The sequence below is a fragment of the Vicia villosa genome, linkage group LG4 (genome assembly GCF_029867415.1).
Source record: "Vicia villosa cultivar HV-30 ecotype Madison, WI linkage group LG4, Vvil1.0, whole genome shotgun sequence".
NCBI lineage: Eukaryota > Viridiplantae > Streptophyta > Magnoliopsida > Fabales > Fabaceae > Vicia > Vicia villosa.
Window position 1 is genome coordinate 176,949,386 of NC_081183.1, and position 72,089 is coordinate 177,021,474.

General features: G+C 32.2%; 3 protein-coding genes, 1 long non-coding RNA gene and 1 other non-coding gene across 5 annotated transcripts in view; 2 read left to right on the forward strand and 3 right to left on the reverse strand.

Moving 5' to 3' along the window:
- Positions 1–4,905: 4,905 nt before the first annotated feature.
- Positions 4,906–5,402, reverse strand: LOC131600400 (uncharacterized). The gene is made up of 2 exons (XR_009283131.1): positions 5,297–5,402; positions 4,906–5,196 (listed from the first exon to the last, which is right to left on the reverse strand). It is a non-coding gene; the product is annotated as an uncharacterized LOC131600400 (long non-coding RNA).
- A 19,441-nt stretch (positions 5,403–24,843) lies between these two features.
- Positions 24,844–24,916, forward strand: TRNAK-UUU (transfer RNA lysine (anticodon UUU)). The gene has a single exon. It is a non-coding gene; the product is annotated as a tRNA-Lys (tRNA).
- Positions 24,917–25,963: 1,047 nt separating this feature from the next.
- On the reverse strand, positions 25,964–29,522 carry LOC131596094 (la protein 1). Its single transcript, XM_058868653.1, has 10 exons — positions 29,365–29,522; positions 29,200–29,278; positions 28,900–29,049; positions 28,552–28,694; positions 27,930–28,078; positions 27,625–27,723; positions 27,096–27,543; positions 26,640–26,787; positions 26,391–26,487; positions 25,964–26,259 (listed from the first exon to the last, which is right to left on the reverse strand). Exons 1-10 carry the CDS (start codon positions 29,413–29,415, stop codon positions 26,160–26,162), a joined length of 1,464 nt encoding a protein of 487 aa, XP_058724636.1. The 5' UTR covers positions 29,416–29,522; the 3' UTR covers positions 25,964–26,159.
- Positions 29,523–46,196: 16,674 nt separating this feature from the next.
- On the reverse strand, positions 46,197–48,983 carry LOC131600401 (sulfite exporter TauE/SafE family protein 3-like). The gene is made up of 11 exons (XM_058872566.1): positions 48,654–48,983; positions 48,414–48,573; positions 48,147–48,347; positions 47,964–48,028; positions 47,705–47,732; positions 47,507–47,583; positions 47,335–47,421; positions 47,209–47,259; positions 46,889–47,110; positions 46,711–46,804; positions 46,197–46,612 (listed from the first exon to the last, which is right to left on the reverse strand). Exons 1-11 carry the CDS (start codon positions 48,807–48,809, stop codon positions 46,395–46,397), a joined length of 1,359 nt encoding a protein of 452 aa, XP_058728549.1. The 5' UTR covers positions 48,810–48,983; the 3' UTR covers positions 46,197–46,394.
- Positions 48,984–71,938: 22,955 nt separating this feature from the next.
- LOC131596095 (uncharacterized) overlaps positions 71,939–72,089 on the forward strand; it is a 3,778-nt gene continuing 3,627 nt past the window's right edge. The window contains exon 1 of the mRNA XM_058868654.1: positions 71,939–72,089. This exon is cut by the window's right edge and continues 43 nt beyond it. The gene's annotated coding sequence lies outside the window, so the exon portion shown is untranslated.

The window sequence follows — 72,089 nt, forward strand, 5'->3', positions numbered from 1 at the left end:
CCGTGCTTCATAGGTTTGATGTGATTCCTCCTTGTATTGCTACTTTGTTGATTAATGATATGAGTTGATTTTTATTGTGTCAAAAAAAGTATAGAATTAATTTATTTATTAAATCTTGCAATGAACTACAAATAAATAATGAATAGACTCCGTAATTAATTACACCTATTTAAATAAATTAAGAAATTTAATATTTTGTATTATTTTGATGCTTTTATTATAATTATACGATAAACGTCTAAGAAATATGATATAGTGCATTAATTACACCTATTTAAATAAATTAAGAAATATGATATATTTTATTTTGTATTATTTTGATGCATTTTATTTTGTATTGGAAGGTGATATAGTGCACGCCTAATTATTACTACCTATTTAGCAGTTGGAATTGTCATTTATGATGGTTAAAGATATTATTAAAATATTTAAAGAATTCAAATCAATTTGAATTAAGAAAAATAATGCTGCAAATTAATTATGATAAATTGTGATATGTTTTCAAATCCGGCCTACAAAGAGTGATTCTTATATTGACATCTTCTCATTTACTATATTACAAATATTATGTAAAAATAAATTGAAGATATTTTTCATTCAATGTTTGTTTCAAGTTTTACTAAATTATACCAAAGAACTATTTATTTTCAGGAATTTATTTTCCACATAATTTTGTCACTTTTATTCTCATGTAATATGGTGGGAATAGGGTGGGAAATTCTCAAGAATAATATTGCCAGAAATAGCATTCTCATAATTATATTTTTAATCTATGAAACACACCCTATATTATTTGAATTTTACACTATATATCATATTTATAAGTTATATTATTTGAATTTTACACTATATATATACTTACAAAGTAAATTACGTTGCTTCTCAACATATTGGAATATAACATATCAAATAAAATTATAAATAAGAAAATACAAAAAAAAAATAATAATAATAATACAACTGATAAAATAATTAGAAAATAGAAAAGAAAATTAAAAAACTGAAATATGATAATTTATTTAAATACACTATATATAATATTGTTATAAATAAAATGTATATACCATACTTACAAAGTAAATTACTTTGCATCTCAACATATTGGAATATAAAGTATCAAATAAAGTTATAAGTACCAAACAACATCAGTGACATTATCTCCAACTTTAACATAATTTAAGTCCAAATTCAAGCATATATGAAAGAGACTTTCAATAATATATGAAAGGAAGTGTCAATAACTCAATAGATATTGAGACATTTCTATGAAAATTCATTGAAAAAACCTGCCAATAATACTCAATTTCAAAAACATTTCCATGAGAATCCATTGAAAAAACCTGCAAATAATACTCAATTTCATAAACAACGACCATAAAAAAACAATACATATTTGGCTAACAAAAGCTTATATTGTAATATGATTTTTAAATTTATAAAATACACTATAAAAATATGAGAACAAAATAGTATAATATTGTACCGCTGAATCCAATAGAATCCAATAGAAGCATATCAAGATCCTCAATTTCCTACAATACTCTAGACATCTATAATTCAAACTAAAAGATATCATGATTCTTTTCAATCGCAATCAAAGTTTTGACCCATTTTTACTGAAATACAAAACAGAAACAGTAAACACCATATTGAATCAAATAATATTAGAGATATTTTAAACATAATAAATATTACACACAGTAAACACCATGTTGTATCTTAGATTACCAAATTGCAAGACTCTGTACCTTTAATTCTGAAGAAATGAAATGGAATAGGAACAAATTTATATATAAATATACATGAGATGAAAGAGATTTTGGATAAGATTTCAATAAATTGAGCCACCATGAGTAGTTTCCAAGTGCTGCATAGGTAAACATGAAAAGCATATAAAAGTAGAAAAAATGAAATTGAAAAAATTGAATTGGAAATTGAAATGACGTTGATGTTTCGTTTTATGCAAGAACCATAAATATTTGGCAAGCATTTAAGAATTTACATGGTAAAAATGGTAAGATAATGATTAAAAAAAACTGTCTACCTGCATTGCATTGGTAACAATAAAAAAATCTGAATTTATTTACACTATTAATTAGTCTATATGTCATTAATAATGATTATAATAGTTTTTTTAATTAACTAAATATATTAATAATAGATTTAATAAAATAAATATAATTATAATAAATGAAAGTTTCCTTTTATATCACAAGTAAAAATATAAGAATGCATGAGAGAGTGCCAAGTGGCAAACTTGCCAAATTACTCATGTTGTATTATTCTATTGTATGATAACCACTTTAAACTTACTTTTGAAGCAGTATGTAGTTTTAATAAGTTGCTTTTGATTTTTCAATTCTTTTTTACTTTAATTATTTATTTATATGTTAATATTTTTCTTCTTATCATTGTTGGTCTATTTCTCTTCTTCACGATTTCATCTCATCTTCTTCTATTTTTAAAAGATAAGAAGATGAAGGAGAAAAAAAATTGAATTCGTAAGTGAGTTTACATATATAGAAATTAGTTTTTATTCATTCACTTTATATTTGAATAATTTATTTTGTTATGAAACACAATAAAAACAAAAATCACAACAAAAAAAAAAAATTGTCAATCTTAATAAATTAGTCACAAGTTTACAGTGGCGAATTCAGGAAATATTCGGAATGGAGGCAAGCAAAATAATTTATAATATAATATATAAGAATAAATATATACTTTAATATAATATATAAGATAATATTTATTTTTAAACATGATATATATCTTATATTAAAGTGTATGTTTATTTTTATATATGTAATAAAGGTTATAAGAACAAATTATTAAAATAATTCTATTTGTCGCAAAACATAAACAAACATTTAACAAAAAAAGAAGAATAAGTGTTTTTAAGAAATAGATATATTTGGTCATTTGGTATTCACTTGTTGAATTAGATGTGAGTGAGATGTTGGTCTAAAGTTCAACTTTTAAATTAGTATTTTTTTTTTGTATTTTTTAAAAATATAAGTTGTAAGCAAGTAGATGATATTTATAAATTAAAACTTATATTAAAATAAAAAATATACATATATTTTCAAATTAATAGATATATTTATTTATTATTTATTTTTTAAATAAATCCAAATTAATATCATGAAATTTTTTGAAATATGAAAAATTAAAATTAACTATATACATATAAAACAAATTTTAGATATATTAATAGATAAAATAGACAAATAAACTACATTGTCATTTTTCTTTTAAAACGTGAAATATACAATATGAGTACTTATGTTATAAAAAATAAGTAATAGTAATAGATAAGTTATCTCTTCTAATTATTGAAATTTATATTCTTAAAAGAATTGTTTAAAATAGATAACAATTATTATTATGAGAATGAAATTTATATTCTTAAAATAAGAATTGTTTAAAGTAGATAACAATTATTATTATTATGAGAATGAACAAGATAGAACTTAGTATTAAATATAATGATGTATTATGTATAATCATATAAATAATTTTTCTTTGTGGGCTTGGGATCAAGGTAAAACTTATAATTAAATATAATTATTTATTTAAACAATGTATTATATATAGTTAGTATTTCTTTGTGGGGCTTGAGCCCCCTTAGCTTTCTACATGGATCTGTCCCTGCAAGTTTATAACATATAATTATGAAATAAATATTAAATTAATCACATTACTTTTTTAAAATCTTAATAAATTAATCACAAATATTAACATCCAATTAAAAAATAAATATTTGTCAATCTTAATAAATTAACAAAAAAAAATATGTATATTTTTTACTTGAATAGGTCATAAAAACATAATATTTAATATGAGAACAAAAATGAAAATAAATTAATCATCAAATAGAATAAATTATCATATTAGAGAGAATGAAATCTCTCCTAAATTCTAAGTACTAACAAATAAATAAAATTATTATGTAATTAAAATTTTGCTTTCTCGCACATCTCTTTCAAACAAAATATATATGTTTTTAATCACAAATATTTATCATTGAGTATTAGCTCTTCAAAAACTATAAAAACAATGGTCTCATTTGAAAACTATATCTCAAACATTATATTTTGGATATTAAATTTTAAGTTCTTCTGAAACTATAAATAATTTTATCCAAAATTAAAATATCGTGATTTGCATAATTTTTACTATTATACTTTAATATGAGTCATTTGTGGATGTATGCAAATATGAGTCCTTTGACATGTTCTTTATAATTCTGGATAAAAAAATATATTATTCGTTGTAAATATTTTAAAATACTTAGGTAAACCAAACATGTAAATCAATATACGGTAAATGCTTAGTTCTTCAAGAACTCAACAACAATTTTTTACAATAATTTTTTTTTTTTGAAATTCTTCAAGAACTCAATCAAAATTTTTGTTTTTAGTTAATCGGGAACTTAATCACAAATCATTTATGAAATTCTTCAGAAACTCAATCACAAATCTTTTTATGCAATTCTTCAAGAACTCAATCACAAATTTTTTTATTAGTAAAAATAATAATATTTGTAAATCTTCAATTATTCAAGAGCTATAAAACATATTCATTATTTTTTACCCTCGGTTATTTACAAACTATAAAACAAATTCAAAAAATTTCTATCCTTCATGAAGGATATAAGAAATTCATTATGTTGCTATCCTTTAGGGATATTTTATATGTTTTTCAGGAATTATATAAAAAATTCAATACATTTCAATTTTTTAAGGATGCTTTTTATGTTCTTTAGGAACAATATAATATTTTTCGATCCTGCTTCATATGGGATGCTTTATAAAAGTGAATGAAATATCAAATATTTATCTAACAATTATTGGTTAAAAAGCACTTTTATTGAATAATATTTGAATATATAAAATAATATAATACTTTTAATAAAAATTTATTCATACATAATATGATTGCATCACAATATGTTGTGTAATCTTACAACACTTTTTGAGGAGACACCTCAAAAAAACCATTTGTATTAAAAACAAACTGCATCTTGGGATGCTCCACCAGGAATGTTATTAACAGAAGCTGGTGGAGAATAACACCAACATCTTCCGTTAACACAACATCCTTTTTGACCAGAAGGACATCCAGGTTGACAATCTGCATCATACTTGCAAGGTTTTGCATCAAGTTCTCTTCCTTCTAATTTTATGCACATATCTACATTATATGAGACATAAGATTAATATATTGTAGATAAAAGTAAAAGATTTATATATATAAAAAATACAATTTATTTAATTAGATAATTGATTATCACCTGATGTAAGGATAAAAAATGCCAGGAAAAATATCACTGTGAAAGCAGGAATTCTTGTAGTGGCCATTTTGTATATAGAACACATTGCATTCTATAGATATCTAGTGCTATTTATATATGAATAGGGGGATATTGCACTTTGACTATATTAATTATTTTAAGTTGAAATACTAGATATAAACATAACCTTTAATTTTTATATGACCAAATAATATAGTCTTTTATTTTAGTCAGAAAATAATAATATATTCTATCCATAAGTTTATTTTAAAAATAAATCTGATTTTTTTATAAGTATACTATAATTATAACTTTTAAAATAAATATATCATACAAAAAAATAAAATAAAAAGGAGAACAAGAGATCTCGAAAAATATCTATGCCAAATCAATCAACAAGCACAAGGGTACCAAGCAAATCCCTCAAAAACATAACAAACTAGTAAATTGAGAAAGATAATAACCCACCAACAAACCACCAAAATAGGGAGATTTTGACTCTCTTTGGTAAATACTAGCTAAATTACCCGTGCGAGTTTTATTAAAGTATGTAGTTAAATTTTAAATAATTAATTAGTGGTTGTTTTGATATTTACTTAACAAATAAATAAGTTTTAAAATATTATGATATAATTATATTAAATATTATATTTTTTTAAAGAAATTAAAAATGATTTAAAATGTGAATATATATAAATTTAGAGTGTAAATATGATAAATATTTAGAAAATAATTGACTTTTTTGTCAATTATAAAATATTCAACAAATTTAAATGATATATTAAATTTGGCTATTTTCACAAATAAGAACTTGAAATATTTTTTACTTATTAATATAACTTTTTATATTTTTTTAATTTTTTTTTAAAATAAATAAAAGTGTTACATTATTTATAAGCAGTGATACTCTTATTGATTTAAACTATATAAAATTTACGAACATATACATTTAATATAATTTTGATGTTTGGTGCGTAGTTTAGTGATTTAACTCTATAATTTTAAAAATATTTAGTTTGTATCTTTTTTAAAATCATTAAAAGAGACTTTTTAGCAATTTTTTAAAATAAATAAAAGTTAAAATAATTTTAAGAGGTTTTTAATGATATTCAATAAATTTTAAGAAACATATAATTTTTATTATATATAATTTCTAAAAATAACTAATTTATATTATAATATTTCTCAGTACTCACTTATCAAACAATATATATAATTTTTTAAGTTAATAATAAAGTTATTCCACTATATCTTCATCTATTTTATACTTATAATTTTTTAATATTTATTTCATTGGTTTATATATATATATATATATATATATATATATATATATATATATATATATATATATATATTATTTTTGAGAAATTTAATGATATTTGATGTTATAAAATTTTAATGATATTTGATGTTATAAAATTTAATAATTGTGTAAAAAACACACATTAATAATAATATTAATAAAATATAATAGTAACCGAAAGTTACAAATATTAATATACCATTTAAAAGTCAATAAATTCATTTATAAATTAAATTATAAAACGACATCAATTGGTAAAATATTTGGTTATAGTATAAAAAATAAAATGTTTAAGTTATAACTTATAACATCATCTAAAAGATAAAAATAACAAAATTGAATATGATTTTAAAAAGTGATTTATAGTGATATGAGTAATAGTAACAAAATATTATGATTGTAATATATTACTTTCTTAGTATAAAAAATATATTCATTCGTATTCAAATTTTAAAGATAATTTTTTAATATATGTCTAACTATTTTTAATTTTTATATTAAAGGTTGCATAAATTAAACAATGTTTTAAGATAAATTATATCCATAAAAATAGAAAGGTATTATCTTATGATGTATCATAATAAAGAAACATAGTCTATTTAACTTTTTTTTACATATTCACATATAAAACATTTACGTTCACTGGTAAGAAAGTAATCAGAAGTTTTACAAAATTCATATACACGTATAAAATCAATACTGCAATAACAATTCTATACAAAATAATAACAAAATAATATAGTAGTCAAAATTTCATACTTTTTCTATTCTTTTAATTAATTATAGCAAAGAAAAAGTAAACAGAAATAATATAGTAGTCAAATCTTTTCTTAAATTTTGTTAATGCGAAATTCTATCTTATAATCAAATATTATTCAAATTTAAAACTAAAAATAATAATAAAATAGTAATAGTTCAAATTACATGGAAAATAAGAAAAAAGAACGAAAAATCTTCAAAATAAAATACTTTCTTATTCTTCCTTTAACTATAGCAAGAAGAAATAAACTCCTTTAGTTATATCAAGAAGAAATAAATTCAACTAATAAAATAAAAAAAAAACTTAGAATTAAAATCTTATATGTATTTTTATTAAATGAATAAATATATTAAAGATGTTGAAAATAGAATGATGAAAATAAATATATAAAAAAGATAGTTGTGATCTTTATATTAATATAAATTAAATTTATAATTTAAAAATAATATTTATTTAATTATATATAATATCATTTCTTATATTTAAAATAGTCTCAAATTAAATTTCATATTTTTAAATTTAGTAAGCAAATACAATGGTTAGAGACACACTTACATAAATGTCATTTTTCATGGATTTCTTCGGCACTAAAGATGCAATAAAAACAACGATACGAATCTCCATTATCTTTTCTCCTCAGTTACAAAAGAAAATGAAGAAAGAAAGTGAGAAGACCTTATAAATAAATGTTATATCGATTATGAAATCAATGATTAAAAGATTGTTGCTAGAAAGTGATTACAAATTAAAATCAAAATTTCTATTAAACATAGTAAATATGCACATCAATAATCATGATTGGACGAATATTTCTTAAAAAAATAAAATATGTAGTTTAAAAGAGAAATGGAAAAAAATGAGATTGAAGACAATTCTTTAAAATATTTATAATGAATGTATAGAATTCAAAGAAGGCGTGATTAGAAAGTTTTTTTACACCTATGAAATATGGACACCCCGACTCCGATACCGACAAGACGACACCGATAATAATTTGAAAAAGTAAATAAATTGGGTGTAATCACAAGTGTCGGTGTAAGTGTCCAACACGGACACAAACACACCTTTTTTACAGATGTTGTGGCTACATAGTGTCATACCCCAAAATTTACCCTTAGTGACCTTATTTTAAAATTAATTTATAAGGGATGTATTCAAATTATGGGTGTTATTGGGCTTAACATTTTGATTCATTCTCTTGTAAACCTCAAAAGAAAAATGGAGTATCTATTGAACTAGTGGGCTTAACATTTAAATTAGTAAGTCCATTCTCTAAGATATTCAATTCAAAAGATGGGGGTTTGTTTTTGTAGAAAAATATTTGGACCCAATTAGAGTTAATAAAAAAATAATAATAGAAACCATGACCTTACCTTTTCAAATTAAAACAATCTAATTTCCTAAATCTAATCAATTTGAATATTAAATATTAATTAAAAAATGGTCAAAATTTAGTATAAAGGGGCGCTTATTATCCTTATTTTTAGGCTAGATTTTTTGTTTTATTTTCATAATAATAAGCCAACATAAAAAAAAAAAGAGGTGTAAATAAGGATGACTTTTTCAACTATAAAAGTTACCACTAATATTGTAACATTATATTAATTATTTCTATTATTAAAAAATTACATTAATTATTATTATACTAATTATTATTATTAATTAACCATTGTTAATTATTATTATATTTATTATTATTACATTTAATTGCACTATCATTATATTATATTATTAACCATTTTGTACTACACTTACGGTAAAATCAAATATGCTTTGAATAAATACAATTTTATTTTTATTTTTATCATTTATCAAATAATCATTTTACTATTATTATCCATTAAAATTTATTATTATTTGGTTATTATTATTAAAATTAATAGTTTCATGAGTAGTAAAAATTATTTACTTAATTAATATAACATAGGTTTTATATATATATATATATATATATATATATATATATATATATATATATATATATATATATTTTTTTTTTTATTATTAACATTTAGGAATAATTGACTAAGTCAACTAGCCCTGTTCATCTTCTTCTCCAAACGGCACACCACCTTCATCAACCTCAAACCCTAATCTAACTTCAAACCAATTCTAAGCAAAAATCAGAAAAGGAATTAAACACAATTTTTAATTGAATCAAAAGAAAATATTTTTACAATCAATATTCAATCAATGTCCAAATCAAGTCTTACAAGAACAAATTCGAAATTTTTAAACCATAAATCTCTAAATACAGAAACAATTGAAATCAAAATCGAATCGGATCAACACAGTAATTAATTTCATCAATTTCTGAATCAAAGCTCTTAAAGGATTATTTCCTAATCCAATAATCTAAAAACTCTATAAAACGAAAACCTAAACAACTGAAAAGGGGACCGAAAATCTGACAAAAAATAAATGAAATAGAAAGAGTAGAAGAAGGATCAAATCCTTTGCGATTGATACCGCGAACACGAAATTGAAACTTCAAGCATCCGCCGCCGCTCTCGATTTGGGTTTCATACCTGAAACTCCAAATCGTCCTCGATTCTCATCTTCCTATTGTTACGCCGCCACCTTCGTCTTGCATCCGAAAAGAGAGAAGAAGGGATTAGAGAAGGAACTCACAAGGACCGGAAACGGAGTTGTTCAAAGATTCACGGCATATAAGGTAACCTCCTAAAACTTAGCTTTATGGATGCGTTTTTATGAGGACTGATTATTGATGATGTTCCATTAGGGGTTTCTGGGGGATTTAGGGTTTAAAGGGTTTGAATATGTTTGAAAATCTGGGTTGGGTTGAAGCTTGTTGTTGTGTGTGCGTTGATGGAAAAAAAAACGAGAGAGAGAATGGGAAATAGAAAGAGAAAAGATCGTTAATAAAATGGAAAACAAATAAAACACTCCTCTGCGTTCCTATGTGTGCACTTTGTCTTACTCCCTCAGTCAATATATAATCATAGCCTTCCGTTTTGTATACCTCGATCTAACGCCCTAGGATTAAATCTCGGGAGCTCTTTGATCCAATCAACGCTCTAGATCAATCGTCCCCACCATAATCTCCCTGGTCCAGCCTACACTGGATCCATGGGATGTACACTAATTAGAAATGGGCCTTGACCAATGCTATTCGTACCCCTGTTTTACTATTTATTTACAAAAGTTATGTAATTCGTACCCCCTATGCTTATTGGGTCCAGATTTACATCAGGGCCTGATTCCTTATACAATTTGCACTCTGATTTTTACTATCATAGGATAAAATGCACCCCCTAACTTATTAGGTTCAAATTGACATTTGGACCTAATTATTTTTCTTAACCAAATATTTATTTCAATATTATTATCTCCTCTATTTAATTAATATACTATTTCATTAATATATAATTTTTATTTAATTTTTACAAATTACTAATATCTAATTTATTTACTATGATTCATAGGAGATAATATTTAAAATATATCTATTTTTAACTTAAACTTTCTATTGGAATATATCCTTAATACATATTTTACTAAATTTTAATTCAATTATTATAGATACATCCAATTAAAAATCTCAAAACATCTAAAACTTTTTACTAATACCAAATCAATACTAAGTTCATAAAAAAGGATTGTACAATTGTTTTTTTACTAAACTTCGAACTACGCCCACAATTACCTTATTTTCTAAACCGGACGAAATTCAAAGGAGAATCTGAAAGTAATTATACAATCCTATAAAAAACACAAACCGAACCCGAACTACGAATTCGGACTCTGATTCTCCATAAGGGGATACGTAGGCATTCAATCGAAAATTGAAGCGAGTCCCCTAATAAATAAATAAATCCCGTTCCTTTTATAAATATGAAAATAATGCTTTCGAAACCTTAGAAAAAACCTAGATCTAGAGGGGGTCCCCTTGAGTACAAGGGAAATAAAGGGTGCCTAACACCTTCCCTTTATTTAATTAACTCATGAACTTAGAATCTCTGAAAATATAGGGTTATCCATTTAATTCCCTTCCCTTAAGATAAAAATAATGGTGGCGACTCGAAAAATTTTAAGACGGTTGCTACAGCTGGCGACTCTGCTGGGGAGCTCCTTAAAATAGAGTATTCCCTACCTTTAGGTCTAGGTTTTCTGTTGGGGGTTTTTTATTTTTGAGTTTATTTTCATATCGTGTTTTATTTATTGTATTATTTTATTTGTTATTATGTTATTTATTTGTTTTTCATATATATATTTTGTTGGTGGGATCATATTTCAAATAAAGTGAGAAACATTAAGAGAAGGATTGTCAATTGGCCAAAGGGGTTTAACATCCCTACGAGTCTTTGCGACAACTTCGCCTAGAGTCGGTCAAATTCCGAGAAATGTCTCAAGAGGGCTCGCCTCTCTTGGAGTCAGGACTTTGGATTTGACCAATGACTCTTTGTACCAAAAATAAAACATCATGGTGAGACCTTGCATGACCTATGAGATAAGTCTCGGTCTACAAAAAGGCTCCGCCTAAGGGAGGCCCCTGTGCCTTTTCCCTTTAGCGTTATCCATGATACCCTTAGTAAAAGCCACCCTGAGTGGGGAGGGTAGAATATCCTTAGAACGAACTTATGAACCTACCTATTAAGGATACCATTATCACCATCTCACCCCCAAGTTACATGCATGCATGTAAATTTTAAAATATTCATTTTTTTTATGTCTTATTCACAGGAGTTCTTCGAAAAAAATATTAAAAAAAAAAAAAACTAGTACGGGGTATTACTACCCTAGCCTCCTTAGGGTAGTCACTACCATAAACTCGTATGGGGTGTCCTCGTTTTATCTCAAGAGTGGTATACGGTATTCTCTAACCTATCCTTTTTAGGGTATTCACCTTAAACCCATTTAAGGTGTTTGCATTTCAATATATTACAAAAAAAAACTCGTATAGGGTATTACTATCCTAGCCTATATATGCTTTAGTTTGTCTGCCTCTCCTTAGCCTACAAGGATTCCATTAGGTCAAATGACATGACTAAAACCCATTTAAGCTTCCTTTGTCAATCATAGACCCCTAAACCCCCACATGAGATTGCATTGCATCCATGACGTGACTTTGCATTTCCATTTACATATATACATTTGCATACGCATTTTCATCTCTGCTCTTATCCAATTACCATTTAGCTAGCAGGCTTCCCGATACACACAAGAGAACTTGGAGCATGTCTCAAGAAACTATGGAAGAACTCAAGAAAGATCAAAAACTATTAAGGGAGGAGGTCAACCAGTTACAGACTCAAATGAATTTGGTCATACAAATACTGTTGGAAAGGGAAGGTAACCCTTCATTATGTCAGCCACATGCCCGTCCAACTTCTCAAACATCACAACCATGGGTGATCCCCCCACTTCAACAACAACATCAACAGCATCGACAACCCTACCAACAGAATAGGGGTATTCATCATAAGGAAGAACCAAAGCCACCCCCGAGAAGGTTTGATCTGCTTCCTATGCCTCACAATGAACTACTTCAACAACTGCTCAAGGCTTCATTGGTCGAGTTAAAGAAACTTGATCCTCCTACTGGGGCAATCCCACCAAAATATAATGCAAATGCAAGGTGCGAATATCATGCCAATTCTCCAGGGCACACTTTGGAGAAATGTTGGGCCTTCAGACACAAAGTCCAAGATTTGATCGATAACAAGCAGTTGACTTTTGAAGAAGGAATACCCTTTGTGAATGGTTACCCCTTACTTTGACAAGTGCAAAAATATCATCAACATCTCTTAGAATTCAAGGAAGCTCGTCCTTAAGATCATTAGGCTTTGCTATTTTCCATTTGAAATTTCGTTATTGCTAAGTTTTGTTTGTTTCTTAAAGTTGTACTCTTTGATTAATAGTTTTAATAATATGAGCATGCATGTTTTTGAAGCCAATTCATTCGTATTCACTCTTTCTAAAAAAAATGGAACAAAAAAAAAAGGTCAATCCATTTGATCCTTTTTCTATTTCTCACATTTAACAAACTTCGAGGGAGAATGATGTAATTAAAATTAATCTAATTTTGCTAATGTATGCTTTCAATGTAAAACTGAGCTGATGATGTAAGGCATTGTTTTAAATCCTAAACAGTGGAGAAATAAGGAAGTTAATCTGTAGTCAACCCCCCTCGAGCCAGAAGTTGGAGTTTTCTTCTATATACTAAAAAACCTTAATTTTAACCAGGGGCAGGGTAGATTTCAATTAATTCAATGGTGCATTCTGTACTCAGAAGAATTAGTCAATCTAAGCAAAAGTTCGGGCTAATCTTTTTCCTCGCAATCATCAAAGATTGAGGAAACAATGAAGATAAAGCTTGCAACATCTCCTTCCTCAATATATCATTCAAGACCAATGAAGAACTAAAGATGAATCTTACGACAATCAACATGGCAGTCACAAATGTTCAAAGATAAAAAAAAAAAGCTCAAAAATAAAATAAAAATCCCGCTAAGTCAAGTAAAAATCAAAAGAAACTTGACTTAGGCAAAAGTTATGGCATCCCAATGGACCGCAAATTTAAAAGAATTGGTCCATGCAAAAAAATAAGGGATTAAAAGGAAAATTTTGGAAAATAATCTTGTGACTGCCACCTCAAAAATAATCAAAAGCTTCTTATCAACGCTTGGATCTTATCAATGCTCTTCATTGGCGCTTGAATATTTATCAATGCTTATTACCATCACTATGACTACGAAAAATTCTCTTGCAAACTGAATGCATTCATTGGATTAAGCGAATTTTAGGATTGGAGAACATCAAGGAGAATGGGGTGGGTTTATATAAAATTTGAGCCTTATATCTTTGTTTCTTAAACCACAAACCATGGCAACGTTACAACCTTCGAAAGCCCTAATTGAAGCAAGGTTAAACTATGAAAGCATACTCAGAAAAATTTATGTTAAACTGACTCCTATGTTTGTTAAAATTATTGCTTACCATCTCTAAATCATCCATTCCTTCTCCATAAAAACTTCAATTTCAAAAAACTTGCATGTGCGTCACAAAGAATTACTTTTCAAAATGTACAATTTTATCTACGAATCGAAACTTAGCATCAAGGAGATTTCAAAATTGGTTTAATCAAAATAAATTCATTTCAGGAAGCTACTGACTAGGGGAAAAACATCTAAGAGGAGCCCTATAATCAGGGGCAAATCCTAATGATCATAGGGGTACATCACAGGAAGATCATATTGACTAGGGGCATTCATTCTAAGATTCGATCAACTTGAGTCACATTTCAAAGCACCAGACAATCAGGGACATACATTTCCAAGATCCTAATGATCAGTGGCAAACTTTCAAAGATCAAATATGGGGCATATCGTACCAAGTTCATCTTACGGCATGTAGGATCCAAATTCCCTTCAAGCAATTACAGATTACAACTTTTCCAAGATTTGGACACTTAGCGAAAGTTATATCAAATCATATCACCACACGGTGAAGTCTAAGAACATCCCTTCAGAGTTTGAAATTGGGGCATGATTTTTTTTAAACTCAAACCATGGGGCAATATATATCAAGTTTGTGGGGAGGTTCAAGTTCTTTCTAAGGGTCCTCCAGATCCTAGAGATATTGGGGCATACTTTTCAAAATTCAAGTCTTGGAGAAATCTATATCAAGTTTGCAATGATGTCCAAGTTCTTTCTAAGGGAACTTCCTCCAAATCCTAGAAATTAGGGGCATACCTTTCAAAAATCTGAATATGGGGGTAGACCGCTACGAGGCTCGTTCGAAAAAGTTAATTCAAAACAGTTCATTATGGGGCAGGACATTCCAAGAGTCCACAATCAAAGGCATAATGTCTCGAAGTGCAAAATAGTGAGGTCATTCATATTACAATCAAACTACTCTCGGGATTGTATTAAGAAAATGTCTACAAATCAACATATCGGGGTAATACATTTCACAAAGGGGCAAGCTCTCTGCGTACTTTCACATTTCCCTTGGATCCTTCTCCTACGCCAACAATTTACGAGTTCAAAAACAAGTGTCGGGAAGCCATACTAGCATAAACAACTTGCTTTTAATAAGCAGCCTTGGTGCATAAGTAACTCATCTCAATCATAATCATCCACAAACTTATTGGACAATCAAGTCATTTCATTGTCATGAATCATGCATAGCATTCATCTCATCTCTATAAGCATAAAACGTTTTTTGCAAAGCCTAAATTTACTTGGCAGTTATAAAACAAAACTCTTTTACAAAAAATCAAGTTTGCTTATCACCCGGTAACCTGACTGATGACAGTAACCTTACTGTTTGTTTATTTCCAATCGCCTGATTGATGATTTCCAGTAACCTTGCCGATATCAATAAACACAAAAAAACTGATGATTATAAAATCATCGAAATCAGAAATACACAAACATTGGTGCAAACATTGGGTGAGAAAATTTAGTGCTTGGGGAAAAAAAAAACATTGGTGCAAACATTTGGTGAGAAAATTTGGTGCTTGGGGCAAAAAAATTGGTGAGAACAATTTGGGGAACATTTGGTGCAAACTCTTGGTGAGAACATTTTATGGAATATTTGGTGCAAACTGTTAGTGAGAACAATTTGGGGAACATTTGGTGCAAACATTTGGTGAGAACGTTTACCAGTTAGCATAGGCATGATTATCCACAGTCATTTTACTATCTAATTGTGGTTAAACGCAAGTACTTGGTGAGAACAATTTGGGGAACATTTGGTGCAAATTCTTGGTGAGAACAATCTGGGGAACATTTGGTGCAAACATTTGGTGAGAACGTTTACCAGTTAGCATAGGCATGATTATCCACAGTCATTTTACTATCTAATTGTGGTTAAACGCAAGTACTTGGTGAGAACAATTTGGGGAACATTTGGTGCAAATTCTTGGTGAGAACAATCTGGGGAACATTTGGTGCAAACATTTTGTGTGAATCATTTGGGGAACATTTGGTACAAACATGTGATGTGAACAACTTGGGGAACATTTGGTGCAAACATTTTGGTGAGAACGTTTACCAGTTAGCATAGGTATGATTATCTACAATCATTATACTGTCTAATCTTGGTTAAACACAAACTTTATCTATCCTCTAGGTCGTGATAGATAAAGAATAGATTGGCGACTACTTGCTCTCTAGGGTACGGCAAGTCAATTCTCCATCTTCCCGCAAATATATTTGGGTCAAAACCTAAAATAGAGTTGAAACCCGTTATTTCTTATTCTCTAGGTTGTGATAAGATATAAAGGAGTTCAAGATAGTTCGCTGAGCAGCAGTGGGTTATCTGATCTATGTTACTTATCCTCTAGGTTGTGGTAAATGCATAGTGACTACGATATAGTTCGTTGTGTCAGTCCATAAACGACGACGAACTATCCAAACTTGTCTTATTCGTTCTCTAGGTTGTAACGAATACGCAAAATACAATACATTTTTTCTATTTTTAGCCCCAAAGGCTTTTGCAGATTATCTTTTCTGAACTAGCGTAACCTATTCTCTAGGTTGCGATAAGAACGCGAAATTTACAATTACTGTACTCAGGCATTGGTGAATTTTCCAAGTTATCCTTGCTTATTACTTTCTAACTTCTGGTTAAATTTTGGGGTATTCCGGTATTTAATAAATCTTCGATCCGAACGCGCGAGAACTTCGTATTCTCGCGCCCTTCGATCGAATAATATTAAATAGGGGCAGCTGTCATACCCCAAAATTTACCCTTAGTGACCTTATTTTAAAATTAATTTATAAGGGATGTATTCAAATTATGGGTGTTATTGGGCTTAACATTTTGATTCATTCTCTTGTAAACCTCAAAAGAAAAATGGAGTATCTATTGAACTAGTGGGCTTAACATTTAAATTAGTAAGTCCATTCTCTAAGATATTCAATTCAAAAGATGGGGGTTTGTTTTTGTAGAAAAATATTTGGACCCAATTAGAGTTAATAAAAAAATAATAATAGAAACCATGACCTTACCTTTTCAAATTAAAACAATCTAATTTCCTAAATCTAATCAATTTGAATATTAAATATTAATTAAAAAATGGTCAAAATTTAGTATAAAGGGGCGCTTATTATCCTTATTTTTAGGCTAGATTTTTTGTTTTATTTTCATAATAATAAGCCAACATAAAAAAAAAAAGAGGTGTAAATAAGGATGACTTTTTCAACTATAAAAGTTACCACTAATATTGTAACATTATATTAATTATTTCTATTATTAAAAAATTACATTAATTATTATTATACTAATTATTATTATTAATTAACCATTGTTAATTATTATTATATTTATTATTATTACATTTAATTGCACTATCATTATATTATATTATTAACCATTTTGTACTACACTTACGGTAAAATCAAATATGCTTTGAATAAATACAATTTTATTTTTATTTTTATCATTTATCAAATAATCATTTTACTATTATTATCCATTAAAATTTATTATTATTTGGTTATTATTATTAAAATTAATAGTTTCATGAGTAGTAAAAATTATTTACTTAATTAATATAACATAGGTTTTATATATATATATATATATATATATATATATATATATATATATATATATATATATATATATATATTTTTTTTTTTATTATTAACATTTAGGAATAATTGACTAAGTCAACTAGCCCTGTTCATCTTCTTCTCCAAACGGCACACCACCTTCATCAACCTCAAACCCTAATCTAACTTCAAACCAATTCTAAGCAAAAATCAGAAAAGGAATTAAACACAATTTTTAATTGAATCAAAAGAAAATATTTTTACAATCAATATTCAATCAATGTCCAAATCAAGTCTTACAAGAACAAATTCGAAATTTTTAAACCATAAATCTCTAAATACAGAAACAATTGAAATCAAAATCGAATCGGATCAACACAGTAATTAATTTCATCAATTTCTGAATCAAAGCTCTTAAAGGATTATTTCCTAATCCAATAATCTAAAAACTCTATAAAACGAAAACCTAAACAACTGAAAAGGGGACCGAAAATCTGACAAAAAATAAATGAAATAGAAAGAGTAGAAGAAGGATCAAATCCTTTGCGATTGATACCGCGAACACGAAATTGAAACTTCAAGCATCCGCCGCCGCTCTCGATTTGGGTTTCATACCTGAAACTCCAAATCGTCCTCGATTCTCATCTTCCTATTGTTACGCCGCCACCTTCGTCTTGCATCCGAAAAGAGAGAAGAAGGGATTAGAGAAGGAACTCACAAGGACCGGAAACGGAGTTGTTCAAAGATTCACGGCATATAAGGTAACCTCCTAAAACTTAGCTTTATGGATGCGTTTTTATGAGGACTGATTATTGATGATGTTCCATTAGGGGTTTCTGGGGGATTTAGGGTTTAAAGGGTTTGAATATGTTTGAAAATCTGGGTTGGGTTGAAGCTTGTTGTTGTGTGTGCGTTGATGGAAAAAAAAACGAGAGAGAGAATGGGAAATAGAAAGAGAAAAGATCGTTAATAAAATGGAAAACAAATAAAACACTCCTCTGCGTTCCTATGTGTGCACTTTGTCTTACTCCCTCAGTCAATATATAATCATAGCCTTCCGTTTTGTATACCTCGATCTAACGCCCTAGGATTAAATCTCGGGAGCTCTTTGATCCAATCAACGCTCTAGATCAATCGTCCCCACCATAATCTCCCTGGTCCAGCCTACACTGGATCCATGGGATGTACACTAATTAGAAATGGGCCTTGACCAATGCTATTCGTACCCCTGTTTTACTATTTATTTACAAAAGTTATGTAATTCGTACCCCCTATGCTTATTGGGTCCAGATTTACATCAGGGCCTGATTCCTTATACAATTTGCACTCTGATTTTTACTATCATAGGATAAAATGCACCCCCTAACTTATTAGGTTCAAATTGACATTTGGACCTAATTATTTTTCTTAACCAAATATTTATTTCAATATTATTATCTCCTCTATTTAATTAATATACTATTTCATTAATATATAATTTTTATTTAATTTTTACAAATTACTAATATCTAATTTATTTACTATGATTCATAGGAGATAATATTTAAAATATATCTATTTTTAACTTAAACTTTCTATTGGAATATATCCTTAATACATATTTTACTAAATTTTAATTCAATTATTATAGATACATCCAATTAAAAATCTCAAAACATCTAAAACTTTTTACTAATACCAAATCAATACTAAGTTCATAAAAAAGGATTGTACAATTGTTTTTTTACTAAACTTCGAACTACGCCCACAATTACCTTATTTTCTAAACCGGACGAAATTCAAAGGAGAATCTGAAAGTAATTATACAATCCTATAAAAAACACAAACCGAACCCGAACTACGAATTCGGACTCTGATTCTCCATAAGGGGATACGTAGGCATTCAATCGAAAATTGAAGCGAGTCCCCTAATAAATAAATAAATCCCGTTCCTTTTATAAATATGAAAATAATGCTTTCGAAACCTTAGAAAAAACCTAGATCTAGAGGGGGTCCCCTTGAGTACAAGGGAAATAAAGGGTGCCTAACACCTTCCCTTTATTTAATTAACTCATGAACTTAGAATCTCTGAAAATATAGGGTTATCCATTTAATTCCCTTCCCTTAAGATAAAAATAATGGTGGCGACTCGAAAAATTTTAAGACGGTTGCTACACATAGGTCATCATACACAATAAAATAGTACAAAATAAGAGTGTTCAAAACCAAACCGGCCCAATAGAAAACCGCAAAACTGAACCAAACCAAATCGAAACCGTAAAAAACCGCATTTAGTTCGGATGTGTTTGGGTCATTTTTCAACAAACTGCGCGGTTCGATTTGGTTTGCGGTTTGTATTTTACAAACCGAACCAAACCGCATTATGTTACAACCCCCAAACTTCAATTAACTTATATCCAACCCAAATTCAAACCTATTATTCCTTAGCCTTACTATTACGAATGATTTTCTCTTCTTCACACTTAAGATTTCAGTTTAAGTCTTCTCAAATCTTTCCTAGCGGTATTGCACATTCTTCTCATATTCTTTTCCAAATACATATCACATATTCTTTTCAAATCTTTCATCTCTTAAGTTCTTTCTTTTTTATCTTATTATTTTTATTCTATTGTTCTCTCTTCCAATTATGTTTTTAATGTTCCTCTTCTTATCTAATTGCATCTCTTCTACTCTTTCTTTTCTTTTTTTTTTTTCATTTTCTCTAATATTTCATCTCCTCTTTTTTTATATTTCATTTTAATGTTTTTGATATTATTTTATGCTACTATTTTATGTTTTTTATTCCACTTTTATCTAATATTATTTTTGTATATTAAATGAAAAATTGTTATCCAAATATGATGAATTTTGTTGTTATTTAACAAGGCATAAATGACTAAATACAAAGTTATGTTGTCATTAATATGTGTATGTATGACTCAATAGATTTTTGTAAAAAAAAAAATCGAACTAATCCAAACCGCATTGGTTTGGTTTTATTTCTAAAAGTCAGCCGAATCAAACCGAACCGCACACTTTTTCTTCTTACGGTTCAGATGATATTTTACGTCAAAACCGCCCAAACCGCACCGCGAACACCCTTACAAAATATAAATTCAAATAAGTTTTGAACAAAGTCTACTTATATTTTAATTTTTTTTTAAATTGTCAAAACAACATCATTTTGTATGAGAAAAAAACATGCATTTAACCCGCCAGTTTTTCAAAATTGCATGTTCACATATTTTTAACCGTTTTGGCCGGTTTCCACTAGTTCTATAACTTACTCGATCAAGCAATCATATCAGATGATCCCTCCGATTCCCAGTTCAATTGGTTTGACTGGCTAATTCGATTTGGTTTTTAAAACACTGGTTAAACTAACTGATGAATACAAAATAACATGAAAGAACATTCTTAATTGATAAATTGGTGGTCTCATAATCTTATTATATTATATTATTAAATTAATTTTTATTTCATAAAAATAACTAAATACATGTAATTTTTTAATATATATATATATATATATATATATATATATATATATATATATATATGTAAAATTAAAAATTACATCAAAATATATTAAATATTAATAGATATAAATTTTATATTAAAATTTAACGATGTACATGACATAATAGCATAATTTTAATGCAGTTATATTAATCCAAAATAATAAAAACTTGTTTTATATATATATATATATATATATATATATATATATATATATATATATATATATATATATATATATATATATATATATATATATGTGTGTGTGTGTTTTTTTTTTTTTAATGGTTAGAATAAGTGTTTGTTAAAATAATAAAAGTATAAATAAAAGAAAAAGTAATATTTGGTAAGAAAAATTCACTTTAAAAAAATAGTAAAATTCAAATAATATTTAAAATTTTCGGTAGTTTTTCTGACTAATATGTAGCAACTCTTTACAATTTTACCGCATTTTTATAAATTCGGTATGTGTTTTTATCGAATTTTTAATAATATGGTAGTTCATATCAAGAAGGCCTATAAAAATACTAAATGGACTTTCGAATAAATCTGGTATATTTTATAATTTTTTGAATTTTTGAAAAATCCGATTTCATATCTGATATGTAAAAAAATGACGTTAACACTATCGGTTCTTAAAAAAAAAAACAGAATGTTTTGTAGTTATCTTGTATATTTGAAAAAATCAATAAAAAATCATAAATTTTTTTAAAATTCTATGAGTTTATTCCGGATTTTTGACAGTATAAAAGTATGATTTTACACCAGCTTTTTTAAAATATCTGGTATAAAATCTTATATTTTTTGAAAAAGTGATGATTTTATACATGTTCTTTATAAATAGGTGTAAAATTTATGCTTTTACATCTTTTTTTTCAAAAACCCAGTAAAAACTTCTAAAACCCCCAAAAATCTGATAAAAACTAATGAAATTCCTCAAAAATCTGGTAAAATCTAAGAAACATAAAATATATTTTAAATGAAAAAGTTTACAAAGAATATTATGGTAAAAGCACTCTACATAAGGGGTTCCTGATTTAAGTGTGGGGGTGGCAACAAAATCTTCAAAATAGGGGACCAAGTCCAAGCATGCTAGAGCGCAACATTAAGAACCATTAATAGAACAAAACCTCCAAATGAGCTACAAGAACATTATGCCCCAAGAATCCGATCATAAACTCTTAGGCCACTATTTCCTCAAACAAAAAATGTAGTTCTCAAGACAGTCGGAGAAACTACAAGAGTAAGTCGAATATTTCCAACCTGAAAAAGTGTTTGTCTTCCAAAACCTCCACATTTATATATGTCCCTAAAATATAACATCATTCAAGGATTTAATAACAGACCACACTATCGAATGTCAAATCAAAATGATACCTCTCTAAGCCTAAACAAACCCTCCAATGATCAAAATAAAACTCAAGAAATAATGGAAGATCCTGATGAAGTACAAAAGACTACCTAATCCACCTAAAAATCACATACCACAATGATTCCACCACCTCATTGGTAAAAAAACAAATGAAAGATTGACTCTAATTGTGCAGGTAACAACACCAAAACTAGCATTAATAAGGGTATTGTAAGCCGATGCAGCCACATAATCACCAAAATTTCCATGTTACCACCAACATTCTCGTTCATTAGAGGTCGCAAACTAAAGCCCCCTCCTCCCAAAAACAATTTCTCCTAATTTCCTATCATGTTGGTTGGAAGTGAGATATATTCTAGGGAATCTAACTCAAAGTTTCCCCCACTTACAAATCATCCCTAAAAGAGGTGAGAAGGATAATCCTTACCTTCCTCCATAGACTATCCATAAACCAATCAGAGAAAAGCATCGATTTTAAAACCTATAAGAAAGATCCATTTCCATCTGGTAGAAGAGACGTGAAATCTTGAAAACATACCCCCACCCTTCACCCCCTTCGAAGGAAGAAATAACTTGATCCTCACATCAAACAGATAAAATATCATGCAGCAAGCCAAAAGCCTATGAGATCAACCTTCGACTCCATTTTCCTATATGAGCTAAATTAACAAAGTGAAGGTCGTGAACACCTAAACCTCCTCTATACTTAGGTTTACAAACATCGGAAAATTTATTAACCCAAGAAATGTTAGTCTCTCCTTTCACCCCACCCAACGAGAAGTTTCTTACAATCTTGACTATCATCTTCCACACCTTGACAGTTTAAAAAAATACAAGAAAAAAATAAGGGTTGAATTAAGGATTAAACTGATTAAAATGATCTCGCCCTAGGATATGCCTATGACTCCATGAAAACAATAATAAGATTAATTAAGGGATCCCAAGTGGTCTCAAGACGGGGACTAACATCCATAGTAAATTCTTAATATTGTAAAGAAAAGGCTTTCTTGTTTACAATGAAAAAATCACCAGTTAAATCTACAAAAATCAGGTCAACGCTAACCTTAATAAGGCTACTCTTCACAAAATTAACAAAAAACCCATAGGAAAGCTTCAACCCTTAGAGGATAGCTTTAGGAAGGCAGCGGTTTTCAATGGAAGCCTCTGCAAAATTAGAGAGTTATCAGCATATTGAGGATGAGAGATCGCTAAGTTTGAGGATCTCAACCCAATGAGCATTTATACCATAAGTAGAAAGAGGAACGTAACCAAAGGATATAATTTATGCAACCCCCTTTACCTTCACATTTTCACATCCAGAATTGTGAGTATTCATATCTCACTCCTAACTATCTCTAAAAATATTTTATTTACTTTATCTCACTTGAATTTAGTCGTAGCGCTTCGAGAAAGTTCTTTTATTTAGTGAGGCTTGTATTGTAATTTTAAAAAGAGTAGTATTGTAAATTCACCAAAGAGTATTTTCTCTTGGTTTAATATTTTATCCATAATGGATTTTATATTTTGGTTCAAAACTAAACCCGGAAAAAGCTTAGGTTTTGGATTTAGAAACTAAGTCACATTTTCGATTCGTAAGCTCAACCCGATCAAAAGTTTTCATTGGTTCAATTTAGCGCGGATTAAAATCTCAGTGTTTTGAGGTCAACTTGGTCAAAATCCCGGTTCGGTTTGCGAGTTCAACCTAGTTTGAAAGCTCTTCATGAGTTGAGATAAACATGTGTAAAATCTCAGCTTACCTTAAGGACTAACCACTTCAAATTGTTTAGATAAAAGACTAACCACTTCAAATTGTTGTTTAGATAAAAGACTAACCACTTCAATTTGCTTTAGGGGTGGGGAATTTAATATAGTAGCACTAGATTTAATTCACTTAAGAATTTGTTATAATTAAATAGGTTGGTGTAACTAACTTTCATTGTATAAAAGTTCATTGAAGATCAATTATAATTCTATTAAGGAATGAGTAAGAATAGTGAATCTCATTGTGATTCATTTTCCAATACTAAGAATATATGTATTTTGTAATGGGTGATGTTATTTATCACAATAAATAAAAACAAATAAGCCGTCTTAGCTCAGCTGGTAGAGCGCGTGGCTTTTAACCACGTGGTCGTGGGTTCGATTCCCACAGACGGCGACTTAATAACATTAGAAAAAATGTTTTTTATAAAATCTATATAAAATAGAATTAGATGAATTGGACTCCCAAGGTTAAACAAGATCACGACGACTCCCACAGACGGCGACTTAATAACATTAGAAAAAATGTTTTTTATAAAATAGAATTAGATGAATTGGACTCCCAAGGTTAAACAAGATCACGACGACTCCCACAGACGGCGACTTAATAACATTAGAAAAATAAAAAATGTTTTTTATAAAATCTATATAAAATAGAATTAGATGAATTGGACTCCCAAGGTTAAACAAGATCACGACGACTCCCACAGACGGCGACTTAATAACATTAGAAAAAATGTTTTTTATAAAATAGAATTAGATGAATTGGACTCCCAAGGTTAAACAAGATCACGACGACTCCCACAGACGGCGACTTAATAACATTAGAAAAATGACTTAATAACATTAGAAAAAATGTTTTTTATAAAATAGAATTAGATGAATTGGACTCCCAAGGTTAAACAAGATCACGGCGACTTTTTCATTTTGGTGGTGATTTTGTAAGATCCCTCTCCCATAATAATAACATTAGAAAAAATGTTTTTTATAAAATTGGACTCCCAAGGTTAAACAAGATCTCGGGACTCAACAAGGTTAATGCATGCCTCAAAGCTAGAAAAAAAAACTAATAAAGATAGTTAGCATTTCTGAGATGGAAAGCATCTTAATGATATAGCTGAAAAGAAGAGCAGTTAAAAGTTGGAGAATGTAGACTGAGAGGATGTTATCACTCTTTGGGATGATGATGAGTGGCCAGAAAATACACAAAGTTTCAGATAAAAACCAATATACTGTTTTTCCTCTAGTAAAAGATAGTCAGGCGTATATATTGACTTCAACTATACAGATGAACTTTTATCATAGATTCTCTATATGAACTGCTCCATGACCAGTCCTAACAATTATAATGCAACAGAAACAGTATCATTCAAAAACTCTTCCTATGAATTATAAATTGTTTTAAATACTCAAATTAGATCTAAAGTAAATTAAAACACCTTCGTCACTGTTAACTTACTAAGATTAATTCAAAAATACCAAGAGAAAGTACCATATAGTTAATTGTTTTACATGCCAAATTGCAACTTAAAAATAATCTTTTACAACCAACCACAATCTAAAGTAGCCAAGAACAAAATCAGGCAACACCCTTGATGCAGCTACTTAACTGGTGTGGTTGTAAATAACCCTAAATGCAGTTAATACTTTCTAAATTTGTTTTGGCGACCTCCTGCAGAATCATTTTCTCTCTGCCGCAAATATCTCCCTCCTCCTCCTCCTCTACCATGCCTTCCTCCTCTGCAAGGATATTACATAATTAATATATCTAGGTCTGGTTTTGCCGCCCCTCAGTGGCCCCAACAAAATAGAAAAAAAACAGGAACAGAAAAAAGCTTATTCAAGGTAAGGGATTGTTGAGTGCGACTTACCTTCCTCTGTTATTAAAGCCTCCTCGGTTATTAAAGCTTTCTCTGCGCTTATCTTGATTACCACGAAGCAGGCTCCAGTATTCTTTTTCAGCCTCACCTGATTTCACAGCAAACAAGAGATATTTAATGAGATATCAAATTACAATTTCATAGCAAAAAATTGAACAAGGCAATGAGTGAAGGACTGACTCAAACACTGAACACGTAGACATGAAACAAAGCTGTTTGAAAATTAGATGCAAAACTAACCTGTCACTGGATCTAGAATAGCAATAAAATTCTTGACAACTAAGCCCCCCTTATCAGAAAGAACTGCAGCAGCACGTGCTTTCTGAGCAGCTTCAGGTACGTCAAACCGAATGAATCCTGACTCAGCTCCCATTTTGAAATCTATGTACTGAGCATGTAAACATGAATATAAAATTAATATGCATGTCATAAGCAAAACAATTCAGAAAAGCAGTTAAGCAAATTCAGAAAGCTTGATAATTTAGTAACAAATGAGAGTGAGACATAATGGTCTAGTATCTAAACCAACATCAGGGTATTCAAACAAAAGAAGGAAATTAAATCCTTTTAACAGTGCTAACAAGTCCAAATAAAAAACAAAAAGGTATAAGTTATAAACAATAGATGAAGAGTCGTAGAAAAATATCATACAGAAGTAATAAAGTCCCAACAGCTTGAAGAGCAAAACAAATTTACCTTAACATCACCAAACTTCTCAAAGATAACCTTCAAATCCTCACGTAAGACAACATCTGAGTCTTCCTTGAAAGAAGCAGCTGAACGTTTTTCAGTTTCCTGATCCTTTTTTTCACCTTCAGTGGCATTTTTCTTATACAACTCTAACAGGCCTTTTTCTTCAACTTCAGTCTTCTCTTCTTTCACCTCATTGTTTTCTTGTTCCTTTTCTTTACCTTCAGCATCTTTTTCTTCATTCACGCCATTGTTTTCTTTATCATTACTATCATTTTCTGACATCTTTTGATCACTATCCTCAGCAGCAGCAGCAACTTCAGAGGGATTTTGTTCATCTGTCTTGGTGGCACCATTAGTTCCATTGGCTTGTTCATCATTGCTATTCTTTTCTGAAGGAACTTCCTCTGAAATGTTCTTTAGTTTGAAGGCTATAAGTAAGCCTTTAGGATAGCTGTGAAAATATAAATGAATTCAATCAGTTTGCCTTTATTTTATGGTTGGGGTAGGAATTAAAAGAGTTTCAGAATTTTACTTCGTTTCTGGTTCTTCCTCCTCGTGGTTTGAATCCACAGATTTACGACATTTTTCATGCTTTTCTAGCTCTATTTCTCTTTCAGCATCAAAGTCTTTCCTGCATTTCATTTTTAATAAATATATACAAAGCTATTAAAAAACCATGCATATATATTGTGGACAGTCCTACACCCACAATAGTAAAAAACCATTTTCACAAGCTAAATGCAGAAACTAAAGTTTCTCATACAGAATAAAAACTTCACTTCATTAAAATTCATCAATAGTCTGTGACGCGGTATAAAAATCTATAAGCATGCTTACTTTGGCTTAAGTTCTAGCTCAGCTCCCGCATACACCAACTTTAGCTTCAAAACATTTTGCAATTCTTCATCTGATGAAAACTCAACAAGAGCAGTACCACAGAAGAATCTTTTGTCTCCAACATGACGGGGCAGCCTAACACTGTTGACCTGAAATTAAAAACAAAAAAATTCATTATTGGTTATATAAAATAAATCAAATTATAAGTACTTTTCTATTTCCAGTACTATATTCCAAAATATTTTTTGTTAAATGAATTATAATTCAAAGCATTCAATTAATGACTACAACAACAACATCAACCCAGCCTTATCCCACTAAGTAGGGTCGGCTACACTGATCAACTTCCGCCATAATGTTCTATCAAGGACCATGTTTTTATCTAAATTGTTAAGCTCGATATCTTTCTTAATAACTTTTCTTAATAGTTTTCCTAGGTCTTCCTCTATCTCTAACTATTTGACCCCTCTCCATTTGATCAACACTCTTTACCACAGAATCTAAAGGTCTTATCTCTACATGTCCAAACCACCGAAGTCTATTCCCCAACATTTTTCCCACTATAGGTGCTACCCCAACACTCTCTAATGACAAGTGGAATCAAACTCTAAGTTAATATTACCTTGGCATATTGACCAAAGAATGACTCCACTTCTTCAAGCTTCACATTATATTCAAATGGTGATGCGGAAATTGTTCTTATCTCAACCTGCTCAACTACCTCTTCTGGCTTGGAAAGCTCAGCAATCCTGCCAACTTTGCTTCCTGAAATGCACAAATAGAATGAAAGTAATAAGTTATGTGTTTCAACTTTCAACACAAAACAAGCAGAGACAATTCAAAACTAAATATGACACGTGTAGTTCAATATGTGATATTTTCAATCATAGTCTCGCTCTCACTTAAAGAAACAACTATTTATCAATGCGAAATACAACTATTTAACACAAAAAAGGAACACGACACTGACCATCTTCTGAGAGCTTGAGTGAAGCAGCATTTTTCAAAACCTCAGCAACAGCTTTGACAGTCTCATCCTTTACTTCATTGGGCTTAACATCACCCAAATTAAGATGCTTTCGCATCCGATTGAACGAACAAATCAAAGCCAAACTAACCACTGTTAGTTACAATTTCAGTTAAGACAACAACAATGAAATCAAAAACTTGTAGATCATAAAATTAGTGCAAAACCCTAAAAAAAAAAATTTAAAAATTGATGAAACAACAAAAAGTGAAAACGGTGAAGGGTAAAATGGGAAAAGGATACTTCCATCTTCACTTTCAGTAACAGTTTTTCTGAGAAAATCATCCCTGGGAAGGTTGCTATCGCTGAAGTAAAACTCAACCTGGTTTGAACAAAATTAGGGTGAATGAAAACGACGTGAGAGTTGAATGATTGGGTAAAGGAGATAGAAAAACGGCGGTTACTGACCTGTCGTATAACCTTCTTGGTTGTTTCTTCGTCGAGGGAAGGGATTGCCATTGATTGATTGATGAAACTGAAATTAGAGTGGCGGTATGGGAGAGAGAGTAGGGTTTATGAGAGAGTTATTAGGTCTTTTGGGTTTGTTTGGTTTGATTTATATATGTTTATGGTTTAAATTTTATATGAAAAATGTAACCGCATCACACTTTTACTGCTCCAAATCGTGGTTGGATTTTCTGTCCCAAAAAATAATCACATTTTTAGATGCTAGTACGTGAAAAAAAAAAAAGTTACGTTTGAGCTTATATATCCTCAAAATGTGGTTTTTTTTCTTTCAAATAATCATATTTTTCAAGAAAATTTCTCAAATAATTATGTTTTTCTATTAATTTACAATTAATTTTTATCGTGTTTAGCTGATAAAAATAGATATTAACTGATAATTTAGCTGATAGCTGATAACTTATGATTGATGGTTTATGACTGATAGTTTATAATTTATAACGGAAGATTGATGATTTATAGCGGATAAGATAATTGAAGTGTTTGGTAAAATTAACGATTCAACTAGCTGATAAATTAAAATGACGTAAGAGACATTTAATACATATTTGTTTTACTTTAAATAAAAATAAATTATAATGGGTAAAAGTGGATTTTAGTTAAAATAATAGAGATAAAAATGAAAGAAAAAAAATGATAAGCTATAAGCTATAAGTTAAAACGCTATTTGAAATAACGTTCGTAAAATAAGCTATAAACTCGTGATGAAAAAACTATTACCAAACAGGGCTTTTATTGTCTTATGAGCTTATAAGTTATAAGCTCAAAAAATGTCATGTCAAACAAAGCCTAAACAAATTCAATTGATGTCTATGTATCAGCAATAAGAGGAAGAGCCAATTCATTTGACTTCAATGTGTTGTATTTTTTTTATAAAATATTATATTTTAATATATATCTTTTAGTATAAATAAAGGTTTCTTCTACCATTTTTTCACATATCTTCTCATTTTTTTCTTAATCTTTTCTTCACTTGTTATAACATAAGTAATAAAGGCATGTGCATGTTTAATTTTTTAGAACCGAGCCTCCAATGAAGATGCGTTTTTGGAACATTCAGAGTTTCGAGCAACTTGAAAGGAACTTGAAGCTTTGGTTAGATGGAGATGTTAATTCTCTGAATTGTGTAATTGACATTTATGTTTGGCTAAATTATAGTAGCAACAATATGTATCATAGGATGTAAAACTTGCTGATAGAACACTGGTACAAAACACAGCAGGTACAACAAGAAGATGTCCTATGGAATGTTGGAACATGTTCTAGTAACATGTTCTATGGAATAGCTTTCAACACCGTGCCTGCTGAGCTGGATTAATGAGATTCAGTTCCAATTTAACAGATGCAGAATATTCTTTGAATATTATGCAATCATATAGGGCGTTATATGTTTAAAAGGTCAGAAGAATCAATCAGAATATTTGATGAATATACAAATTTACGTAGTTTCTAAAAATGGAGATATATTTGGAAACTAGGGATTGAAGATCTTGTTTGTAGCAGAAGCTACTGCTAAGTTGTAACAGCAAATTAGCTGTGATTAGAAGCCCAAATTCAGTTGGGTATAGATCATGGTTTGGATATAAATATAAGGGTCTGTGATCTAGTTTTAAAAAAAATCAATACGTAGAATTCTAGGGTTTGTTAAGGGTGAATCTCTCGGGCTGTGGGAAGACCACCATGTGATTTCGAAGCTGTGAAGCAAGAGAAGTAGTGTCCACCTTGAAGCATGTAGGTAAGAGGTGTATTGTTCTTGGAGGAAGCTTTGAAGTAACTATAATTTATTGCTCTTAATCAAGAGTCTTGGCAAGGTATTGTCACGGAAGGGTGTCTTTCAAACTCGTGTGTTTGTGTGATCAGAATGTTGGTGATTAGGTCGTTGATACAGCTTTTAGGACTAGAAAACTGTACAACATCACTACGGTGATTGGAAGTGGGATGGATATATTCCATATCTAGAGAGGGTGTAGGTAGAAATTTCATTGGTTAGGGATTAAGTGAATAGTTGTAAACGGGGTAATTTAGCTCTGAATTAATAATGTTAATAGTGGACTTCCTTCCTGGCTTGGTAGCCCCTAGAGTAGGTGTGTTTGTCACCGAACTAGGTCAACAATTGATTGTGTTCTTTACTTTTCAGTATTACGTGAAATCGTTTATATCTTGTCTGCATATTTTATGATAGATCGGATGTCTCGACATCCAATAGGACATTTGGGTCTATTGCACCAGAATTTCAATTGGTATCAGAGCAGGCATCCTGTTATGTTTCTGGGTGAGATCTTAGGAGGATACTTTCTGGTTTGGCAAGAAAGACTTGTATTGAAAAGATTGTTTGAACTTAGTAAGTTCACATTATAGTTGAATGGTCCCTAGAAGTGGAGAGTGAATTGTTCTTGAAAGGTGTGATTTGCTCTGTCTGTGTTGCTCAGGCGTGTGGCTTTGGAGATAGGGTGCCAATGGTTTAATTTAGTTTCATACCTCTACAAATGCTTGAGGATTGTCAAGGAGGTTTCTGGTTTTATTCCGTTGCATATCTGATGAAAAACTCTTGACGACTGTGTGTTGAGGTTACAACTTATTTTCTCTTCTGAAGGTGTATCTCAGGGTGTAGTGGTGGTGATACTTGAAGAGTTGTTCAACTAACTTGTCAGAGATGCCAACGATACTCGAAGGTGATCTCAAGTCCACTTAAAAAAGAGCTCATTAATAAGGTGGTTGAAAAGAGATCTAAAAGGTTAGGAGCAATTTATTTTTGCTTTCAACTCTGAAAAGGCCAATCTCCGGGCTTTGACAGTGGATCTCTTGCTGCGTTCCTTGAAAAAGGAACTAATGACCTATCAGATGTCGGAACATCTGACCAGCAAGATGTGCAGAATTCTGTTGGGTGAGAATAGGGCATATAAGATGCATTGGGTACTAAACAAATACGCTTTGTGCATATAGGTTTGGAACCTTCTCGTGATCTGGAAGAGAAGCCATTTATGTCGTGTCTAAGGAATTGATATCTTAGACATGCATGTTGACCAGGACATGATCAACATACTAGACACTCATTAGGTCAATTTATTTCTAATCTAAGTGAGTTAAAGTACTGTGGCTTTGATTTGAATATCCTGTGAAGGCTTGGTAAGACTCTATTTGGAAGAGAATATCTTGTGCATACATAACATAGGATGTGAAACTGTTGTACTATTCTCAAGTATTTCTTAGCAATTTATAAGGGAGAGTCCTCAATCTGAAGCTAGAAGAACTTGAAAGAAGTGTCAGACATAATGTCTTGACATCTTTATACAGAGAATTTATTTTTCTCAATATGTCTGGTAGTGCTTTTCAAGAATATAGTGGATATCGTTTACTCTAACTTGGTACAATTATCAAGTCTATAAGAGCATGGTACTCTTGTTCTCTTGGAAAAGTTTTCCAAAGGAAGCATTGGAGACACATTAATCGATACTATGTGGTTGATGTTTGGATGAACTTCGGAATGTCATCCAAATCACCTAGGATGGACATTTCAAATGAAATAATGAGGAGATACTATTATGGAATCAAAGAATTAAGGTTCCCTGGTATTTACGTGAAGTTTCTTTTTTTGCTTGGACTCATTTATATGGTGTATTCACATTATGAATCAGTGGTAGTGCAAGGATTGAAGTGGATCTTTGTGCTTTGAAGAAGCAGACTTAGTCTGAACAGTCTGCTCGTGACGTGTAAAGACTAGTTAATGCCATGATTCATTGAAATCTGCTTCAGATACCTCTTAGAGGGAATATCTTCTATAAGTGCAGAAAATGGAATTCAAGCATCTCATAGTTAGACAAGAGGTTTGTACTGTGTGCATATGAGATATGGTCTTTGAAGTGTTGATCAACTACTGATTGTTGATCCTCTTACATCTCTTACAAGAGTGATAGGTTGTTATGGAAGTCATCTGCAGAACCATAACAAGATCCTGAGAAGTGTTATGAATGTTGGAACTGATGGTTGAACATCACTTATGTTCTCTGCTTCCATAGCTAAGGAAGTTCATTTAACTCGGGATGGGATTAAGGGTCAAGCCACTGACCAGACAAGGAATGATTAACATGAATATGTGTCTTATTGAAGAAACCACTTACTTTATGAGGTGTATAATAATGTCTGTGCTATCTCTTGTATATTAGAGATAGTCATATCAGCTGATTGTACCTCTAAGGGAAGAGTATAGAGAAAAACATCATCTGCTACTTGTGGAAGATGAGCACGAAATTGATGAACAACCTTGACAGGATCAGGGTACCAATCTGAGGTGTGTGCAAGTCTGCTTTTCTGACCTCTTGATATTAGGAAATGATCGAGAGTTTATTTCTCTCGCAAGCTGCGGTGGTGATATGTCTTTGTGAGTTTCCTGAAGGACTTCTATGCACAATAAGTCCTTTGGATAATTGATTCAAGAACCAGAGTTGGGTTCTGAAGCTGGTGATTCAAATAATGTCTTAACATCATGTGTGTTGATGACTATATTTGGGTGATGCTTGAGATTGGGCAGGTGGAGTTGGATGCTCAAGCATTATGGTCATAAGCGATTTTTCTGACTACGAGGATTAGAATGTGGAGACTATAATCCTGTCAACAGTAGTATGTGTAGTGAATGCATAACTATTTTGTTGAAGATTCCACTAGTATCAGCTACTAATAGTGTATGTAAGGACATAAGAAGGGTGTCAGATACTGAGGTTTGATCAGGTGGTTTTCTTCTGTTGCAAGTCACTCTAGATAAGTGTTAAATCCGAATCTCATTAAAGCTTCTAAGAAAATTGAGAATCTCTTTTGGAGTTGGTGAGTGACTTCACACCGTGTACTCATGACAACCTGCCTATACAATAAGTCATAATACAGAGGGTGGATTTGCAAGGATACGGATCAGATGTGTCCTTGTTAGTGACTCTACCGAGGAAGTAAGTACATAAGGTATGAGTAAAGATGATCTCTCACTGTGAAGGAATGAAGACTTTCATATGCCTTCTAGTAATACTCAAGCTCTCATCTTCAACTGGAGCATTAGCTACACAAGACAAAAGGAGTCATATGGATATCTGTAAATTGGTGTTGCAATGATACAAATAGTGTCAAGCCAGAGTACTATGCAATCCTATGAAGTTTCTATGAGAAAATGATGTCATTCAATGTGTTGTGACATTATGAAGTTATGGTAATCTTAACGAGACATGGTTGAATCTAATCATGAGAAGTTGGATGAAAAATCAGAAGTTTACATATCTCTTGGAAGCTAAATGGATGAGTCTGAGAGAATTTATTTTTCTCCACATAATTCTGAAAGGACTCTTTAAGGCGTGACAATGTGACATCCTGAAATCTTAGTGTGTGTCACTAAGTCTAAGTGAAAGGAGAACACTTAGAACTCAGTATGAACAAGTGTATAATCTGGTGAAGCATCCCTGATTGGTGGGAGAAGATGTGTTGGTCATAGTTTGTAACAAGAAGACAATGTCTGACTGAATGTCTTGACATGATTTAGGACATGTTTCTCTTAAAACCAGCAAGGAAATGTCGTGAAAGATAAGATAATGCACAATCAGAAGATGTGTATGCGACAGTGCATGGGCTATTATTGGAAATTAAGTTTCTTCAAAAGAATTAGTCCTCAGCCATAAAAGGTAATCAATGGCAGTCTTGGAAATGATTGTTTGTGTTCGGGGATTTTCCTAAAATACCGAATTGTGTTGACTATGACCAAGACCATCGTTATTTTCTATGTCTCCAGGTGGATATATATGCTATTTCATCTCCTTCTGCATATGCTTAGTACCTAACCAACCAATGTGTCGTCTGTTCGGGTCTGGGTGAAGTACCTCTTGGGTCTAGTTTTGAGGGGGCTTGCAGTATCAGTCCTTATTAACATTGGGAGAAGAAATTTTTTATCAGCACTGAAGTCTGAAGTTAGGGATGTATCGGGATCACAAGATAATATAAAAGGTTGTCCTATTCTGATGATTTCGTTTCACCTTGTGACCTGTGATCTGAGTTATAAACACAGTTATGACCTGTGTTCTGAGTTATCTGAAGTTACAGGCTGCTCCCTTGTGCCTAAAATAGGATAACTCTAGTTGATTGGAGTCTGCTGCTAAAAGGTTCATGTATGTCTCTGAAAATCAAATTCGGGCCTTAGCAGTCAGTAGAGGATGCTGGATTAAGGGGGATTATCTACCAGCCTTCTTTTCATGTACTCCAAAGGTAATCCTCATGAGGTTATTGCTATAAAGAGTGTACACCATAATGTCTTCAAGTTTTTCTATTATCCTGAAGTTAAGTTTCTGTGGTTATTAAGTCTGATGTGGCAAAATGGTAATGTGTTGAAAATGTCGAATAAGATGTTACGACATGTAAATCAGACCTGACTGATCCTCCTGATGTTGCCTTTGCCATATTATGGCTAAAAAGGGGGAGAGAACTTGTATGAAGACAGTGAAGATTAAAGAAGAATCATCTATCAAAGATGTGAAGACTGTCGAAGATGAAGACTAACAACTACTGCTTTTTATGTTTTTAGTTTTTGTCTTGCTGCTCGGGTTTAAATGTATTAATATTTAATTTGTATATATAGTCCCGACATCCGATAGGACATCTGGGTATACTACACCACAATTTCAGGAGATATTAATGATGGTGAAAGAATAAGAAGTATCGAGAGACTTGTTTCGTACATCTCTATAGCGGATGACAATGATGATATCCATCATATGTGGGTGCCAATTAAAGATGACAATGATGTTAGAGATATGATGTATGCACTAGATGATATTGTTTTGATTATTTTATTCTTTTAGATTTGTTGCGGTATTAAGTCTTTTTATTTGTTGTTTGTGTTTGTAGCAACCTGCCTAAAAATTATACTTAGAGAGTCGCCACCTATTCTGAAGGGCGAATAGGAAACCCTACACAGATAAGAGATTGAGGGTAAGTTATTATAATCAGGCTGAGGGAAGGTATGAGGCACCCTCAGCCCTTTCCTAAAGGCTAACAATCAAAGATTAGGGTTGCATGGCAGAAAATTAGGGAGAAATGTGGCAAACAGAATTTTAAGACATGATTGAGATTTTGAAGAGGGGGACTCGCCTTGTTGCCAAGTGCCTACGTACCTCCTTAGGGAGGATCAGAGTCTACGTAGTTCGGGAAAGGATTGTACGCCCTTAGGGTTAGAATTTGATTGTATTTGAAGTTGTTTTGAAGTTGTTTTTGAAATTGTTTTGAAATGCCAATGTTCGAAGGTATTTTGAATTACCTTATCGTAGTTGTGAACATCGCAGTGTTGAAAATCTGTAGTGACGTGGTTTAGTGTATTTTAAATGTTTGGGCGTACAACCCTGATTTTAATTTGTTACCATTAGCTGCAATAATCAATGGGTTTGATTACCATGGCTAACGGATTAAAGGGAGGATTGCTAACCACTATAATCGATAGATTCGATTATCACGAATAGCAAATTTGCGTATTTTAATTATCGTTACTCCTCATAATCGATAGATTCGATTACAAATAATAACGAATTTGATAAATGGAAAATGCTAATCATCGTAACCAATAGCTTTGGTTACAACCATTTAGCAAAATAAATGTTATTTCAATTTATATTATTGGATTTGATTAATTAAATTAATCGATTGTTAATCATTGCGACCAATAGGTTTAGTCGGAACGAGTAACAAATTAAATCCTAAAACTTCGGCCAACCGCCAGTGGGATTGAGCAAACCCTAAACTTAATATATGTCTCTCAGGGTTTTTGTCGTTTTATAACAATTAATATTAATAAAATGAATTAATCGGAATTACCGGATAATCGGGAGAATAATCTAAATTTTAATCATAGACTAATCCTAATATATATTTACCCTAATTAAAATATATTAATTGAATCAAACAAGGTTAATATTAAACTACACATTCAAATAATAAAAATTAATAAAATTTGAATAAAGAACCTGGCAGTAATCTCATGTGACGAATTCTTGAGAGAATATCATAAGGCTGCGCTCTTAAGAGCGTTGGATCTGATGTTATAGAGATCTGGTGGTCCTGGGGCGAAGATGTACCGTGGTCGTGTTTGAGAGAACAACGCTGGATCTCCAGTTGAATATTTGTGGAAACAATTATGTCCTGGATGGGAATCGAACCCACATCTTGCGCATGAACTTGCGGACCCTCTCTCCACTACGCCAGGTTTCGCCTGTTGATAGCAATACGAATCCAAAACCAAATATATGATTTTCAAATTTTAAATGCTTCCTCACGCGCCCAACTCCATCTTCCTCGTCGTGGATTTTCTGGAAAAAGGTTGCAGACTCTTTGGCAACGCTTTTTGTATGTTGCCGTAACCCTGCGAATTCAAATCTCACAAAAAACACATGATAAATAAAATCCAAGGACATATTTAGAGTCTAAATTACTCTCCGAATTCGTTGGTACCCTTGGTTTGGATTAATTTTGTTTCTATGGAGAAATCCCAATTTACAACTTCTAAACCCTAACAATGGTGGAATGTTATATATGCAACCAATCTTCAATTAACCTATACCAAAAGCTTCAGAACATCATCATGAACTCACATATATAACCGAATCGCATCAAATAATCATATATTAACGAAATCGACGCCAACAAAATTACCCCAAACCGTGGGCACCATAGGCATGATTCTGGACGTGGCAATCGAAGGTAATGATGTGGTTTGCTTCAGAACTCTTCCAGCAACATGTTATAATCCTTCAAACTCCTCGAATCATCCTCCAATATCGAATTTAGTTCTCAAATTTTTTTGAATTTGTGGGACTCGGTTTCGGTATTTGGAGGCCAGAAAAAAACCTCCCTTGGCATCTGCAATTGCTTAGTATATATATGGGACTGAATTAGGGTAACAAACTTGTAAGAAATCCAGTCTAATATTGTTCTTTGATGATGAAGATTTTGATTGAAAATTAGTTATCAAAGCTTTCTAAATTGATTCACATTCCATCCAATATTTCCACTTATGGTGTGCACGAATTTGGACTGATTATATGACCTTTTGATGATTGGAATTGATTGGAAACAACTTAGAATCAAATCTCTTATATTTTCTATCAATTATTTGATTAAACTAAGTTTTAAAATGAATAAAAATTCACCAAAATTATAATAAAATCAATATGGTCGTGGCCTTGGATTTGTAGGTTCCTAATAACCTTAATGACAAGTTTTGGTCATAATAAGATAGGCCCATTTGCAAAAATAATCATTTTGAACCACTTTTGTTTCACATATTTTCTTCAGAATCGCCCAACTTTGATGAGGCGTATCTCCCTCAATTTTTGAGGTATGGGAGAGCTCTAGGACTTTCTGGAAACCTCAAAGTGTCCTCTATAACCCACTTTGGAACATATTTTCCATTTGGGGATTTTATCTTGATGATATGCCCTTTGAGAAAAAACTGCTTTTGGTTGACCTTTGAAAAGGACCTATAATCTTTTGTATTGTATCTTCCAAATAAAGCATTTCTGACCTTGGCTTGTGAGAGACAAAGTTGTAGAGAATCCAATTTCCTTCCAAATAGGCTTTGAGTGAGGAATTTCTGATGTTCCATGTGAAAGTTATGACCAGTCAAAGTTGAGTTGACTTTCTCCTATAAAAAACCCTAATTTGAACCTTTGTATTTGTTCATTTCTGAGTTTTTATTGATGGATCATGATCAACCTTTGATCAAATGATGGATATAACCTCACATACTTGATGTTGACCAAAAGTCTTGAAGTTTGACTGTACTTTGACTATAGTTGACTTTTAGGTCAACATAGTCGATTATTAATCATCTGAGCCATTGAATGAGCAATCCTTGGAATATAAGCTTGACTTTTGACATGGAGATGCTTTGATACATGTGAGACACCTTGGGATCCATTTGAGACCTTAGAAATTCCAATTCCTTTGATAAAGTGCAAAATCCTAGTTTTGGATAGGAGAGAGTGACTTGAGAAAACCTTAGAACCTTGAGTTATTGGAGATGAAATGAGGAACCTTTGATTGAATATAGGAGGGCAAATTTTGGGGTATGACAGTGTTATTGTTTTAGCCATTTAGGCGTATTTATGTTCGTGCGTTGTTGTTTTAGTCGTATTTATGCTCATGTGTTATTGACTTAGGCGTATTTATGTTCATGTGTTGTTGTTTTAGGCGTGTTTATGTTTGCTTTGTTATAACCAAAAGTCGTTATCCATATTAAATTTTAAGGTTGCCAAGAATTTAACAAGATAAATCATTATCATCTAGAGCTTGTTCCAATATTGGGGCAACATTTTTGTGTGTGTCTGGGCTGACACCATATACCATACATTCTTTCCAATTTGTTAGTTGTATCCATTTCAGTTATGATACGCGTGTTTTTTGGGCGACCTTTTTTTCTTCCTTCTCATATTTTCGTTGTGTCAAATTACATCCCTGCGGTACGTAGGCCAATATTCCTATTTTATTACCACTGAGAAGTTATTATTGTATACATTGAATATATTTACGACTTTGTAAACAGCTAAAAGATGCAAGGAAGCATCCTAGCAAACACTTGAACATGCCGCAATATCATGGGAGTAAGGCATGCGGAAAGCTTGAAACTTTTCACAGTTGCACCAACCTTGACATAGTTCAACCCAATATTATCCATTTTCTCCCCTCTTTGTGGTCCAAGGTCTCCTTTACACTAAAACTCTTTCTATAATGGTTAAATATTATAACCATATGTGTGCTAGCTTTGATAATTTCCTCCTCCATAACTTTCATGGAACTTTCACCGAACAATTGTCCCGATTGTAACTCTAAACTCCAATTCTTGCTCTAATTGCAGTGATCCCAACCTAAATAAGTTGTCGACCCTCGTCAAATGCCCCAGTCCACTTCTCAACTTGAATGTTATCGACCCACCTTAATGCATCAGGTTCACCACTGTGAAGATGCATCATAGTGATTGTGTGAAACTGTTGTTCAACATCCATCGAGATATCACAAATCTTCCAAGGTGCCTCTGACAATGGCATTAGTGTAAAGTCGCGGAACAATGGAACTTTGACGATTGGAAATACTTCGCTAATGTTGTGCGATGTGGTGTGCATTGCAATTTTTTTTGTTTGCAACATGATTAGTTTGAAAATTAATTGAAAAACATGATTATTTGGGGAATTTTGTTGGAAAAATGGTTATTTTGAAAAAAACTCACAAAATGTTTCATACTTCCTATCATTTTTAACATATTATTATTTTAGTTGAATTTTTTTACTAATTTAATATATATATATATATATATATATATATATATATATATATATATATATTATGTTTGGCCGATTATATTATCAAACACTTCAAATTAAATATACTATATGTTTTGTGGTGAAATATGGTTCTCTGCGGAATGATGATGTATTGTTTGTTACAGTAGTAGATTTGAACTTTCGATGCGATGGAGATATGGATGTTCAAGAGTGTAGGATGACTCGTGAATCCCCCGATTCAAACTAAACCAAATCATAAATTATCTAAACTCATTAGTTTAGGTGTATATTTGATCCAACATGCAACAACCTGTATAATTTTGATTCAGATATCAGGTTTGAGTTTGCCAACTCGTGGGGGCCATTATGTATGTTCTTCACCATCTTCACTCATCTTTACTCAACCTCTCAAAATCACAACAATGGCACCAAAGAGAGACTGTCCATCATCATCTTCATCATCCAACCTTGATTCTACATACTTTCCTAGTTTTGCTCAAGAAAATACCTTCAATAAATACTCCTGGAATGGAATCATGCTAAAGCCAAAATCTATGCATGAAGAATACATTTGAAAAGAGAACTAGTAAGAGATTCGTGCTGTCGCACGGGTAAATGTCTATTTGATGTAGTATATTTTGAATGAAATGAAAGTTAATATTAAATGTCACTATGAGTAATTTTATTAATTCTACATGAAAAAAATATAAATTTTGATAGAATATTAACTTCATAAAATTATAAGAAATGTAAGTGCAAAGTTTAAAAATAATCATATAGTAAGTTGAACAATAATCATATAGATTTAAGTGTATTTGAAAATAGTAATTTTGTCTTTAAATAAAGATAATAATTTGATAGTGACCCGTAACATAAAAAAGTTGTGTGAATGACTATATAGTATTATTCAATGAGATAAAATACAATTCTAAAAACACTTCTATCATTAGAAACATTTGAATTTTATACTTCTATGGGCACACACATAATTGATAGTTATAAACTAACACAGTAAAACTTTATACACTTGTAGTGCTTGAAAATTAAACTCTAGTAATGCTTGAAAATCATACTGTTCTTATTTTAAAGTAATATATGTATATTTTTTTACTTGAATCCAATTGGTAGTGTCCCGTGTTATTTCACGAAGTATTTCAGTTACATTTGTAAAATAAAGGAAAAATTATTTAAATATTATATATAAATAATTGAAAATAAATTTAAATATGATTAATAAATTTAATATTTTAGATCTCATATATAAAAAAATTATGAAATATTTGTGCTCACTATAAAAATGAGAATAAATATGAAGAGATTCAAAAATTAAGAAGAAAAGTGAAAATGGAGAATACAAATAATTAAATACGGTATTATTTAAATAGATGATCAAAACTTTATTATTTTAAAAGTAAGAGTTAAAAATACATTTCAACATAATTAATATAAATATATATAATCACAACTCTTTTTAATTAGTTTAAAAATAAAAAATTTACCAATTATTTTAAAAAATCATTTTAACATAAAAAAATCATTTTAACATAATTAAAATGATTTTTAAATTAACAAGTCAATAAAATGAGAACAAATGGCAGTAGAGAAGTGGGAAAAATAAAATATTGTAGTTGACCAAAGAATTTTATGGATAATTTGTAATGAAAAGATGGTTTAATTAGTAGGTTACGGAATTTGTAGTGTAATTTTTTTTTGAATGAAAAAATAAATTAAGTAGATTTGTCAATTAAATAATAATGGATAAATAGTGAATAGTAGATTTTGATTTCGTACACATTTTGGATTCGGTAAATGTGACCACTAAAAAAATGTGTAATTCTAGATTTTGAGGTATGTTGTACTTCCATATCTCTTTTTCTAGTGGATTTTGGTGATCCTGCGAAACTACCATATGAAGGCATAGTTAATTATGTCTATTGATGGTCATGACAGGGACCTAAATGACGTGTTACCACTAGTACTCACATGTTCCTGGTTGATACTACCTATGAAATATAACCCCTATCATTTTTGGACCGATGTACATGGATCGTCGTATTCTTCTTTATATCATCACATGCATCTTATTTTCAAAAAAATACAATATTACTTCGGTGCCAAAATTGGATGTAATTTTAATTCGGATAATGTTTAAATTTTTTCTACCATCCGAGTTTTTTTCTATAATTTAATACATGCTTGATTGTTCGAGAGACGGCGATGGTTGCCATACCAATATTTGATTACAAAATACTAAGAGCTAACTAATCTGATCCATGCAGGTTTCTCAATCAACTCCCACATGTTATTATTATGAAGATATTAGTTTTATAATCCATGGCTTTTAGAAATTAGTTTTATTTTGACTCACAGCTTTCTTGTAATCTCTAGGTTCTTCATCAGGAATCTCAGTTGTAGATATTAAGGCAAAGACAATGAGATATGCATAATCAAGTGAGGTGACTTGATGACTCTTCTCGGTCTATCTTTAGCCAGCAGGTAGTCATTATTAGTCTCCTCGTCTTTAACCAAATACTCTAAGTCTGTCAATATTAGGTGGATGTCTCGACCAAACTTCTTCAGGTGTCTTCTTCCCCAAGACAATCGAGCGACATCTATTTATCATATATATTATCGTCGAAACAACCTCATCCCAAAACCCCTTCTTCAATCCAACACTCACCAACATGCATCTAACTCTTTCCAAAATGGTTCGATTAAACCTTTCAGATAAATCATTTTGCTGGAGAGTACCTGTAATAGTCATGTGCCTTGCAATACCCGACACAACACAATTGTTATAGAATACCTCATTGCAAAATTCAAGACCATTGTCTGTTCTCAGCCTTTTGACTTTCTTCCAAGTTTGGTATTCGGCTAGAGTTTTCCAACTTTTGAAAATTTCAAAAGTTTCATCCTTAGCTTTCTGAGTGAATTCCCATAAATTTTTGGAATAATCATTAGTTATGGATAGAAAATACCTTGCACCTGAGTGTGAAGGACATCTTGCAGGCCCCAAAGATCGGCACAGATATAATCAAGGGATCCATGTGTTTTTTTGTTTACCTTTGTTAAACTTCACCCTACAGGATTTACCAAATACATAAGGTTCGCAAAACTCCAGCTTTTCGACCTTGTCACCACATAGTAGACTTTGTTTCAACAATTCTACCAGGCCTCTTTCACCGACATGGTCAATTCTCTTGTGCCATAACTCAGTCTTCGACACATGTTTTATGGATGCTACATCTGCTAAACCACTTACAACCTCGTCCTTAAGGGTATACAAGTCTAGTTTCTTGATGCCTCTCAAGACTTCTTTTTACCCCTTCATGACTTTCAAGATACATTTCTCTTCTTTGAAAACATATCCTTTCTTGTCGAATTCATCAAAAGAAATCAAATTTCTCTTCAGATCATGTACATACCTGACACCAGTCAATAGCTTTATTGACTCGTCATGGAGCTTGAATCTTACAGATCTAATTCCTTCAATTTTGAAGGCTTTGTTATTTCCTAGCAGCATTGAGCCACCATCTTGATCATAAAATTTCTCAAATACATCTTTGTTTGGAGTCATATGCCAAATACAACCAGATTCCATAATCCACTCCTTTCTAGAGTCGCTGCTTGAAACCACAAAGACATCAGATGATTCAAAATTATCTTGTATAATAGACGTGTTTCCATTATCCTTAGCTTCATGATTGATCTATCGATCATGGCACACCTTTCGAGTGTGACCCTCATTCTTACACTAATAACAACTAATTGCATAAATATCACCACCATAAGATTTCTGCTGACCTTTACCCTTCTTATTTTCAAATTTACCATGTTTCTTCGAAAATTTCTCCTTAACGGATAAACCTTCACCAATAGACGATGGTTTATGCTCCTTCCTCTCGTTCAAATCCTTTGAGTACAAGGCGGGTGGAACTTCTTCAAAGGTCAAGGAATCTCTTCCATATAAGAGAACTTTTTTGAAGTGAGCATTAGAATGTGGTAAAGCACACAACAACAATGCTTGATCTTCATCATCGATCTTGACATCGATATTTTAAATATCAAGAATCAGCTTGTTGAACATATCTAACCGCTTAGTCAAGACTTTGTCTTCACTCACCTTGAATGAATACAGAGCTTGCTTCAGGTAGATTCAGTTGACCGACGATTTGGTTGTTACAAACTTTCGAGTTTCATCCATACACCTTTCGTCGTCTTCTCCTTCAAAACCTATCGGAGAACCTTATCACCAAGGCTCAATACGATGGTGATGTGGGCTTTCTCTACGTTCATCATTTTCTCCTTCTCCGTTAGTGCAACATAGTTACGGCTCCCTTCAACGCTTCTAGCAAACCCTGTTGAACCAGTAGGACTTGCATCTTCAAGCGCCACAAACTGAAATCATCCATACCGGTGAATTTCTCAATCTCATACTTTGTGGACGACATATTCTTCTCCATGCTCACCGCACCCGTTTGTTGTAACGGAGTGACGTAAACAACAAACCAAAACTATGATAAAGATTAAGTTTCTTGAACAAACACAAGAAAACATATTAGGTTTTCATGAAGGAGAGAGAAAAGGGAAGAAGAAGAAAATCATGATTTGTTATAAATATTTTACTATTCACTTACTCAATAAGGGTTTAAAGATTATAAGTGAATAACAACAACCAACCTCTATCAACAACACGAGAGAACTAATCTATTTATAAATTACTAAACTAACTTAAGCTACAAGCTACTTAAACAATTTGAGTTAATAAAAACATGCCAAATTCAATATGCTAACAATCAAGCATTTCAACTATTGCATGCTTGAGTGTACTTCAACTACAACATGTAGGACTTCAATATCAGCATGCGAACAAACTTCGACATCATGCTTAATCTCTATCGAACCAAAAAACTACCCTTGTCGAGACTAAAATTCGATACAAAATCTCACAATAGACATTATGTAAGTTTTAGTTTCGTTTGATGAATTTATTTGACCTTATATAATTTATTGCGATTAAGGATTGTTTCAATTATGAATATGACATAAATTTGTTTGGAAAAGGACGCCTACTTAGAAAACTACTGTAATCAATTTGTTAGTTTTTATAAATAGTTTTCATCAATAATAATAATAATAATAATAATAATAATAATAATAATAATAATAATAATAATAATAATAATAATAATTTATTATTTTTATTTCTTTTTTCTTATTTAGAGTCTTTCACTTTCTCCGTTATATTTAGATTTAGATTTATGTCTAAAGTAGTCTTCTTTAAATTGGAAATATGATGACTCCAATGATATGCCCCCTATAAACTCTAACCTCTTTTTAATTGTTATCAATATTAGTCTCTTAATTTAACTTTAGCGATTTTCATTCTTATAAATATACAATTACATGATCCTAGATATTAATAAAAATAAGTAAAAAAAATGTAAAGTTCAATGTTTGATATATAAAACTAAACAAGAGGGTTAAATCATAAAAATAGATTTAATTCTATTGAGATCAAGACAGAACATATACATCTAAATCATTGATAGCTTTCAGCAATAAAATTTCCTCAACCAATGTAAATTGAATAAAACAACATACACATAATTCTCTTCAAGGCAAACAATAACTCCAAAACTTAGATAAATAGATGAACCTCTATATAAGCTAGTACTACTAGTAGCAAAGATCTTCAAATCCCATATATTCATTCTTCTGAATCTTCTCAATCATGTGTGATATTCCTACTCCACCTAGTGCAATTGCACTAACAAGAATTGTGAAGGATAAAACAAATATAATCAAAGAAGCTCTTTGAAACATATTCACAAGCCTATCAATCACTTTCTGTCCTAGGTATGCTGCAATTGTAGCCACAAGGGTAAGATACAGAGCTGCAAATCACCATTAAAGATACATATTAGTATAACTACTTGAAAAATATATAGTTGAATTTTATGATAAAGATGTGAAACATGAAATTTGATTTTACCATAAGGAACCGGAAAACGATTCAAGAGAAAATATTGCGCAACTGATATAGATGCTGTGAATGTCATTCCTAATGTAGCCGTCGCACTTGCCACCTGCAAGATCATCAAACTCTATATAAGATAACTATAGTTTTTGATCAATTCATGTAATGATAGAATGAATATAGTAGAACTTACCTGAGGCGCAATTCCAAATTCGATAAACAAAGGACCCATAACAAATCCACTACCTACACCAAGAAGTCCACCCAAAATTCCAGCTAACAAAGCACATGAAAGTGATACAATTAGAAGATGCAAAGGCCAATGTGTGCCATGATCTTGCTTAGAAACTGTGATCTTTTTCCCTTGATATAGACCTTTTGCTTGATACATAGAAACCCCTAAAGTAACCGGTATCTATAAAAACAAAAACAAAATTAATCGTGTAACAAAATCTCCGAGTACAAAATCTTGTAACTAACTGTCAATTTGAAATTTCCGGTACAAAATCTCACCTGTAACAAAGTAAGTATCCAGTATGTGATTGAACATGTAGCTGTATAATTCTGTTACAAATTTACCTTTTATTAAATGTGAACGCGTAGTATTTCGATTGTAAAAAATCTTGATTAGAAATTTACCTTGGCGATCTGCAAGATAAGGACCGCAATCCAAACAAAACAAAGAAGTCCAAATTCCTTCCAACGAATGTTGCTAAGAATGGTACCCTACATACATAATTGAATTTAAATATTCCAACTAAGAAGTGGTTAGATTACATAAAGACGACAAAAACTATTAAAATATACTTACTTGATTAATTTTCTTCTGAGGCTCATCATCAGGACAACTTGGAAGATACTTGTATTCAACATCATCACTGCTAGTGGCTGAAAGAAAATAAGTCATTTTCATATAAATAATTGATTTTCAGATATATCTACTAATTTTGTCTCTTGTGATAACCATGTGGAGTGGTTTAATTGAAATCCAATTAACCTAATCACTCACCAGTTGACTCTAAATGCTTCACAAACTCCTGATATTCCAAAAGATTGAAGAAAAAAAGTTAGAGATTATTTTTCATGTAACTATATGCTTGCACATGAAAATCACCTAAAGTATTAAAATATGCCGGACACCCTATATACATTAACAGTCAAATGTACCACAAAAGGTGAAATTTACTTATGTACTACAAAAAGTGAAATTTGCTTATAATAATGAGTGAAATTTGCTTATAATAATGACCAGAGAGTGTACTATTAACCTCTTTAACTATGGATTCCTTTTTCCAGGTGTCAAGACCCTTGATGAAAGCCTTCACTGATGTAACTGCACATGCCAATCAATCATGTTTGTTACTAATTAAGTGACAAAATTTGAATATGAAATAAAAACTTGTTTAATTAATTAATTAATTAATTAATTAATTAGTTAATTAATTAATTACCAATGAAGATGAGAATTAGTAGAACTGTGATCATCCAATCTGCAAAAACTACACTTAAAACAACTCCAATACTAATACCAAGAATTATTACAGGTTGGTTTAAAACCACCAAATCATAATCAATCATTGGTATATCAAGTGTTGGATGTCTCAGTTTTAGATTGAAGAATACTGTTGATATTGCAGCACCAGTAACCATACCTGAAAAGTACAAAATAAATTCAAAGATCTATTGATTTTTGTGATGAATAAGTATATAGATCTTACATTTAGAAATAGCAGTAGCTGATTTTGCATCAAATCCAATGATTAATATTAGCATTGGCACAAAGATGCCACCACCACCAACTCCACCAACACTTCCAAATGAAGCTCCAAAAACTCCAATCAAACTACCAACAATGATTTCCCATCCAAATTCTATATTCTATTCATCATTCAAATCAATCAAATTAATTCAATCATAAAAAATAAATAATAATGGATGCAACAAAAAAAAATACTTACTGGCCAAATATGTTCATAGCCTGAATGACTATTAACTTTGACATGATGATATAGAGATTGTAATGATGATGATTCTTCATATTTGATGGTTCTATTAGCACAAAAGATGAGAAGAACAAACAAAAGAATGAATGAAAACAAGGCCACATTTTTCATGTTCCTTCAATGAGAGAAAACTATCCAGCCTGGAAAGAAGTAAACTTTTGGTTGAAAAATATGAGAGGAGAAATGGAAGATATATACTTGACTAAGTTTATAGATTATGGAGAGATTTTTTTGTTTGTTTTGGATTATTATAAGACTAAATGTGATTTCATTTTCATGTGAATTAACTTCATATTGATCACTTAAATTGACTAGTAGATTGTGTTTAGATTATACTAATATAGCGTGTGTTTGAATTAAACTTAGTAAAATTAATTTTTGATGGTTTTTATAATATGCATGTGTATGTTTTATCATTAAAATAGTAATAATAATTTTTTTTTGTCAAAAGTATGTTGCACCCACATTAAATTAAATGCATTTGAGGAAAAAAGTAACATACAAAAGTTAACACAAATTTCAAACTATATTTGTTCTTCAAAAGTAATTTGAAATGGTCCATACTTTTTGTAGGGTTGCTCATTAATATATTCTGAAATTAATAGTATAAGGTTTATTAGTTTTTTAAAAAAAAATTATATATACTATTGTACATGTATGTATCAAGTTAGTATGTATTTATTTAAATAGCAATTATTTTTAGATGAACAAAATAATTTATTTTAAAAAATAACTATTATGGTTTTCCTGTCGGATCTTATCTTTATTCCAAAGAGCTGGCTAGTAGATTTTCCTCATATCACAACATTGTTCTCTAATTATTGGTCGGGTAACATGTGTTTCAAATTTTTGTTTTATTTCTTAATTTTCAAAAATGAATAGTGTAAGAGAATAACAACAACTTTCTGTCTCGTCATACATTCTTGTTTGTTTAATCCCTGAATTTATTGTTGCAAATTAAAGCTCTTGATTAGTTCTCCGGAAAATTCTTAGGTGGACGCATACTTAAGAAATTGTTTTACACACAACCAATCACAAAATTTTAATTAATTAAAAAAATAAATATTAATTTTTCTCTCTCCTTCATAATCTCAACCACCCCATGAATCCAATTAAAAATAAAATTAAAATTAAAATAAATTTTAAAAAAAAACTTTTTCTTATTGGTTGTGCCTAAGGGTGTGTTTGTTTCAAGGTTACCAAAATTATTTCTGGGAATATGAGCATGGGAATGCAATATTCCCATGTTTGATTCAAGTTTTAAAAAGTTGTTCCAAGGAATTTTTTATTCCAAGGAATCTTATTTACACATAGTTTTTGAATTCTTATTCCAAGGCATAAAGGGTGGGAATAAAATATTCCCATGGGAATAAGTTAAACTAACTCTAACTTCCAACTATTACTCATAACTATTTTTATTTTTATTTTTTTATAATTTAAAATTAAACAAATTTTATTATTATGCCTAGGAATCTAAATTTCTACCAAACACATAGGTTGGAATAATATTCCTGGGAATAATAATCCTTGGAATAGTATTCCAAGGAATATAATATTAATCCATGAAACAAACACACCCTAAGAAAGTGGATTTAGGGTCGTGTCCATGCAAAGGTTCTATATATACTTTTGAATATTAGTTCTCCAATTTAGTCATACTTGACACATACATACTTTTGTAAAAAATAGTATATATATATATATATATATATATATATATATATATATATATATATATATATATATATATATATATATATATATATATATATATATATATATATATATATATATATATATATATATATAGAATTGGATCGAACTCTAGTGTGTCGAAGGGTAGCTTCTGGTTCGACAGAGATTGTGTCAAAAACCTACATACTGTAGTTGAAGTGTGTTCTAGTATGCGGGTGTTGAAATGTTATGGATGTTAGTATTTCGCATTGGACCTATTTGTTATGTTGAATTGTTTAAGTTAACTTGTACCATAAATTGACTTGTAATGATTATTTGTGAAAAAAACCCATTAATTTAGTATGTTAGGTTTTATTATAAATAACATACTAGTCTCTTTAAATTGCATACTACAAATTCTAATTTAGGGTGAGATGGTTATTTGCTATTCTTGTGACTTGTAATCTTGTTTTAAAGAGAAGGGAATGAATAGAAGTTATAAAAAATTCTTGTTGTTCTTCGTGTTTATCATCTTTTCTACCCTTGCGTGTTTCTTGATCACAAAGAAACAACTTATCCTTTGTTCTTCAAGGCATCCTTTTCAACAAGCTGATTCTTGATTTTGAAAATATTGATGTGAAGTTTGATGATGAGGATCAAGCGCTGTTATTGTCGTGTGCTTTGCCTCGATTACATGCTCACTTCAAAGAAACTCTCTTGTATGGAAGGGGGTCTTTAACCTTTGAAGAAGTTCAATCAGCCCTGTATTCTAAGGACTTGAACTAACGAAAGGAGCATAAACTTTCGACTGGTTGTGAAGGTTTGACCGTTAAGGGAAAATTCTTGCGAAAGGATGGTAAGTTCGACAAGAAGAAGGGAAAAAGTCAGTTGAAGTCTTACAGTAGCGAAGCATCTGGTATTCGTTGCTATCATTATAAGAAGAAGGGTCACACAAGAAAGGTGTGCCCTGAACTCCTGAAAGATCATGGAGGTAAGGATAATGGCAATGCAACCATTATTCAAAATGATTTCGAATCATCTGATGTTCTTGTGGTTTCAAGTGGTGACTCTAGTAGGGAGTGGATTATGGATTCAGGTTGCACTTGGCACGATTCCAAATAAAGACTTGTTCGAGAAATTATGTGATCAAGATGGTGGATCTGTATTGCTCGGAAACAACAAAGCTTGCAAGATTGCAGGTGTTGGATCTGTGAGATTTAAGCTCCATGATGAGTCAATAAGGTTGTTGACTGAAGTCAGGTATGTTCTTGATTTGAAGAGAAATTTTATTTCTCTTGGTGAATTCGACAAGAAAGAATATGCTTTCGAAGAAAGTCTTGAGAGGCGTGAAGAAACAAGGATTGTATACCCTTGAGGCTGATGATGTAAGTGGTTCAAAAAATATTGCATCCACGAAACCTTTGTCGAAGATGGAAATTTGACATATGAGATTTGGGTCGTGTCAATGAAAGGGGTCTGGTCGAATTAGGGAAACAAAATCTGCTTGGTGGAGACAAATTCGAATAGCTGAAGTTTTGTGAACCCTGTGCACTTGGAAAATCTTGCAAAGTGAAGTTCAACAAAGGCAAACAAAGAACACATGGATCTATTGATTATATCCATGTTGAACTTTGAGGGCCTGCAAGGTGTCCATCACATTCAGGAGCGAGGTATTTTCTATCCATAGTAGATGATTATTCCAAAAAATTATGGATATTCATCCAGAAGACTAAGGATGAAACTTTTGAGAATTTCAAAAGTTGGAAGACTCTGGTCGAAAATCAAACTGGCAGAAAGGTCAAATGTTGAGAACCTATAATGACTTTGAATTTTGCAATGAGGCGTTCGACGGTTTTGGTGTTGCCTCTGGTATTGCAAGACACATAACTACTGCAGGTATTCCATAGCAAAATGGTTTTAAGCGAACTATTTTGGAGAGATTTAGATGCATGTTGACTAGTGTTGGGTTAAAGAAGGTGTTTTGGGCTAAGGCAGTTTTGATAGCAACATATCTGATAAAAAGATGTCATTCAACAATGTTAGATATGAAGACACCTAAAGAAGTTTGGTTGGGACATCCACCAGATCTCGAACCTAGAGCTCTGAAATGCATGTTCATAGGATACCCAGAAGGAGTCAAAGCTTATAAGTTATGGTGCCTAGACCCAGGTGACAAGAAGAGTATCACCAGTCGAGATGTAATTTCAAGGAAGCTGAAGTGGCTTTTAAGAAAACTGATGATATCTGTCAAAATGCATAAACACATGACGAAGAGCTGGAATAGGTAAAGATTCCTGTTGAGGTGGAGCATGTTGATGCTGAATTTCATATCCTTGATGAAGTCGGAGAAGAAGCAGAAGATGCTAAGGAAGTTGAGGAAATTGTCGACGATTATCTATTGTCAAGAGATAGGTCAAAAGAGTCATCAAGCCACCTCAGAGACTTGGATATGCAGATCTTATAACTTATGCCTTAATCTCTGCAATTGAGGTTCTAGACGAAAAACCTAGAGACTATAAGGAAGTCATGAGGAGTCAAAATAAGACTGAATGACTGAAGGCCATGAATGATGAGATGATATCTCTTCATGATAATCAACCCGGTAACTGATCAAAAAACCTGTTGGAGCAAGGTTAGTCAGCTGTAAATGGATTTTCAAAGTTAAGGAAGGAATCGAAGGAGTTACGTCGAAAAGATACATGGCAAGGTTGGTCGCAAGGGGTTTAACTCAGAAAGAAGGTGCGGACTTCAATGATGTGTTTTCTCCTGTTGTGAAACATAGTTCCATTCAAATGTTGCTTGCCACGGTGGCACAGTTCGATCTTGAACTGGAACAAATGGATGTGAAGACTGCGTTCTTATATGGTGATCTAGATAAAATGATCCTGATGAGGAAACCTAAAGGGTATGTCAAAAATGGGAAGGAAAATTATGTGTGCAAGCTGAATAGATCCTTATATGGACTGAAACAATCTCCTCGACAGTGGAATAGGAGATTTGACAAGTTCATGGCACGCATAAGTTTCGTTAGAAGCCAGTTTGACCACTGTGTTTACTTTCGATTTTGACCTGGTAATTCATTTGTTATTTTGTTGCTTTATGTGGATGATATTCTCATAGCAAGCAACAATGTCGAAGATGTAATAAGGGTGAAGACTGAACTTAATAAGGAGTTCGATATGAAGGATCTGGGAGCTGCTTCCAAGGTTCTTGGGATTGATATTCGAAGAGATAGAAAGCAGTTGAAATTATGCTAATCTCAAGAGGCATACCTACGGAAGATTCTCGACAAGTTTGATATGTTGAATTCAAAGCTTGTTGTGACTCCAACAAACCCTCGATTCAAGTTGAGTATCGATCAGTGTCCTAACACTGATGTCGAAAGAGCTTATATGAATAGCATCTCATATACTAATATAATAGGTTCTTTGATGTATGCTATGGTATGTACCAGACCCGACATAGCATATGCAGTAAGTCTTATTAGCAGGTACATGGAAAATCCTAGAAAGGCTCTTTGACAAGCATTGAAGTGGATTTTAAGATACATAAATGGGTCTCTGAACAGGGTCCTAATTTATGGTGGAGCCTTGGGTGAAGATAGTAAAGTAGTAATCGAAGGACATGTCGACTATGATTATGCAAGTTGTACGGATTCTAGAAAATCTATTTCTGGATATGTTTTCACTATGTTTGGCACAACAATTAGTTAGAAAGCAACATTTCAGAAGGTTAATGCTCTATCAACCATTGAAGCGGAGTATATTGCCCTAACTGAAGTTGTGAAAGAAGCACTATGGCTTGAAGGTTTTGCGAAGGAGCTGAAACTTCAAGGTTGAGGTATCACTGTTAAATGTGATAGTCAAAGTGCAATACACTTGTCGAAGAACTCAACATATCATGAGCCAACTAAGCACGTTGATGTGAGGTTTCATTTCGTTAGAGGAGTAATCTCGCGTGAAGAAGTTCAAATGCTGAAGGTTTTGACTGATCACAATGTTGCTGATATGATCACCAAGACATTGCTAAGTTTCAAGTTTTTCCATTGTATACAGTTGATAAAACTGCATGAATAAAGCTAGTTTATTCTTTGATGTTATAGAGTATGTTCCAAGGTGGAGATTTCCGAGAATTGGATCAAATTCTAGTGTGTGGAAGGGTAACTTCTGGTTTGATAGAGATTGTGCCGACGACTAATCAGTGCCAAAATGTAGTTATTTTGTGTATGTTAATAGTGGCACTTATCGATACTTTTTATTTATACCATTTGAATAATTTTTCGTTTTTGTGTAATTTTGTATACATTGTGAATTTATGTAAATACGTTTACTTTTATACCGTTTTATAGTCTGTGTATCTTTTTGTAGGTATTTTTGCGTATTCGGAGCTTCGAGGAATAAAGTGTCGAAGACACAGCTGTAAACGCGTTTTGAAGAAATAAAGTTTGCTGTTCTGGTGTAGCGCTCTAGGGCGGTTTAAGTTTTTAGTGAAGGCGCGCTATGCACACTCTGCATATTTTTGTTTTTCATTCTTTGTAGGTTTTATCATCTCTTCTTTGACAAAGTTGAGCTCTAATCTATTCTTTGTAGTTTAGAGGTTCAAGCAACACTATTGGGTGGTTCATCATGTCGATTGAACGCGGGTGGTCTCCGATTGTGCCGACAGCATGAGAAGTTTCCATTTGTTCTTCTTCTTCCCTGTGACTCATTCCAATTGTGGGGTTTGTATGTATATTTTTCCTCTCTTGTATGTATATTTGTTGATCTTGGGATTGTTTATATACTTGCTTTATAAATCATCATTGTTGTAGTTCTTGATCTTTTTGCTTAAATGCTCTGGATTTGTGTTGTTGTAGAAATAGACATCAAAGATCTTGATTAGGAATGATAGCTATTAGTTTCTAAATTGTAGAAATAGATTTGGGGCTAATAATTGTAATGGGTATCGAGTTTAATGCCTCTGTGTTGTTTGTGTCGGTTGGGAAATCGCTGATGTGAATAGTATGGTTGAGCTTTTGTCGGTGTTGCAGAAATGGACATTGATGTGACGTCTTGAATGATGCCTAGTGATTTTGATGCATATTGTGAGTGTATTGTGATAAGATCTTCAAATTTAAGTATTTGACGGGTTGAGTAGAAATACGATTCCATAATGATGTCTCTTAAGCTACAATAGATTGTTTATTTGCTTTTATTTACTTTTCCTGCATTTACCTTCCGCAAACCCAATCATGAAACTTAGAATGTGAAATAGTTGAACAACAGTTTTTCTCTACCAATCTCTATGGACTACGATACGGTATAACCTATATCACCTAGTAATAAATATACCTATTACTTTTTACTTTCCCCTTTACCGCTTCAACAAAGACCTATATACTGTAGTCGAAGTGTGTTCTAGTATGTGGGTGTTGAAATGCTATGGTTGTTAGTATTTAGAATTGGGCCTGTTTGTTATGTCCAATTGTTTAAGTTAACTTGTACCCTGAGTTGGCTTGTAATGGGTATTTGTGAAAAGCCCATTAGTTTAGTATGTTAGGTTTTATTATAAATAGCATACTAGCCTCTCATCATTGCATACTGCAAATTCTAATTAAGGGTGAGAGGATTATTTGTTATTCTTGTGACTTGTAATCTTATTTTACAAAGAAAGGAAAGAATAACAGTTATAACCAAATCCTTGTTGTTCTTCGTGTTTATCATCTTTTTGTACCCTTGTGTGTTTCTTGATCACAAAGAAATAGTTTATTCTTTGTTCTTCAAGGCATCCTTTTCACAATACACACACACAAGAAAAAAAATTAGCATGGCTATAGCCACAATATGCCTTAAGGTGGATCCGCCCATGGGTACGAGTCTTTGGGGCATGATCGACTAAGATCCATGTAACCAATCCACACTAGCTCTCTGGAACTCAATGAGACCACTCTTTATGCTAGTTGATAAAGCATTACATATTCGATCGCACCAAGTTATCATCAAGCTGAACGACTTCGAATTCTCAATTCGAGATCTCTCTCAAGGTCTTCATCTTGCCCCGGGTCAATATGCTTAACTTTTCATCTTACATGATTTCTTCCTCCCGTACATCAAAATCAAGTATGTTGGTTATTTTGTCGACTTTTTGCCTTCTTTCCACAAGGGCGACGACGAATTTTAGAGAATTCTTTAGTGTTGCCTTGTATATAAGATTAGCTTCACACATATCCACTTAACAAGGACTGGTTGACCTACATCATTATGGTATTTCATCTTCAAAGAGGCTACGATTTCAAACGTTTCTAAGAATGATCTTCCAAGAATGTCGTTGTACATGTTTTCACAAGGGACCACAAAGAAAATCATGTTCACAATTCTTCTGTTCTTTCCTATGCAAAGGAGATCGATAGATCCACTGCTTCGCAGGGTCGAATTGAGGAGTCGTTGAACAACAAGAGGCTTTTGCCTTCAAATGACTTCAGGCCTTGCATGCATAATCCTAAATTTCTAATGATTCTAAGAAACATTATGTCGCATGAACTTCTGCCATCAATAAGGATTCTTAATACCGAATGATTAACTATGGTAGTTACGACCAACAAAAGCATTGTGTTAGGAGTTTCGTTTACTTTCTCATGGTCTCGAAACCATATGCTCTGTCATATCCTTTTGTCGCTTCTTAATATGAATACTCCTTTGTGATGAAGGCTCTCTTTTGCTAGGAAGCTTCTGGTTCATTGAATCGACGACAAATATCATAGATGATCTAAAGTTGGAAGGATTTAAGGTGCTTTGAGAAGCATACCCGAGAATTGCTTTTTTCATCTTAACATGACTGTTACATAACCGTGACTTGAACCATATGGATCTGATTATGGAAATCTGCAAGAGTTAGAAGTCGATTCTCATAGATGGCGCCAATGTTTTGTTCAAAACTAGAATTGGTTGGTGAAACGATATGGTAATGCTTCCCATAAGATCACTTATATATGAAATTTAGTTAAATTGTTCAAGATTTGAAAGAGATGTGAACTTTTTTTATTTACCTTTGTCCGACCCAGAATATATATGAACTTCTGCCATCAATGAGGATCCTTAATACCGAATGATTAACTATGGTAGTTACGACCAACAGAAGCATTGTGTTAGGAATTTCGTCTACTTTCTCATGGTCTCAAAACCATATGCTCTATCATATCCTTTTGTCGCTTCTTGATATGAATACTTCTTTGTGATGAAGGCTCTCTTTTGCTAGGAAATTTCTGGTTCATTGAATCGACGACAAATATCATAGATGATCTAAAGTTAGAAGGATTTAAGGTGCTTTGAGAAGCATGATCGAGAATTGCTTTTTTCATCTTAACATGACTGTTACATAACCGTGACTTGAACCAGATGGATCTGATTATGAAAATCCGCAAGAGTCAGAAGTCAATTCTAATAAATGGCGCCAATATTTTGTTCAAAACTAGAATTGGTTGGTGAAAGTGAAACTATATAGTAATACTTCACATAAGATCACTTATATATAAAATTTAGATAAATTGTTCAAGATATAAAAGAGATTTGAATTTTTATTTATTTATTACCTTTGACCGGCCCAAAATATTATATACACAAAAATATATATGTGTCAAGTATGTATTTTATTTAATACAATTATTTTGGATGAACATAATAATTAATTGAAAAGTAGCTATTCTTGTTTTCCTGTCTGATCTTATCTTTTTCCAATCAATTATTGTAAATGAAAGGGTCCACTAAAGTTATAGCTAGTAGGTTTTCCTCATACCACTTCATTATTATCTAATTATTAATCGTATGACATGAGTTTCAAATTTTTGTTTTATTTTTAATTCTCAAAAATGAAAAGTGTTAGAGAATAACAAGAACTTTCTGTCTGGTCATATGTTCTTATTGCAAATCAAAGCTCTTGATTAGTTCTCTATAATGGAAAATGTTCTATAGCATACATACTTTTGCTAGGCTAAGTCTCAAGATTTCTTCTTCTTGCTCACAGTAAGAGTTTGCACATTAAAAAATAAAAATTATGTCGCTATTTCCATTTAGTGGCTAATATGAATTCACACAGCTTATCTAAAAAAAAAAAAAAAAAAATTCACACAGCTTATCTAAAAAAAAAAAATGAATTCACACGAGAGAGTTTAACCTTTTTCTTAAGTAATGGAATTAGAGTTTGCATGGCTAGGGAGCTACTATTATGTGTAATTAAAGATAAAAGGATGTTGTTGCTTATTATCGGAGAGACTGAGGAGGACAGTGGCGGATCCAGAACTTTTCTATAGTGGGGGTTTAAAAATAATGGATATATTTTGACTAAAGAAAAATATTTCAAATTGTTCCAAAATACATAATATAACGACAAAAAAAAGTTAAAATACAAAAAAGATTACAATTGTCCTCTACGAGTTTTCATATTTTGAAAATGTTCAATGATTTTTTCATTGTCCACTTCATCAAATATGTCACTCTCTATATATGTAACTAAACAATCATTCAACCACTCATCTCCCATACGATTTATCTTAATTCAAATACTCTTTGTTGTTCTTCTTATAATAAACACCTAATAAAAAAACTATTTCTATAATTTTACAATGTTATGTTAAACATAAATAAATGACAAAAATAAATTTATTAAAGAAAAAGCATACCTCTATATATCAGTTGCAAATGACCCAATTAGATAAAGTCACAGACTCACAAAATTAAATTGATGTTGAACTTGAACTCTTGAATGAAATAATGGAAAAGGAAGAAACAAAAAAAAGTGTTATGTCAAAATGTGAGAGTAAACCGTAAGAATTGTGAGAGAATGTGAATAAAGTTAAGAGAGAGAATGAATGGAGATTGTAATTGAATTTGAAAAGTTAAAACAATTTAAAAAAATAGAAATAGTAAATGGTAATAATTAAGAAAAAGAATTTGAAGAGTTAAAGTAGGATTGGGTAGTTACATAGTACACATTAATTGAATTTGAGAAGTTAAAACAATTAAAAAAAATAGAAATAGTAAATGGTAATAATTAAGAAAAACAATTTGAAGAGTTAAAATAGGATTAGGTAGTTACATAGTACACGTTCGTGGGTTTGTTGGAGTTATATGGGGGCTGAACAAATAATTAATACTAATTATTAAAAGAATTTTTTTTCTTTGTGGGGTCATGAGCCCCCACTCTCCTCAATGTGAATCCGCCCCTGGAGGAGGATCAGGACAACACCAAGTCAATAATTCAAAAGAGACCACAATATCAAAAACAAATGGTGTTAGAATTTAGTCCGATTTGGTGGAAAAGCCGAAGGTATCGTTATTATTAGTAGGGCCGACTCAAATGTAAGGTGGTCTAAGCCTGGCCACAACTTTTTCAAATATACATAGGTCTCAAAATAAAAATTATATTGAATGAGAATTAATAATATATTTAGGTCTAAGTTAACAAGAAAATTATGTAGCATAGTTGGTTGTTTGTGTAGCTTCCTCTCACTTGAGTCATGCATTCAAATTATGTTTATTGTGTGTTGGAATAGAGAATAAGGGAGGTGTAGGAGGTGCTTACCGTAAAAAGATTTTTAACATGGTGGCTAAGGTTTTTGTGATCAGAGAGGAAAATGTATTTGTAAAATTAACACTTTTTAAGTAAGTGTTTGAGAGAGGTCAAACTATTCAAGTGTGAATGAGAAGAACATGTAAGTGCGACTTAGAGTCACATTTATATAGGGATGACAATTAAAGCCGCTTTGGATGACCCGTCTTAGATTATGGAGAGTCGTTGGATGTATTTCAACGACGGAGATGAGAGTGGGTTATGCTCAAGTGTGGTCTAGTGGAGGTACATCTGTTTGTCAGTCATTAGAGAGCTTTATACAAAGTAACTTTTGGATTGGGCCGATCTTTTTGGACCTTTGACCATTCCGAAACAATTGACCCCTAAGTTCTTGATATTAGTAATGTAGTGAGGATTCATAGTGGTCGAAGCATGAGTCATGTTGAGAGGATAACCCCGAGAAGAGAAAGAAGGTATGTTGTGATGCTGAATAAAAGTAGTTGACATTGAGAACATGTAAATTTAATATCCATTGTGCCACTAAAATGTTGCTTGGGGGAAGTTCACGATGTATCCTCACGCACCTAAGGTAGGAAGGTGGCACACTTAGAGAATTAGAGTACACTTGAGTGTCACTACAAAATCGATGATTCATCTTGACAGTTGGACGTGGCTTTTGATTTGCCATTGATTCCCCGTCGTTGAACTTTTCGCTTTCTTATACCGATAAATTGCAAAAATAACATTGTTTCCTCTTTTTCAACTTTTTTTAGTGTTATCGATTCTCTCCCTCTCATTGTGATTCCACTGATTGTTGATGCAACCTGCATAAACAAATAATATATTTTATGACAGAACTTTCACCTCACTCAACAAAAAATCGATGTGTAAACCATAGACGCGTGATGTTTTAATTTTTTAAATTTAAAATACCATATATTCCTCCGGTTGAGCTAGCAACCGAGGGATAAAGTATTTAGAGGACACACCTTTGAGTCCCAACAACTACATTTTAACACCTTTTAACTTTTTATTTTTTTTATGACTTATTACCTCGATTTTGCTGAAAACCGAGGGGTGAAGTATTTAGAGGACACGTCTTCAAATCCCAACAACTACATTTTATTACCTTTTAATTTTTTAAATTTTTTTTATGACCTATTACCTCAGTTTTACTGGAAACCGAGGGGTAAAGTAGCGTATTTTATTATTATTATTATTTTATTTATGACCAATTTTTTGAAAAAAATTAATTAACGAATCTTTGTCGTCCATTTATAAAGTAACAATGGTCAAGACATTGTCAGCTCATCAATCCACATGAAACATTAGTGATCCACGTGAAACTCTCACTAGCCAATCAAAACGTGAATGCCACAACTATCCATCTTGGTTGCAAAAAGCTTAAATTTAAACTTAACATATTGAAAACAATGATAATGAAAGCAAAAACATGAAAATATTTCAAGTTTGGTTTCTTAATATAATCTTTTCTCTAATAATTCCTTGTTAAAAAAATTTAATGTTAATTATAGTTGTATCAAGTAAAATATTTAATATTGTTGTTGTTTTTGTTGAAATTTAGTATTTAACGATTCTATTGATTTTGTTTATTTGTTGTTGTTGTTGTTGAGGTTTAAAGTTTAAAGATTTAGTGGATTTTGTTGTTGTTGCTGTTGTTGTTGAGGTTTAATGTTTAAAGATTCAGTGGATTTTGTTGTTGTTGTTGTTGTTGTTGTTTCTTTGTTGAAATTTAATGTTTAAGGATTCTATTGATTTTATTTTTGTTGTTGTTATTGTTGTGGTTGTTGTTGCTGATGATGAGGAAGATTTATAATATGTCATCAAATTTGATGTTTTGCAGTTTAAAATGAAAAAATAGGTTAAAACTAAATTTTTAAATAGGACTTTGTCGTAAAAAGTAGCGTGGTTTTAAAAATTCAAAAAATTCAGTTGTTGAGGATCGAGCCCATGACTCGTTCCACTTTTCCCCTTGGTTATTAAAAAACCGAAGGGTAAAGTGGCAAGTTTTCATGTCACCCTTCATTACCTCGCATGTGTAACTGATGTTATATCTCATTCGCGTCTGAGGTGAATTGGGGTTATTGTAGTAGTGTTTGTTTAATACCCTTTGCTTTCTCTAATTTAGATTAACTTTTTTGAGTGATGGCCAACATAGAAAATCGAAGTAGAGGTGATAAACCCATAGGTGTCGCCATTAGAAAAGAGGAACCTATAAGTAAACAATGTTGATATTAAAGAGTCCGATCCTACTAAGTTGGACATAAGGGAGGTTGGTCGCGAGTTTGCTTTTGGTGAAATTTTGATGATTGACCCAGAGACTGTCATAATTCCCATGGAGGAGCGGAAATCCCAAAATTATACTAGAGGTTATTGGAGTTCATTTGATTGGTAACCTACTGACAGTGAAATTGAGTAGTGGTTAGAGAAATAATTCCACTGTAATACTTATGGTTGTAACTTTTTGTTTGTTTATAGAGAAGCAAATATGGGGAGAAAGAGGTCTTCGACTCTTGATTTCCTTGAAGATGGTGAACAATATTCATGGATGAATGAAGATATTTTGGAGAGTCCATCGTGGATTATGAATAGAGAATGATGAAGTATACTTACTAGGACATGGGTTCTTTTTAGATTGTCATGTGTCATCTCGGGAACGACAAATAATTGCGTTGTTGATTTTAAGTGTGGTTCCACTTCATGAGTACTTATTTTCGAGGATGAGGTTCACAATTCCTTTCAACAATTTGGAGGTCGGGGTTATGAACCAAATAGGTGTCACAACCTCACATTTGCATCATATGAGTTGGGCCTAAATAAAGGTATTTCCCCACTAATGTGAATATAAGAGCAGTGGTCCTACATTGACATTGTTCTTTCATTTATTCCATGTTTTGATGGTTTTTGTTGACCTAACCATCCTACAAGGTTACTTTCTTTCAAGTAAGGTGTTCTAGGCCGGCAAAAGGCTCAATAAGATGAAGGGCATTTATATCATCCGCTCCATTGAGTCCAAAGTATAAATACAGTTACAAAAGGGTTCCAGGTACACAATCTCTGATCTTCGCTATCACTATACTCTTATTGAATCTTGAACTAACTTGGGCATCGAAGCGCTAACCATGCAGGTCCGCCATGCGCCGTCATAAACGAGATCAGAGCCATCGTCTATGGGAATTGACTCTCGATTCCTATGACTTCCATAAAATTCATGTTCATTTTGAAAGCATGGTCAAACAAATGTAAAAGTTCCAGATCCAAATTCTGACAGTTCAAAATATTGTTCCTGATGCACAATTTTGTAACCTTCTCAAGTTACCCCATTAAGAAAGTGTTTGGTTGTCGACTCCAACGATCATTGCAAATCACATTCGCTTTTCGGTTTCATTGCTCACTACTCCTTCAGATCTCAAAACCGAGTAGTGCAAAGAGGCCAACACCAAGATCCACTACGGACGATACGGTTAATCTACTGCCTAACCGCTTCATCCTAAGGCATTCGAGGGACATCTATTTATTAGACACACTACTGTCAAAATAGACTTAATCCAAAACACCTTCTTCATTCCAACACTAACTAACAAGCATCTAACTCTTTCCAAAATAGTTTGATTAAACCTTTCAGCTAAATCATTTTGCTAGGAAGTACCTGCACAGTTTTGTGCCTTGTAATACCAGACACAACACAATAGCTGTCGAATGTCTCATTGCAAAATTTAAGACCATTGTCTGTTCTCATCCTCTTGACTTTCTTGCCAGTTTGGTTTTCGACCAGAGTCTTTTAACTTTTGAAATTTTCAAAAGTTTCATCCTTAGCTTTCTGAATTAATACCCATAACTTTCATGAGTAATCATGAACTATGGATAGAAAGTATCTTGCACCTGAGTGTGAGGGATTCCTTGCGGGCCCCAAAGATCAACATGGATATAATCAAGGGATCCATGTGTTATTTGTTTACCCTTGTTAAACTTCACCCTACAGGATTTACCAAATACACAAGGTTCACAAAACTCCAGCTTATCGACCTTGTCACCACATAACAAATTTTATTTCGATAATTCGACCAAGCCTCTTTCACTGACATGGCCAAGTCTCTGGTGCCATAACTCAGTCAGCTACACATGTTTTATGGACACCATATCTGCTGAACCACTTACAACCTCAGCCTCACGAGTATACATGCCTTGCCTTTTGATGCCTCTCATGAATTTCTTCGACCCCTTCATTACCCTTAGGATACCTTGATTTTCTTTGAAAACATATCCTTTCTTGTCAACTTCACCAAGAAATATTAAATTTCTTTTCAGATCAGGTACATACCCAACACTAGTTAATATCTTTATTAACTCGTCATGCAGCTTGAATCTTATAGATCCAATTCCTATAATTTTGTAGGTTTTGTTCTTTTATAGCAGCACCGATCGACCATCTTGATAATAAAATTCCTCCAACACATCTTTATTTGGAGTCATGTGCCAATTGCAACCTGAATCTTAGATCCATTCCTTGCAAGAATTTCCGCCTCAACTACAAGAACATCAGATGATTCAAAATCATCTTGCACAATGGATGCATTACTATTGTCCTTACCACCATGATTGTTCTGTCGATCAAGGCATACCTTTCGTGTGTGACCTTCAATCTTACAGTGATAACACCTAATTGCAGAAGTATCAACACCATAAGATTTTGATGACCATTACCATTCTTTTGTTCAAACTTACCATCTTTCTTCGAGAATTTTCCCTTAACGGACAAACCTTCACCAACTCATGATGATGTATGCTTCTTCCTCTCATTCAAGTCCTTTGAGTACAAGGCGGGTTGAACTTCTTCAAAGGTTAAGGAATCTCTTCCATACAAGAGAGTTTCTTTGAAGTGAGCAAGAGAACGTGGTAAAGCACACAACAACAACAACTCTTGATCTTTATCATTGATCTTAACATCGATATTTTCAAGATCAAGAATCAGCTTGTTGAATATATCCAACTATCACTACGCCAAATTTAATTTTTAACAGCACCCCTACTAAAGCGCTTCTGGTAAAAAGCGCTCTTATAGGTTGCACTAAAAACAAAATAAAAAAACACGCTAAAAAAGCGCTCTTAAAGGAGGGGGGGGGTATGGGAGCGCTTCTGAAAAGCGCTGTGGTAGGGGGGGTGTATGAGAGCGCTTTTGAAAAGCGCTTTGGTAAGGGGGGGGGGGGGTATGAGAGCGCTTTTGAAAAGCGCTTTGGTAATGGGGGGTATGAGAGCGCTTTTCAAAGCGCTGCTATAGGGGGGTTTAATGAGAGCGCTTTTTGCTAAAAAGCGCTGGTATAGACCAGGCTATGAGAGCGCTTTTCTGAAGCGCTTTAGTAGCCTTTATTAGTAAAAATTAAAAACAAAAACACGCTTTCACTTTCTCACTTTCTCTCTTTCGTTTTCTTTTTATTACTGTTTCTCACTTTCTCTGCAAGCGAAAAACCCTCCCTCCGTCGCCAGCCACAGCCACCACCGTTCGTCCCTCCGTCGCCAGCCACCACCGTTCGTCCCTCCGTCGCCAGCCACCACGTTCGTCCCTCCGTCGCCAGCCACCACCGTCGTTCTCTCCTCCGTCTGACTGTGCAAGGTAATATGATTTATGGGTTTAGTTTTAAGGGTTTCAACTAAGGGTTGCATTGCAATTTGAGAATGAAGCATATTACATGTTTGATTAAATGTCTTTAGAGTGTTATATATTTTGAAGTTTTATTAAGTTTTTATTGTTCTCTCTTAAATCTTTGTGTCTTAAAGATTCATCATGTATTAGAATATTCTAAACATAGTTAGACACTTAACCGGTTTAATTTGGTTGATGTAAAAGGGAATTGAAGATTCAGTTCCGGTTTTGATTTTGATTTTGAGTTTAGTTTAATTTAAATAGCTATGGCAATTGAAGATTCAGTTCCGGTTTTAACAAATTCTGATTCTGTTGAGCAGGAAAAAGTGCTTCCTTTAACTGATAGTATGATGGAAAGGGGTTTAGGGATATTTGGTTGGTTAGAATTTGTGCAGTGCATTCTTGTTTCATTTGCAATGTTCTTTGAAGTTCTATTAAGGTTCTCTCATCCTGTGTGATCTTTATTAAGTTTAGAGATTGTTTAAATCAGCCCCTGTACTGTGTGTTCTTTATTAAGTTTAGAGGTTTGAATCTTGGGACCGGATCGATTGCACTTTAGGATTTTTAGCACCGGTTAACTACGTGTTCAGGTTTTTCTTTAATAGTTGGACTGTGAATTCTGTTTCTGCTGATGTTTTGGATTTCTATAAAAAGGATTTCTTTCAAATGGTGCAATATATAGTAATTTTTCCTCTTTTTTTCGCCACCTGTAAGCTATATGATTATGGTATTTGTATTTTACCTTGCCCATATCTTCGTTATTATCAAGGTTATGTTAAATTAAGAAATAGTTTGGTGATAAGAATTTTGCATTATCATTATTATTTTACTATGCAACTATGCTTAATTTTATGTTTCAAAAGGAGAAAACTAGTAACACGAACTTCAGAATTTCATGTAAAAGGAATGTAAATGACCTTAACGGTCAAAAGGCAAACAAGGAAGTATTATTTGTAGCATATTTATGTCTTGGACTTTATGATTTTAATCATATTATTATTCTACTGGAGGTCTATTGATTTGTTTTGGTATATTTTTATTTAATTTTACAGTTACTTTGAAGAATCCGATTTCATTCACGAAGCTGAAGCCACCGTCTTCTTCCTGCACTCCCCTCGCCGTTTCAAACGCCGCCGTCTTCTTTCACGGTACCTGCCTTATTTTTATCACATTGTTTTGTAGTTTATCAAATATAATTTAAGTAGAAGCTTTTGGGTGGAACAATTTGAACTTATTACCTCTTGTCAAGCTCCGATACAATGACAGTGCTATGCATTGTCAATAAGATATTCAATTAAATGCTTAAATTAAATTGTTCAGTGGAACTCCTTGTTGGTTAATATCTCTAACATGCTGTTCAGATTGGTTCAGTGATGTTGAGTTTTCTTATTTCTTGGTTTACTGGTTATATTATCCTTTTTCTTATTTCTAGAGTTTTGTATTGTAGAAGTAGGTTAATTATAAAATGGTCTTGGACTTTATAATTTTAATCATATTATTTAACTGCATCGTGTGTGTTTGTTTTGAACCATGTATCCGTTTGTCGACTTCTTTACATGTAAATATACTATTTTGACGATTCCGGAGCTGCTCATGCACTTATCTTTACATTTCGGGACTGTTTTTTTATCGGTTTTGCTTCTGCCCGTAATCAAAAGTCGGGCTTAGGGTCTGAATTTCGGAAAACCGACTTTATTTTTGAGTCCGTGGGGACGTTTTACCATAGCCATGTAAATTTCGTTCAATTCCGACAACTTTCTTTTTTGACGCTCATTTTGATTTGTACCGATTTCGTTTCCGATACACTTGTTCATGCATGGTTTGACTTGTATAGATTGTAAGCTTATTAATAGTGTACTAATGTGCTTTACTTTGTTTGATACAGGTTCAATGGCTTCAGATAAAGATGCTCCACCTGCAAACTCACAAGAAAACTCACAAGAAAGAGATGCTCCGGATACAAATGCTCCACCTGATACTGAAGCAAAAGAAGTTGCACGAGGCATCACGATTATGAAGGGAATCATACGACATAGAGACCAAGGATTAGTATACCCTTTGGAATGGAATTCTGAAAACCAACCAATTGGTCCTAATTCTGCAAAGTTGACAAGTTACATTGGTACACTTGTTCGTATGCATATTCCAATCTCCGTAGCTAAATGGAATATGAAGAGTGACGACTTGGATAATAGAAAAAAGGCGATTTGGGAAGAGCTTCAGGTATATACCATATATGGTTGTTGTTATTATATTGACGATAAATTGTTTACATTACTTATACTAACACACTATGCGTATGTTTTTTTGCAGAGGACCTTTGACATACCAGATGAGCGTAGACGGTACATGCTTAGTTTGGCCGGAAAAAGATATAGAGGGTGGAAAGCTTTTTTGACAAATAACTATCTTAAGGATAAAGATGGAAACTTTCTTGAAGAGGCGCCGGGAAGACCACTAAAGTATAAGACCTTCATTGATGAAGAAGATTGGGTTAAGTTTGTAAATCAAAGAGATGAAGATTTCCGGAAAAGGAGTGTCACAAATAGCGCGAGAGCATCAAAACCCGCATATCCATACAAAAAAGGGCGTATGGGATATGCACGCTTGGAGGATAAAATTGTAAGTAAATAGAAATGCGTTTTAATTAATTGTCTAAATGTGTTTTATTTGACGATTTTGCGATTTGTGTCAATGCATAGTTAGAGGAGTCTAAAAGTGAGGAAACCTCACTTCCTGTGCATGTGTTGTGGAGGGAAGCTCGGGTGGGCAAGAATCAAGCCGTCGATCCCGAAGTTCAGAGAGTGTATACTGAATGTGTAAGTATAATACTGTGTCTTTATTTAAATCAAATGTTTTTTAATATATAAATGATTTTTTATCTCCACTAATAATTATTGAAATATAAATGAATTACAGGAGACCTTGTCACAATCGGTGTCCACCGGTGAGGATCATGATGATAGGAGCGTACTTAGTAGAGCCCTACATGCTCCTGAGTATCCCGGTCGGGTGAGGGGTAAGGGTCATGGTGTGACTCCAACCTCTTATTACAAGAATCCTAGGAGAAGAAATCCTTCAAATGAAGAAGTGTTGCAAAAGTTGGCGGAATTGCATGCACAAGTCTCTGCATTGCAAAGAGATAATGATTTGTATATGAAAGAAAAGTGCAATACTGCATCGGTGAGAGAAACTAGTGATAAAGCTAGTTTCAACGGTCAAAGAAAATTTCCCGAGGTATTTCTTACAAATTGTTCTATTTCCTTACAAATTGTTCTATTTTGTTAACGATAATGACTTTATATTTACTATTGGTTTAGGGCATTTCATCTTGCCAACTATACTTATCGGAACCGAGTTATCGACTAGTTGGCAAGGGAAAAGTGCACAACACTGTGGGAGATTTACTTCACCATAGACCGCTCCCGGATGGACACCTGAAAGTATCGGTGGATGTTGTAGTAGATCATGATGCGATGCTACCGGTACCTGACTTGGTCTCAGAGACGACATTGCTGCGAGATGCAATAGGATCATTTGTTGCATGGCCCTCGGAGCTCATTGTCATTAGTGATGAGGTATATTGAAAACGATTAAGAAATCATTTAGTTTTCGAATGTCAATTCTAAACCGTTTATTAACTATTTTTTACATTTTAATTTTAGATTGCTCCTATAAAACCCGCAAATAAGGGTAAAGGGATTTTACAGGAGGAGTCTGTTGCATCACTAAAAGAGGTACATTTAAAGTGTTAATAATTAATCTGAATCTAAATCTGCATGATTTTATATTTTACCTAACTTATATGATTTTTAGGCATCCGCTCGGGAGTCACAACAAGTGACGCAGCAAGTTCGTATCGTACCACCCACTGGTCCTCCGAAGCCAGCGGGAAAAAAAGGCGGTTCTTTTGTGCCTCGGTACCGGTCGACGCTCGCAACAATGGTTGATATGTCCGATTTGAAGGACGGTGCGTTACGTGAAATCGTTATGGATGAGAGTGTCTTCGGTATTGAATTCAAGTCATTTATTGAACTTGGTGACTTGGAGGAGATTTTTAAGCATGATCAACTAGGCGTCAATAACATGCACTCATACATCCGGTAATATTCCCTCATCCGATATATTATTTAATTAGTCCCACAATATAATTTATTTACACATTTCAATGAAAATAATCTAATGTTTATTATGTTTTTATTTAAGGTTGTTGTATGACAGAGTGTTGCGCGGGACTCCGTTGTCTAACAGATTCCGTTTCGTGTCTTCCGCCCACTGCAGCGGAATGACAATTGCTTCGGAACGGGAATCAGTTAGACAACGATTAGTCGATAGATTCATGTCCACCGGCAACACAGAATGTCTGCATCTTTGGGCGTATAATACCCGACCAGTGGGGTTAGTTTCTCATTCTTTGTTCATCTAATTTCTGTTTCTTTTGTGTATAGCCAAATTTTCATATAACCTATTGCTTTTATTTATAGAGCACACTGGTTGCTGCTTGCTATCAACCCTATAAGGGAAGTCGTGTATTATCTGAATTCGGTAAATGGTGAATGGACCAATTATCAGGCCATGAAGGACATCGTTGATTTGTAAGTGGGATCGTTCTAAATATATACTCGTGTATATTTATATATATATTTACTTATTTGTGGGATTGATCTAAACATATGCTTTTATATATTTGTTAATTAGATCAATACAAGTGTTCCGAAGTCAACGGGACGCACAGGTATCCCGAACTAAATCTAGCAACATTACTTGGATCCAAGTGCAGGTAAATTATTTTTCACAATGTTGCTTATAATATATTTATGCTACTTGATAAAACAATGCACAACTATAGAATCTTATTTGTTTTTCTATGTAGTGTCCGCAACAGCGAAACAGTTACGATTGCGGATACTTTGTATTGAGGTATATAAAAGAAATCCTTCAGGCAAATCAATTAGAGATTCCGCTTACGGTATGAATTTATAACTTAAGATAATTTCATATAACTTATTACATTTAACTAAATGTATCATTCATATTTTTTTTTGTTTTGTAGTACCTTGACGAATTCCGTGCCGCTACATACCCGAAACTTAAGTTGGAAGAAATAAAAGAGGATTTGAGTCATTTTTATATTAAGCACTTTTTCATGTAGGATTTGTGTCGATTTACTTACAATTTTATATAACATTATTGATGTTGTAATATATGATGTATATATAATTTTGGATATTATTTTGGTATATATATTGTCTTACTGATGGCTGAAATAATATCGTCGAAAATAAATTACAGGTCGAAAATAAATTACAGGTCGAAAATATTACAGGTCGAAAATATTACAGGTCGACTGGGAGGATTAAATTACAGGTTGCACATTAAAAAACCTCACAAACCTACTAAAGCGCTTCTTAGTAAAAGCGCTGCCAAAGATTAATAAAAAAGAATTAAAAAAAAAAAAACGCAACATACGAAAGCGCTTCTGGAAAAACGCTCTTATAGGGTGGCCTTTAAGAGCGCTTTTTCCTAAAAAAGCGCTCTTAAAGGCCACCCTATAAGAGCGCTTTTCCAAAAGCGCTTTCGTATGTTGTTTTTTTTTTTTTTAACTCTCACAGGGGGGGCTATAAGAGCGCTTTTCTGGAAAAAGCGCTCTTAAAGGGGGGCCTATGAGAGCGCTTTTTCTGGAAAAAGCGCTCTTAAAGGGGGGCCTACCAGAGCGCTTTTAGAAGCGCTTTTGTAGGCTACGCCAGCGCTGGCTTTGGCAGCGCTGTTAAAGGCCAAAAAAAGCGCTTTTAAAAGCCCTGCGCGTTGTAGTGTATTCAGTCAAGACTTTGTCTTCACTCATCTTGAATGAATACAGAGCTTGCTTCAGGTAAAGGTGATTGACCAACGATTTGTTCATGTATAAACTTTTAAGTTTCGACCAAACACCCGCCACTGTCTTCTCCTTCGATATATGTCGAAGAACCTAATCACCAAGGCTCAATACGATGGCATTGTGGGCTTTCTCTACCATAGTCGTTTTATCCTTCTCTGTTGGCACAATATCCATGGTCGCGCCTCCCTTCAACGCTTCTAAAAAACCCCATTAAACAAGAAGGACTTGCATCTTCAAGTGCCACAAACCAAAATCACCGATGAATTTCTTAATATCATACTTCATTGATAACATCTTTTTCTCCACTCCTACCTACCTGCTAGTTCCTTTTAATTGTACAACCAATTTTATATACCCACTAGAATTGATGTATTTACCATAGTATGAATATTATTTTATAGTTTAGAAAGTAACTAGTCATAGCTAAATTAATACTTTCAAAACTAAATTGAAAGCTTATTTTTCAAATAAAAAAAAAAAAAACAGGTTTTTTCTTCTTCCTTTCGGTTTATATTGGACCGTACGTGCTCACATCAACTTTCGACCAATTACTATTCACACCTCTCCATCCACATCTCCAAATTTTCTCACATGCTTTTGTTGCAACTTCTCCACTGACTGATTCAGTTGCGATATA

Bases quoted from the DNA above. Each gene is read 5' to 3' on its own strand.
- LOC131596094 (XM_058868653.1), bottom strand. From the start codon at position 29,415: ATGGCAATCCCTTCCCTCGACGAAGAAACAACCAAGAAGGTTATACGA. The intron at 28,695-28,899 runs GTCAGTGTCGTG...TGTGCATTTCAG, and splicing joins ACTCAAGCTCTCAGAAGATG to GAAGCAAAGTTGGCAGGATT. The intron at 26,260-26,390 runs GTAAGTCGCACT...ATATCCTTGCAG, and splicing joins GGCTTTAATAACAGAGGAAG to AGGAGGAAGGCATGGTAGAG.
- LOC131600401 (XM_058872566.1), bottom strand. From the start codon at position 48,809: ATGAAAAATGTGGCCTTGTTTTCATTCATTCTTTTGTTTGTTCTTCTC. The intron at 48,574-48,653 runs GTAAGTATTTTT...AATGATGAATAG, and splicing joins GCTATGAACATATTTGGCCA to AATATAGAATTTGGATGGGA. The intron at 47,733-47,963 runs GTTAATAGTACA...TTGGAATATCAG, and splicing joins AGGAATCCATAGTTAAAGAG to GAGTTTGTGAAGCATTTAGA.